The 72,089-nt window shown below is 34.8% G+C and overlaps 1 long non-coding RNA gene across 1 annotated transcript; it reads left to right on the forward strand.

Moving 5' to 3' along the window:
* The first annotated feature begins 8,626 nt into the window (after positions 1-8,626).
* LOC148125872 (uncharacterized) lies at positions 8,627-48,638 on the forward strand. Its single transcript, XR_015743710.1, has 4 exons — positions 8,627-8,720; positions 45,749-45,822; positions 45,911-45,960; positions 48,313-48,638. It is a non-coding gene; the product is annotated as an uncharacterized LOC148125872 (long non-coding RNA).
* Positions 48,639-72,089: the final 23,451 nt, after the last annotated feature.

The raw sequence follows: 72,089 nt of genomic DNA on the forward strand, positions 1-72,089 counted from the left end.
CAGTTTGTGCTGATTTGGATTGCTTTGTGACTTTCTGACTTTGGGATTTTTGGGGGACTATTCCTTGAAGGACTAAAAACATTTGGGTTGCTCTTTTAAAATAATAATAATAATAATAATAATAATAATAATAATAATAATAATAATAATAATAATAATGGCATTATATGTGCAAGAATTACAAATAGAATTTCAAAAGCTACAAAAAGAGAAACAAGAAGGTAAGGGCTCTCTTGGTTCTATCTTTTGGTTTTTGGAAATGGCAATTTCTACATGCCAAGAAATAAAAGAACAAGAGGACCAGGATGAAGAAGGAGAAGCCATCTTTAATGGACAAAAAAATCATAGCTGAAAAGAACAAGGGGGGAAAGAAAATGGAGAATTTAGAACTTAAAAAAGCAACCAAGAAAGGGAAAAATAAGATGAAAAATCGATACAATGCCAGAAAGCAACAGAAAAGAGAAACACAACAGAGAGGGAAGTTTCAAAAAGTGGAATTTGAGAGATGGGGGGTGGAGGGGGGCAAAAAGATCAAAAAGATCAGAATTGATAAGAAAGGAAGGGGAAAAGGAAAGAGAAGCCATAAAGGTTTAAAACAAGATGAAAAAAAAAGGCTTTTTTTCAGAGACAAAGGGTAAAATTTAAATTAAAAAATGTATGATTCTGCAAAAATACATAAGATTGTATTGTAGATATTAGCATTTGAAATTGAGTTAGAAAACTGAAATATTATATGAGTTAATAATGTACTAAAGGGAATATATAAAATGTTTAAGAGTAAATAATAGAGTTTAATTTTCTGTGGAATGCTGTTTTGACCATACTATAAACTCAAGCCCTTCTTTATTTTTGTTTTATTATTCTACTTCGTGCTAAGCAGAATCAGTATGGAAAGTATGTATTATTTTTAAGTATCAACTTTAGGGGAAAGATAAAAGTTGTTCATGCTTCAACCAGTGATTACAGGAGAAATATTGTATTGGAAAGAAAAGATAAATAGGTAATTGAAGAAAACAGACAAAAGATACAAGTATAATTATTTAAAATGAGATGAAATAAATATAATAGAATTATGAGAGTGAATAGAGGAGAGAAAATATATAGAAAATACGGAATGTTAATTAAGATATGAGGTAGTGTATTGAGTGAGTATGAATTTGATTTACGTCTGTATAAAAAGAGGTAACCCGGGGTAAGCCGCTTTCCAAAAAGAAGTTTTAGGTATTTACGTTTTGTGTTTTGTATGTCCATGTTTGAATTAATAAAATCTTAGAAGAATGTAAGAAGACTGTTGGAAGAGAATAATGAAATTGTAAATAAGACAGATGGATATAAAGAATGTATACAATCTAAAGTAAAAGAAATATAATTTGAATAATACAAGGAAAGGGAGAAACAAAGAGAAACTGGGATAAGATATGAAGCTGAACAGATAAGGTAAATATATATATTAAATTGTGCTTGTATGGAAATGTGATAATTTGGAATTATTCTGTCTTTAAATAAGATGTTTTATTGATTTCCTCAGAAAAGATCTCTTATGTTATTACATTCTATGCTTTGTTTGTTTGTGTATTGTTTTGTAAAAATTAATAAAATTTGTAATTAAAGAAAAGAAAATATAAATATGTTAATTAAAGAAAGATTTTAAAAAGTTTTGAAGAGGAAAATAGACATTCAATCTATTGAAGCTCTTTTAAGACAATCATGGAATATATTACTAATTAGCATTCATTTTACAATAATTGGGTGATGACAATAAATGAAGAATGTTTCTTAATACTTATCTGGGATTTGCATCTATTAGAGGTTAAGAAAAAAGTATTTCAAGATATTTTCTTTACTGATATAATTCAGAGTCCATAAAGTACTGGTAGTTTATGTATTATTATAAAACATATACTTTATATTGGTCTGCAATTGTGGGATTGAAGCCCTGAAAAATATGAAAAGGGTGAAGTTTCAAAGTGTCATGTCCACCATTTTGATTTTTAAAATTCCCTTGAAGATACCATGGATGCATTTGCTTTACAATTTGTGCCAGATTTTCATAGAATATTTTTTCTAAAAATAAATCTGATATAATATGGCATAGTACAACAGTTGTGGGCAGATGTTTCATTATGGGAAGTTATTTGAAGAGTAGCAGGCTGGAAAGCATTAAGATTTACTGGTGGACAGCCATCCACAGTGACACGAGCCTGGTAAATTAATTTTATGCTAACTTTCAAGTTCTTGTATTAATTTTATTCTTGATCTTAAAGATAACTTGTGGCATTAGTTATCATTTAATAGATGTCTTAAAATGAATGTGCATGTTATGAAATATATATGCCCCTATTTCAAAATTCCTGTGTCATTTTGGAATAGTAAAGTGGGTGGCATATAAATTTAATAAATAAAATAAAATAAATAAAAATAAAATCTGGAAATAGACTTGAATAAAAACAAGAGTTGCTTCTATTATGAAAATATAATGAATATTTTCTTTATGTTTCCATTTGTCAAGTAGAAAAGATACTATATTATGAACATACTAGAGTAAAATAGAGTATACACAAACTTCAGTTTAAAAGAAATCTATTATTTCATTTGTGCTAGGTATAGCATGATAATTATAAATGAAGGTTATAGCCTTAATTTGTAGTTCATACATGATATTTCACCATAACTTTGAGCTTGTCCTGTTTTCTACCTGCTTATTCCCTATTTACAGAGTAAATTAGGGTGCAATTGTACATTAAATAGAAGCCTCAGATTTCCACCCCTCCCCTGAGATTAGTATTGCCTTATATTTTGGGAATGCAGGTAGGGTTAGAGTTTAATTTTTGAATGGATATTGAGGTTAGGAAAAGGTTGAGAATGCAATTATATACTTTTGAAAACATTTGCAATTATAAATAATTAATATGTAATAAAATAGCTGTTTTGCATTTATTTGTTTTGTATATGTTTGTATTGTTTTAATGTTTTTATTGTTTTATAATTTAGAATTGTAAGTCCCCCAGAGTTTCGGGTTGATTCAATTGAGTGGCTGTAGAAACTGAATAAATAAATGTAAAAACATGGTGGCATATGCTCAGATATTTAATCTCTTAACTCTACATTAAAACCTCTATTTTTAAATATAGAAATTTTATAACATATTTTCCTTGATTTTAAGAGCCATGGTGGTGCAGTGGTTAGAGTACTTAGGCTACCTGCTGGCTGCCAGTAATTTGACATTTCGAATCTCACCAGGTTCAAGAGTTGACTCAGCCTTCCATCCTTCCAAGGTTGGTAAAATGAGAACCCAGATTGTTGGGGGCAATATACTGACTCTGTAAACCACTTAGAGATGGCTGTAAAGTACTGTGAAGTGGTATATAAGTCTAAGTGCGATTGCTATTGCTATCTATATATCATTTCAGTTTTTAAGATAAATAATGTTTGTGAACAGTAATGAAAACTTAAATAAGTAAATAAAATATATGATAAATATTTATAAATTATAAACATAATTTATAATCATTATTTTTCATAATTCTTATGGAGAACATACTATGTTTTTGAACTTGTAAATGCGTGGCCAAACTTTACATATGTGGAATTTTTTTTAAGGAAGATGGTCTTCTGACAATAAAGCTTGCTATGAAAATAAACAAGAGCATTAATTGTTGTATGTTCAATTGATGAAAGATAATAGAAGGAAAGAAAAGTAAAAATATCCATCATTATATATAATGGATAATTATTTTAATTTGACACACTATTTCTCAATGGATTCAATGGATGTGATCATTGAAATGACATTCCCTTTACTCAAATGATATGAAAATCAACCTAATTTAATCTATTTTTCTTCTGTTCAATCATGTCCAATTTTCAAAAATTCCTGGAGAAATCCCTGAAATTTTATTGGCAAGGTTTTTCAAAAGTAGTTTGCCATTGTCTCCTTCCTCAGGCTGAGAGAAAGTGATTGATCACCCAATGTCTTCTCCTCAAAACAGATCTAGAATTCACAGTCTCCTGATTTCTAATCTGAAGCTAATCACTACACCAATCTGGCTCCCATAATTTAATTTATAGACTTATTCTGACTTGTCTCATTTAACAATTGTTCATAATATGATAGTGATGAGAAAATAACCTTACAATCAATCCTTGCATTTTTGACCTGTGAAGGTAAAGAAAAGCTGGCCATAGGCACAATGGCAGTTTTTCTCAGTGATTGCTTTGCTTAACACTAAATAATGATTTTCTGAATTTGTACAATATTGGCATAGACATTTTATATAGTACAATTTTGAAACAAATATTTTTCTATCTCTGAATGTTATCAAGAGTAAATAGGACTCTATTTTATGCTGGTGTATGACTGTAATAAAAGTTTGATTTTGATTTAGGACTAGTTATCCCTATGTGGGAAAGGGATAAAAAAAAGAGAACTAGGAGTTATACCTGCCCAGCTTTAAAGTTAAACAGAGCCTTGGAGATAGCCATCTTGCAGTGGCTTTGGATGAAAGTATCTTTCCTTCAGTCTATGTCCAACCTACTTTTCTGATCTGATATCCTGAATCTGAGACTTTAGAAGTATTGAATAAATGAAATAACTGGAAGCAGGAAATTCTATCAGATTGTGAATATTAAGACTACAGTATCTGAAGCAATGTAACTTTCAGATTATTGGGGTATTGATTTTCTCAGTGGTGGCTCCTAAATATTGGGATATTTTATTCTTACTTTATTATAATTTCAGCCCTTGGCAAAAACATTTTTATTCTCTCAGGCCATCATATGAACTGTGTTATGCTGAAAAGCGTGTGAAAAAAAGAGTTAAGTAATTTCCCCCTCCTCTTTATAAACCCAAATTCCCAAAGGTGCCTTTTTCTGGTGTTTCTTTAAAGAGATTCTGCTTCTCATCCAAGAAGCTTCTTCAGCTCTTCTTCTTCAGCTTCTTGGATGAAAAGTGAAACATCTTCAAAGAAAAACCAGAAAGTCCACTTGCCTTTAGGATGACCTGGATGACTGAGAATCTCCATAGACATTTACAAACCCATGTTCTCCTTATTACAAATAGGTGCTACCACTAAATCACATCTGAGATTTGACCTCAGAGGAGATTCATATACTGCACTGTTATACTCATCACAACAAGGTGACTATACAAACACAATAAGTTCATTTAACTGTACCACAGGTTTGTCACCCATTCTACTTTATCACCCATCCAACTTCTCATTCACTCTGTTATGGAGGGCAAATCATTAAAAATTCTGTTTGCAGTTTCAGCATTATTAAGACAACATCTATAATATTTGTACTGAAAAAAGAAAATTATAAAGTATTAACAATTTTTAATATTATAAAGAGAATTTCAGTAACCACTAATGCAAATTACTCATGTGTCTTTCTAAATTTCAAACAGCACCTTATAGTACATTTTCCTGATGCAAACTTTTCAAAAAGTCTGTTAATCCAATGCAATATTCCTTCCTTCCTTCCTTCCTTCCTTCCTTCCTTCCTTCCTTCCTTCCTTCCTTCCTTCCTTCCTTCCTTCCTTCCTTCCTTCCTATCTACCTACCTAAAGTTAATGTAAATTACTTTTCTAGTAGTTTGCTTCATTTAGTCTTTGGTTTGAGTGTGTTGGAATAATACTCTATTCAAGTTCTGCTTCCTTAATTATATGCTTTAATCTATTTTTTGGGGGGGGGTCATGAAACTGGGGTAACATAAGGGTATATTCAAGAAATACATAACTTTACAAAGGTGAAGTTTTGATAAACCCTTTTGCCACCTTCTAGACATTATTTTCTTGAACCCTACAAATAGCCCTGCATGGTTCTGTCAATGCTTTGAAAAAGTGATAATACATATTTATAATAAGGAGAACTTTTCTCCAATTAGTGTATAGGTCAGTCTTTATGATGGAATCTGTGCATTGCCTGAAGCTACTGTATCAAACTGTGTATTGTCTGGGTACAATTGTTTTAGGTGATCATAACCAATATTCTGATAGATTGAATGAATATACCCTAATTCTCTTTTTTAATCAGAATTAACAGCGTGTATGAGGAAATAATTCTTTGTTCTTCTCTACATTAATAATGATTCTGCCCTTGTGGGTATTAGGGATGAGTATGATGTCATGTCAGCCATGATATCATTGTACAAATGATATGAATAGATGAAGGACTGAAAACTACATACTTTTTTTTACAGGTTTTTATGGCACAAGTCATTAACATGCAATGAACAGAGTTCTACCCACCAAAGGTCAAGTCTTGCATTTGCTGATGCAAAGCTTTCCTACATTCCTCTGCCTTTTATTTGGACAGAAACTGATAATGGTTAAGCCCCCTACAGTGCAGCTGGGAAAACATGCTTGGGAGACCATGAAGAAAGTAATTAATGGTAATTAAGAGGTAACATCTGTAGTCATATATATGTGACTATTTTAATTGGTCATGCAACACTATTCTACATTGTTCACCTCATTTATCTGGATGCTCAAAGGAAAGTGTGCATAAACATCTGTCCAGATGTTTGATTAGAAGACAAATGTGATTATGCTGATTAAAAACTGAGACTATCCAAATGATCAAGGGATAGAACACTAATCAAAAAGATAGTCCTTGCATTGATTTCACTCCTGAGACTGAATGAGCTTAAGAAGATATCAACATTCACTAATCAATGTAGTTTATCCAACAAACTATAGTCAAACAAAACATGGTTTAATGGATCAGGAAATTATATTTTGAAATCATTATTTTTTTAAAAAAGTAAGCACAAGATAATGTTCTATAATTTAATCTTGCCATCATAATACCATGCTTTCTTCTCAGATTTCTTCTGGAATGCTGAACTGTTCTATCAAATTTCCTCCAGTGGTATGAAGGTCATGGATCTGTAAAATGTGCTGCATTGCTTTTCAGAAATCATGAATCTGCATGCTAAATTTTCCCTGTGACAGATGAAACTCATCCAAAAAAGAATAAGAGTACAAAAGACTTGTCAATATGCTGAAAAAACAAAAATTTTAGAATCAATTAGAGTCAGTAGCAATCAAGCTCAAGGAAGAATGAATATCAATCTTTTCTCCTGTGGTCCAAACTTTCATATCCCAATTTCTGACTAAAACATTATTTGATATTTTATTTAGAATGTATTGAATTTTATTTTCAATTTTTAAAAATTCTGGACAGCTCCTATACATAAATTGAAAAACTGTAGATAGAGCCCCATTTCTAACAATCTAATTGACATACATGATTGCATGAAAACTACAGCATCTTTAAAATTCTGAGGTAAACCAGGATGGGAAATTATAGATAAAAAACTAGTTTATTTTAATATTTCTGTTTTTATCCAGATTCAGTAGAGAATGGGTGGAAAATTTCCACTTCATTGAATTTCACTCAAATGGTCTTACATACATCTGGAAATTGAAAGGAAAATCAAATGGCAACAATCTCATTCTATATCTTGGCATCTTCAAATTTCTTATTCAGAGAAAGCAATAAGGATGATATCTCTCTGCAGGCTGAATTCTCAATTTCCATAGTTACATTACAGAGGAACAAATCAGTATTGTCAGTGTGTAGAATAATTCAGAAAGAGATGGGTCAATCTGTCAAAGCTGATTTTTCTCACTTTCTCATTTTTGTCTGACACTAAGTTTGGTGATCTCTCCACACTTCAAAAATCTCCTGTTCCCCTTCCAGGAAATGCCTCCAAGTACTTAGTGCCCATTTTATGGTGAAGGCCTTCTTCTCCCATATCGCCCAGCCTCTCTCTGTCGCAGTAAACTTCCGTGATGTATATACACATGGCTGTAGTGCTCCGGTTTTGTTCTCCTGTAACAGGACAGCCCCTATGGCTTACATCACTTGCGTCCGCCTGTAGGATGTATTTCTTCATTGGATCAGGTTGTCGCTAAATGGGTGCTTGAGAGAATAATGTACGTGATGTAACGTTCTCGGTTTGGTTTGGTTACATCACAGCCACCCACTCAGGATATCACATCACAGAACTCAGGAGGTTATACCACAAAACCTCAGGATGTTATAACACAGCCAACGACCCAGGAAATTACAGCACAAGACCCAGGAGGTCACAACAATAGAATTCAGAAGGTCATCACACAGCCCATTACCCAGGTTGTTACAACACAGGAGGCTGATAGACATATAGCCAACACCTCAGCCACACAGGTTCTTACAAAAAAGCCAACCAATCTGCAAACATCAACTCCATCAACCAATCAAGAAATAACAACACAGCCAAACAGCCCACTTACAATAGAGCCAGCACATCACACTTCCCCACCAGTATTTATAGAGAGACAGCAGCTCCAATCACGCTTTGCTCGCACAAACATGAAGCCAAAAGCACACACCCTTTTATATTCTGAAGGAAAATGGATATTTCTAGAGTGCAGCCCCCTCCCTCTTTTAAGTCTCTACTCTTTTCACTCTCTTATATAAGAGTCTTTCAAACCTTGTCATGTTTATCATCCTTTGGGAACCTGATCTGACAAAGTCTGAATTTGGACATCTCTTGGATTGCATGACAGCTACTGTTTCGTAAAGGAATCCATAAACACAACTTTAGCACACCAAGTTATTTTTTACTGCAAAGTGAAGAACAAGCTGCTTTTGATTGGATGCTTCTTGATCTTTATAGCAAGTTTATAGAAGGTCATGCAAGAGTTGGTGGGAAAACTGACATCAGTTCAAGTAAGTGCATTAGCTATAATGATACAATATCAATTCAGGCATTGTCACTGAGCTCATTTTAAAGTGTCCTGTTTGTTTGTTAATCAGATACATCCGAACTAGATGATATAGAGAATTATGACAGGTGTTACCATTTCTAATGATTAATTAAAAGAAACATTCTTGATAATTTTTGACAGCATTCAGTGAAAAAAATGGGGAAAAGTTTTTGCAATAAAAAGTTAAAATGAAAGACACCCAATGATGAGTAAAATGAACGCTATCATTCCATTAGTTTTTGTCAGACTTTTCTACTTTATAAACTTTCAGATATATTGGAGCTGCATCTAGGAAGGTCAAACTGACTGAAACCTCTGAAAGCTGTAGTTTCAACACATCTGGTGTATGTGCATGTATGCCAGGTTGATTTATAAAATAATATCTTCAAAATCAGGGCTAAAGACCAGCTATTCCAAGGAAATAACCTGGGAAGCTAAACACTAAGTTGGGAAAACTAAGAGCAGGAAATAGGCTCAAGATTATTTAAATCTCTTGTAATTTTAAGACCATGCCTTTTAAATCAATTATGGTCTGTAATAAAGGATATTGATCAATATACTTTTTCAGTACATTGTGTTATTTGTCGAATTTCCATTTCTCCACAACAATTGTCTTCAGTAACAAAAACAGATTTTTATTCTTGTACTTACCTGTATAGTTATTTAAATATCTATAAATGTATCTACTAAATCTTAACCTATTGCACCATATAAGCATTTATAGGGTATCTCCTTGCAACTTTCTGATAGCCAGGCAAGACAGCTGACTTGAAAAGGATTTTTATCTTCAGCTCACATATATGGAGGGCAGAATTACCCTTTGAGAATCACCTTCTATTAGAATACAGAATGTCTTTGCAAGTATAATTTTATAATGATTTGAAATAAATCTAGTATCTAATCTTTTGATGTCTATTTAAGAACATGCAGCAGGAGAAGGTAAAATTGCCATACCTGTTTCTCTTTTATTGGCTTAGGAACATTTCATAACATACATTTTTTTAACATGCACAAAAGTTAAGACCCCTCCCCCAAATATAAACTCCAAAAATAAAGTATCAGCAGCACAACATCTATGCTTCAAGGTCTCAGAAGAATTCTGATATTAAATAAGATATTTTATTTTTCAAAAACTGACATCTCAAGTGACTGTCAAACTACAGAAAATATTTAACTGAACTGCAAGATACTTTCCTGTGAATGAATTCTCATTAAGATTTCAGAGAGAAAATGTTAAAATACGAGATTTGGTGTGTAAGATTTTTGGCAGGTAAGATTTAAGCCATTCATTTAATTTCCTTACTGAAACCAAGAACCTGGAAAAAATTACTAAGTCCTGACCTAATGTCAAATAAGAAATAAGACATGGCACATAACTTTGTAGCAATGAATACTAACGGTAACCATTTGAAAGAAGAAGAGGGATAGGTGAAAACTGTGTGATGGTTTATTATGTGTCAGAAAAATAGCTTCTTTTCTTGGTATGCATGCACAGGACATATATTTTACTCAGCATTCTTACATATAGCGTAGAAATGTATCTAGTTTTCCACTTAAATGGGTTATTAAGTATGCTCATACTGTGTTGTAAATGATGACAAGAAAATGACTTTGGAAATATCTTTACCCACTGGAGATATGTCTTCTTGATTAAAAAAAAAAAAGAAATTTAGTTGTAATATGGATTGGGTAGATTTATTCTACTATGTGGTAAGGACTAAAATTGATTTTTTTTAAAAAAAATATTGTAAGTAAACAGTTTTATACAGAATTAGAGGACACATCATTTTCTACTTTTATTTTTCCTTTGAGTCAGTGGCTTTTTGTTTACATGGCTGTGTTCAGATATCAACTAAACTTATGTGAAGAAATAATGTTTATGCATTTAATGCTTCAAAGGCTACAAGAACTCAAAATTTATGTCATCCAATCAATTTCTTCCCTGCCCTATGGCTGTCACTGATTTATTAAAAGAATAATAACAGTAATAATGAGGCTGCTTTTGTTCCCCTCCTTTGATAAATGTATACGGCACATTGATTACATTAATATTCCTTTGTGATCGTTCTGCTTGTAATAAAGCTGTGAAAGATAAACTGTGTTCTATTTCATTCTTTTTCTTCTTTAGAATATAATATATTAAATATATTATATTTTTATTTAGAATATATTAAAATACATTCTAATTTCAGGCAATTTAACACAATTTTAGGGCATTAGAATTAAAATGGACTTTTGTGTAACAAGAATTGACATTTCAGAGTTCAAAGTTGGCACAAAAGAGAAGATAGAGAGAAAAGGTTGCTTTTTAGAAGGTATGCATTCTGTGTTGAATTCTTTAATAAAAACATAAACCAGTCGCTGAACAATTCCCAGTGGAAAATAGACCCTATTAAAAAATGATGTAGTCTATTGGAGAACATGCTTCTGCAGTCAGGGTCAAGAAAAGCCCCAATGAATGGTAGCCTGCAGAGCAAGTGAATTGCTTCTGAAACCTCAGAACACAATGATGAATTTTTTTTGAAGGTCAGAATTTCTATGACAGGCATTTATATTTCTATAAGAGTTGTTTGAAATATGTCATTTTAAAAACACCAGCTTTCCAATCACCTTGATCTTTACGTAAGTGGATTATCATAAAAGAAAAATTGAATTTTTAAATAACAATAATAACCATCTAATTACATAATAATAATATCAACAGATATTACCTTAATGGCAACAATATTTGTGAACTGGTGATGTACTGTATGGAGAACAAAAAGGATGACTGCAGCCATGTGGATGGATTATAGTAGTGTTGGGTGCACTGATGGGAGACTTGAAAGACCAAGTTAGAGATAGATCATGATGGTCTGACTTCAGGTTTATAGATTAGATTGATAGATCTTTATAGAAATGACTCATTCATACTATTTTGGAAAAACAAAAAAAACCCTATGATTTGATGTTAATGCCTTATTTTTCTGCAGCGATCCTCAAACTTGGCAACTTTAAGACTTGAAGTCCACAACTCCCAGAATTCCTCAGCCAGCTATAATAAAAGAATAATAACATATTCTTTTACATTAAAACTCAGTCCTAAATATTTAAAGGTATCATGATATTTTCACTTGAATTAAGAGAACAAACCTTTGTAGACTATAGCAGGCTTTGCATTAACGCATAGATGTCACCAGAAGGGGTAGAACTGAAAATTTCTCTGTTTGGGGAGCCTACTAACTTCTATTAGCTTTCAATAAGTGATACCTATGAAATGAATCATCTTAAAACAATGAAGCATCTGTATAATTTATTTACACCAGTTGGGTTCTTGGCCCCAACATGTAGCAGAAATAATATTGACAACCATATTAAGCCTTAAGTTACAGTAAAATAATTGGATTCCAATCTTAACACAGTGTTATATTTTAATAATGAAGATTAAAGAGTTCTTGGAGTCTTGTTTCATAGAATACCTTGAAAAAAAAGGTACTCTCTGATAAGGTAAGTAAAGCAATTGTCTCTATTAATCTTCATTCAATATTTCAAAGAAGGAAGACTAAGAAATTTGATTCCTTAAAAATATAGTCTAAAAAGGACAATTCCTTTGATGTTAAAAACAATGCTCAAAGCATGTGTAAAATCTGACCTTTTGTCTATTCCATAGACAAATTAAAAAAAGAATCTGCTTCTGATTATCTGTACCAAGCCCAATGATTTTCACTGTTAGTGTAGAGCTACATAAAGCTTCAGAATTTAAATGGGATTAAATGGGATTCTTCTGAAGAGTGAAGAAAGTGATATAAAGGCATTGAGAACCATAAACTTATTTAGGTATATATCCATTTAATTCTCTGAAAGGTCAGAAGAGATATTCTGATTTAAACCAGAAGAAGAATGGATCTCTTATATGTCTATTAAATTTGCCACTTTAGTTTTTGATACTCATTATCACAAATACTTGGACTTCTACAAATTTACAAATATAAATTATAATCAGTGATTCCTCAGTTGAGACTATGGCTGTTAGTTTAATTTTTGCAATGTATTAGCTGTCCATAATCTAAGAAGCTAAATATTTGAGGCTTCAAATTCTGAAGAACAGAACTTATATGTGATTTATTTTTTAAGCATTGCTTAGTGTTCTGTACTAGATTGGAAACTGAAAAACAAATCCTTGGAAAATAACCATTTCCATACTGTTGCCCAAAAAACTGCATTGTTTTGTCCATGTAGTCACCAGGACTGATGTTTAACTCAAAGGAATATTTACATGTTTTGATATTGTACACATGGAAAACACACACACACACACACACACACACACACACAGAGAGAGAGAGAGAGAGAGAGAGAGAGAGAGAGAGAGAGAGAGAGAGAGAGAGAAAGGAGGTGGACAGATAGGCATAGAGACAATATCCTGAACAGCATGGGGGTGGGGAATGTTTCTGAAGGAAATTGTTGTAAACTTTCATTTACAAGTGATTAATTGAATAATTTTTTCTTTTAATAATAGCAAACTTTGAACCCGACTTTCAATAGATTTCTTTATAATGTTTCAGTCAGACTAAAACAACGGAAAAGCCAGGGGATAAAAATCCACATTGCAACAGTTCATATGGCTGCACAGTGAATGTTTTCATTTGCTTTTGAACCAGAAAAAGAAGGAACAGCAACTGAAGCATAATCCAGTCTCCTATGACAGAAATTGATTTCCTCACCTAATATGCTTATTAAAACAGAAGTGTTTATGGCCTATAGCAGTGGTAGTCAACTTAGTCCCTACCACCCACTAGTGGGCGTTTCAGCTTTCATGGTGGGCGGTAGGGGTTTTGTCCCCTACTTTATAAATCACCATTACTGTGGAACCAGTGGGCAGCTAGAGAAAATTTTACTACTAACAGAGATACAAAAGTGGGCGGTAGGTATAAAAAGGTTGACTACCCCTGGCCTACAGTCTACCTTTTCAACTTTTTGGAATGTCATTAGGACTTAGTTATATAACAGAGTTGAACAAGAAAACAAAATGGTGTCATCAAGAATCAAATATTTTTTCCAGTTCAGTTTAGATTCAGCTGCAATACAAACACTACACTGATTCTGGTTGAGGATATTCAGTAACTGAGATGGCACACATAACCAACTAATTCAATAGTCACATATTTTGTGATTAATTTATAAATATTTTAAATTTAAGAAAAGTAATCTGCATTTCAAACATATATACTACGCATGTGTTTATATCATAAAAATAATAATATATCATAATAAATAATAATAAATAGGAAACATTTGAAATGTACAAAATTTGAATGACTATGCATAAGACTACAATGTTTATATAAGCAGCATCTTTAAGAAAATGTCATAAGAATACTTATGAATATATAAGTATATATACCAGTATATGTGTGTGTGTGTGTGTGTGTGTGTGTGTGTGTGTGTGTATGTGTGTGTGTATTCTAAACATAAGTGTTCTAAATATAAATAAGAAACAAGAAAGTGTCCATGATACTTTCTCTATTGAGCATAAATACCTTGATCTTTATTAAAAATATTTTTGATGCAAATATTCCTCACACAATCACTTCTTACAAATGGTTTGAACTCTCAACTAACATCATGGCATCATCTGCATTTAAAAGTGTGCATATATTCATATTTAAATAACCATGGTGGAATTACAGTTAAGATATATACACACCACATATTAGAAGGTTGAAAGCTTTTTCTTTGGTGTTTATAAAAGGTACATTTATACTGAATGTACACTAAACTCTTAGTGTGTTAAGCCTATTATATACAACTTATCTGTTTACTTATGCGTAAGATATATTTATAAGAGACAAGTGACAATACTTAACAAGATTAATATTGTCCCTTTCAAGATAGGTTTATAACCTTCTCTAATGATAAAGCCAGTCGTAACATTTCTTGCTTTAGTTTTCTCCTTTAAGGACTGCAAATTATGTCCCTTTTACCAGAACTTGATGTTCTTTTAAGTTACACATACCCCTATATTTTCTTCCATTTTTCCATAATTCAGTGTGTACCTCTTTAGATTGAAGTAACCTGGTAATTGCTTACTTTTACTGAGTTATGTCTTTCATTCCTTTTCTGGTTTTAGGAAGGAGGAAAAACATTTATTAACATTAATTGTTAGTAATATAGCTGATCAATGTCTTTGGAAGGCTTGTGAGACACTGCTAGATTCTGCTATTCAACTGGATTAGCTTCAAAATTTCATTGCTTATTCTAGTAAACTGTGGTGTTCAGTTTTATCACCTCCAAAAATGGCTGGGTTCTCTTTCAGTTATTTCACTCAATTCCTTTTCTTCATTTCACTGAATTCCACTGAATTCCACTGTCCTTTGATATTTCTATTGTTACCTCTTGGTAGTACAGGTGTGATCACAAATCTACCATATAATATCTCCCTCACTCCCTTGCTGATCTGCTTTTCTGATTCAAATAACTGGGGGAAATTTTGGCAAGCCTCATATACTCTGAAGCAAACTATTTTAAATTGATAAAACAAATGAAGACAATAACTAGAAATATGCCTCCAAAACAACCATTTTAGGTTGAAGGAAAAATATATAAGCATTCTGAAATGGCCTTCATAGTTTCTGAATGTGAACATGTATTGTATAAATGCAACTGTATTTGTTTTTATGTTCTGTTTCAAATACTGGTGCTCAACCATAAAACTGTAAATAGAATGAACCTTACCATTTGAAGGAGAGAATCCATTCAATCTCACCATTTATTAAAGTCATTGGCTGCTGATGTTAAAAAGTAAGGTCAAATCAAACCAAATTTTATTATTTTATCAAAACTTTATTCCTGCAGGTTTCTTAACACTAGGTTTGCCATTGTCTTTTTCTGTAATATTTATCTGATTTCCCAGTCTGTCAGCAGCCCCACAAGTCAAGCACTCCCAGATCCTGATAATAATCAAGAACTTACTTATCTTCTAAGATAACTAATGTGATGTAGTTCTTAAGGCATCAGGCTAGAAACCAGGAAACCAGGAGTTCTTAGGCACAAATTCAGTTGGGTGACTGGCTAATCACTTGCTTTTACCTTAGGAGGGAGCCAATGGCAAACAACTTCCCTAAAATCTGACCACAGTCACAAGGTGTCAAAAAATAAAAGTGTGTGTGTACACTCCTCTCTCCCAAACTTCTGAGTTCAGCTAAAGACAAGTATCCACCCCTTTGCTAAAATCATTGGCTTCTTACATCAGCAACAAGACTTGTTACAACTAAGAAAGTCTAATTCTGTAGGGGTGGAAAAACGGTATTATTTACTTATATCTGTTAACTAACTCATTGGTTGAATATATTATTCTATTACTTGATTGCTTTCTCAGTCATTCTGCAATCATTGATAAACAATAGGTATCAATATTTAAATTAATTAAATGTATTTAAATAATGAAAAGAAGAAACAATTTCCCAGATTCAGGCTCTGGCTAGATCACAGTTTAACTTTTAATAATTACTGTGTTGATTCCAGGCAAAGAAGGCAATGAAGCTTTACAAATTAATTAGGCCAATTTTCTTCTATGTTGGTAACTCAGGACCCTTACTGGGAACCAGTCACTGAAAACAATTGAATCTCTTCCTGCCCTATTTCCCTTTCCCCATTTTCAAAAAAGGCTACAGGTGTACTGCAAAGCTGAAGCTTTGATACAAAATGAAGTTAAAATTTACAGTGTGGTAATGGAAACTATCTTTCCTTTCTAGTTATTTGTGTTATATCCTGCTTTTCCCCCCCTGGCACTCAAGGCAGCATATGAATTCTTTTATAAATAGATGGACGTAACAGAATATGACTGGCCCAGAGTTCTCCAGTGAGGGTTAATTAGAAACTAACTTTCCCCATTTTTAGACCAGTAGTGCCACTAACTAACATACTTGCTCTCTTGTGGCAGAACACTTTATTTTGGAATAGGGAGAATCTCTTAAAACATACCTTGTAGAATATAAACAACAGAATGACAGATCATGATTCAGGTCTACTGTTTTTCATAAATCATTACATAATGGTTGAAAAAACCATTGCTTCTCAAATGTGCTTCCATACATTTATATGCATCGGAGATAGATGCACTGCACTGTTAGTAATAATCCCAATATAACTGTAAACTTCATTTTTCAGAAGATCACTAGGAATTATAAACATCCTGGAACAGCATTGTTTACATTCTGATATAACAAGGTTAGTGAGACAATTTTTCAAAGCTCTATCAACATGAGACTGTGGGACATACTTCTCTCACTAAACAATTTTATCAGTTACCAAGTACTTTCTGACTTATGTCCCTCCAGACATTAGAATACAACAGAAACTTTTTCAGATGCTGTACCAAGCTTTGCACATTTGATTACTGCTTACTGATGGCTTTTTAGAGATTAACGGTACCCTGCTATTCAAATACTCTCCTGTCCTACAGTATATCTATTCACTGACATGTTAACTTCAGAGAAAATTAGTCTGTCTATCCAGAGCTCTCAGATTTTGCTCACTAATGTCAATTTAAATTGGAGAGAGAGAGAGAGAGACTGAGACAGAGAGAGATATAATATTAGTATTCTGAAATTTGATGTAGGCTACTTGAGCCTGAATCTATATTCAAGCACTTTAAACACAGTGAACTTGATCAATATTTACTCAAAACAATCCCCATAGAGTACAGCTTCTGTGTATATACACAGAATGAAATGATGCCACAAATAACCTTTAGATAAGGAGATTTATTACATTTAACCAATGTCATTATACAGTATTGAGTGACAGAGAACAATAATGGAAACTCTGAGGAAACGATCTCTTAATAGTTTCAAGAGTCCTTGAGAAGTTATATTTGGCTCTCTGAATTCTTAAATAGAAGCATTTGGAAAACAGGAAGGCAGGATAAACATGTTATTTATTAGGTTTACATTCTACCATTCTTCCTGGAATTTTAGCAGTGTACACAGTACACATTTATCCAATTCCCCCCACCCCCAACCCTCTCCAAAAAACTTATAATATAAATTGAACTGGGAGTTAATGTTTGGCTCAAGCTAACCAGTAAACATTGAAGGCTACAGTTCCCTCCCCAGTTCTATTCTCCTCCCCACAACCCTCTAAATTTATAATATAGATTGAATTGGGAGTTAATGTTTGGCTAAAGCTAGCCAGTGAACATTGAAGGCTACAGGTCCCCCCAGTCCTATTCCAGTCCCTTAACCATTATATTACATTGGCTGTTGCATTTTGTTTCTGCAGATCTTATTAGTGATTCTGCTACAAAGAGAACCAGGAGACTAATCTAAGGTACCAACAAAGAAAATAACTCTATAAAGTGTATTTTTGCCTTGCTGACTAGTAGCATTACCTGAATTTAGACAGGTTTTTCCACATAATTGAAATCATATGAGATTGGGGCCTGAGCCAATAGGACATCAAAAATGGCGAGACAAGTTCAAAAGGTTTTGTGGGTGGTCATATGCTTGTATTTCAGAGGACATGCTCCTGTTTAAAGGACACTCTGAACGATTTCTTTCTGAAGCTGTGCTCCCTTGGAAGAACTGACTGTCCTCAATCTGTTTTAATGTTGAAGAACTGTAAGAAAGGAAAACAGGAATTTAATGCTGGGTAAAAAGGAGACTCTTCAGGCACACAGTCCATCTGGTCATATCTTCCTCTATTAAAATGAGGTATCTTGTATTTTTATTTAAATTTACGTTAATACTTTTAATCCAAGTATCTTTTCATAGAAATTAAGATATGTAAATCTGATATATGTTTTTGCCTTCTTTTTTAGGGATGCATTTCTTTTTTTTTTCCTGGAAACGTACAGCATGGCATCCAAATGACTGCAGGTTTGGTCTCCTTTTCATGTATTCATGAAGGAAGAAAGCCAAGTATTTTCCTGCTTAGCCAAAGCTGTTTCTGAACTGCAAGCTTAGAAATCCCAGCTTTCAGTGTCTAAGATTATTATTAATATTATTAATGCAAATTTTCTCATCTGTTTGCCAAACTGAAGTTATAAGCTAGAAGCATAGTTCAGGCCACAGTGATGAACATATTTTCTACAAATAGAATTTATAGTTCTCATCTGTAAACTCTGTGAATTCATCTGTAATTCATCTAGAACTCATCTGTAAACTCTGTGAATAAGGCAGGAGGGATGCACAAATGATTCCTCTTGTGGAATCTAGTTTTTTAAAATAGTAACTGTAAATACTTTTAAATAAAGATTATAATTACAGCCAATTAGCCTCTTCATTGCTTAATAAAATGTCTTATTAGATATAAAATTGTATGAACTGTTAAACATAAAGAAGTCATTTCCTGAGTATAAAAATCCATTCAGAGTAGTCACTTGAATGAGGATTTATTGAGTTCCATCACAATAGCATATTATAATTAATAAAAATCTACCAATAATCTAAAATAAGCAAGATTCAAATCACAATCTATACAGCCTGGCTCTCAACTTGCTGATTGACTAAATTTAGATTAGCATTCAAGATGCTGAATTCACATAAAACTATTAATTAAACAAAATTTTTCATGTAGTCCTATTCATAATTGAATTAAAGTGTAACTGAAGTGGCAAAGTAAACAACTTGTAGCTAATCAAATGGTCTGATTTTTCTTTTTCTTGCTCTATTTGATAAAAGAAAATTTAAAAAATGAATAAAACCGCAACAAAATCATGTAATTGCAATAGTAGGTCACATCATATATCATCTATCTTATATCCATTCATATCTATCTATGTACCCATCCATCCATCCATCCATCCAAACTCTAAACCCACTCAGTCTTCTCAATGTTCAGTTGATTTGTTTTAAGTTTGCAGCCAGTTGCCTTATAAATTCTTCAAACTTCTCAACTTTTTCTTTCAAGATCTTTTTTCTGTTTACCTTTAAAAGTGTTTAAATAGCCTTCTGTCAAACTTTTTCTGCAATAAATCTGGTGAAATTCTGTTACCTGTAAGTTGCTGCATCTTTCTACCTCTTTAGCAGCTTCTCCTCTGGTTGCTATGGTGAAAAAGTGAAAGTATGTCAATTACTGCAGTGAAAGTAAAAAAAAACAGGCTTATTTTTTTACTGTTTTGATCCTTTCTGCCTCTAGCCCTTTAATCCCAATTAATTTTCTGTAGTTAGAGTCTTGCAGTTGAGCACTTATTATCCTTATCTTCCTGTTTTAATAATAATAAACAACCAGTATTCCGGCAAATATCTGGTCTTAGTCCAGATCTTTGTGTGAATACTGTTTGATTTTGCTATCTTCACTTTCATTAGAAAAAAACATTTCTTCTGCTTTTTTTTTAAAAAAAATCACTGTCCCTTTTTATCTGTTCAAAACTTTCTTGGATCCCACTCTTGCTAAACTTCTTACTTTTTTATCCATTTAATTCATGTATTAATTTATCCAAACTTAATTTCTTTTCTTGTAAAGAACAGCTTTTCTGCAGCACAAAGTATGTGATTCCAAAGATCCATCCATATCTTCAGAAAGACTTTTGTCAGCCAGAAACTGGCTTCTGGCTAGTGATTCCACTGCAGTGCTATTCCTCTTGTGGCAGAAGAACATTTGATCTGCTAAAAATCCTCAGTAGGGAGCCAAGATGGAAAAAAAAGAATCAAATTAATAAGGAAAGAAATAATAAATTTGCCAAGATGTATCAGCTGTTCCAAGATTAAAATAATAATAATAATCTGAAGATATATATAATTAATTAAAGCAAATTCTAATCAAGAACTATGTCAGGTCTAAAACTGGCAATTAAGAAATTCATTATGAAATATTGTTGCTTTGCTTTGCTTTGCATTTTGTTCTTTAAAAGCCATTTCTCTTGGTCTCATTTCTGTGGCAAAAAGATTCAAGTAATCCCCTTCCAAGTTAAATATCCTATGTTTTTAACATACACAGAAAGTTTGCATTTAGAACTCTTATGAAAGCGCATTGTACTGAAAAGGTTAAGATGCTTATGAGAGTTATGATCAAACTCTCTTTGAGCATTAGATTAAAAATACTGAGAAACATATAAATTAATTTATATAGCTTGGCATTATTTATATAGCATATTGTATTGCCAGGCAAGAGGGAGTTGGTTCTTAATTGAGTGCCAGTGTGCTGCTATGCATTTGTTGCCATGGTAATGCAGGATTTTTCTGCATTACAATGAATTAAAAAAAAAAGAAATTTAAAAATCCTAAAACATGAGAGATAGATAACACATTGAGAAACTAGCATATGAAGCCAGTCCTAAGTTTTTTCAGTGGTTTGCCTGCCACCTCTGGAGAAAATAAACAATTCTTAGTAAATTCAGAATGACAATTGGAGTTTAATTTGTTGCCCCCAAAAGGAATAAAGCAATTTAAATTTTACATTGTAGATTATCCAGTCTTGGAGTTGCCTGCATTTATTTAAACCTTGCAAAGTCTTTTGCTCAGTTTTTGCCTTGGAGTAGATTGGCTGAGACTTTATAAGTTTGGTTAGTTAAATCATTGAATCACCAAAGAATAGGTCCAGAATGTTTGAAGGGAAGGTCTTGTAAGTGGACATTTTTGCCAGTGGTGGGATTCAATTTTTTTTACTACCAGTTCTGTGGGCATGGCTTGGTGGGCATGGCAGGGGAGGGATACTGTAAAATCTCCAGTCAGAGGTGATATTTGCCAGGTCTCCAAACTACTCAAAATTTCTGCTACTGGTTCTCCAGAACTGGTCAGAACCTGCTGAATACCACCTATGATTTTTGCCTAACCTTTCACCTAAAGAACTTTATTTAAACAATTTCACTAAAGCCACAAAATAATAATCTGCAGAGCTTGAAAAGGTCTAGGTCAAGGGTGTCAAACTCACATCGTCATGGTGGTGTCACCTGATGTAGTGGGACTTTTTCCCCTTCGCTAAACCGGCACAGACGTTGCCAGTGCATGATGCATCCGGCACATGGACTGGGAGTTTGACAGCCCTGATCTAGGTCATTCTACTGCCTGTTCTGGTTAGATGGATTCCTTTTCCCAGGGCCTACTTTTTTCTTTCTTCAAATTGATTTTTGTATTTGTCTTCATATTATGTGATTTTTCTCCAATTTTTTCTTATCTATTCCACTTTTTCCAAGTTCTGAAAAGTCCTGTACTTAGACTTGTTTGTCTTTCATATCAATAATTGTTAAGTCTGTGTGTTGTGTGGCAGTGCTTGCCTGTTTGAATTCTAAGGTCCAAGAGCACTTTAACTTCTTAATATTGTTATTACTTTATTTTGTAGTTCCAGCTATTCTTGCTTTCAGGCAATAGCATTTCTGACAGTAGTCCAATGTTACTTTGTCATATCATTGTTTGTAATGTGTTTGTGCAATTTTCTTGCAACAGTTCATTAGGTGTCCGCTATGTTTTCAGCTTCAGCAGAAAATGACATTTACTGTTTGTTGCTATTATCTTGATTCAGGCTCTGTGTGCATTTGTTCTTAAGGCTTTCTCTTGGATAATCAGAATTAGGCCTCTATTCTTTCTTCAATTTCTTCAATTTTCTTGGTCTTAGCAATGGCCAGGTCTTATTGTTATCTTCTTTTTTTATGTACTGGCCAAATAATATTTTGTCTTGCCATATTTGGTCTTTCTTGTAGGCCAGTTTAGTTTCTCCAGTAGTCAGTAAGCCTTCCTGGTATACTGTCTTCAGTGTACCTTCTTCAGTACATGTCCTTCAATGCCTTTTTTTCCTTCAGTTTTTTTAATGTACTGTACTTCCTATGCAGTTCTTCTATTTGAGTTTGGTCCACTATACCACCTGTGAATCTAATGACTGGAATTGCCCAGGTGTTAATTGGCTTGACACTATTTCCTGAGTTTGGACTTTAAGATCTTCTTCACTCTTGTGATGTATTCACTTCTAATCTTGACTTTGGTGGTATTTGATGTTGTCAATTTGAAGGATGCCCAGGTACTTGTAGCGATTGTCTTCATCCAGGTTCTTGATGTTATTTCCATAGGGCATCTTGATTCCTTGAGTTTTCACTATTTTAGTCCTGTTGTTGATGATAATAATGATGGTCATGATGATACATTTGTCCAGATGGCAATATCTTGGTTGCATATTTAGACAGTGCTGTGTAACTTTATTTCAAATGATATTTTTACATATCCCTTCAGACCGTCAATGTAGAGGTAGGATAGCCTGACAGATGTTTTTGTTGCTTAAGAGCCATGGCCTGACTTGATTGGTAATGTTGATAGTAAAATCAGTACAATGACAAATGTTATGAGACTAAGTATCCTTGAAATATTCCTGTCTTGATGTTATTAGTATTAATACATCTAACAAATGTGTCTTCTTTGCACAAAGTTTCTGATGTTTCTACTGACTTCTGTTATTTCTAGACACTTCACTATCCAATCATATGGCAGGGAGATAACTGCCTTCTTAGTTCAAACTACATTCAAGTTGGTCTTTATTCCTAAAAGTTTTCCAAAAAACCCCATCTTGTCAATTAGGAACTGATTTTTGTTCCACTACAATTTGGACAGTTTCCTTTCTTGCTCAGGTGGGGAAAGCATGTCTTCAGCTAAAGTTGATGCTGCTGATCGCATCAGCTACCACATGTTAGAAATTGAAAGTTGTTAGTAAGCAGGTAATTAGCCTGTAGTTGATGGGTGCTGCCCCTTTTGCTTGATCTTTCACTATCGAGGAGGTTTTGCCAGATTTTGCAAGCTTCAATTCGGATTTTGCAAGCTTCAATTTCATCTTGTTGCATTATGTTGTATTATACTTGGCAATGAATGATGTAGACCAGTTAGATAGTTTAACCAAAGCAAAAAATCATGTAGTTTTTCTTCACCTACTGCTGATCAATTTTTAATCTTCCTTGACCATTTTTTCTGTTGTTATTACCAGTTCTTATAAGTATTTTTTATTCTTATGCAAGCTGCATTGTTGTTGTACTTCTTGGGTTGTCCCATAGCTATGCTTAGAACTGCATTGTTTCTTCTTTATGTGTTGATTGCTTAATTGAAATTTCTTTTTTATTATAATTCTCTTACTTGTTGACTTGAGGGCATATCATTTGGGCAGAGAAGAGAATGGCCAGTGAGAATATCCATGCTTTGCAAACAAATGTATGGCTGATAAGGGTGAGTAGAAATGATTTGAAAAACAATATACATTATAAAAACTGTTGGTTCAGTTTTAAATGTGTTACTAGAGCAAACAGTATATCATTGACACCTGTGGAATTTCCTTCCAATGGTAGAATATAATCAGAATTAGGGAAACAAATTTGGTGAAAATATAAAAAAAGTCTATTTTGCAATGCACAATTGTGGTAGATGAAGAGTTTAGGTTGCAATCCTGTAATAGTTACCTAGGAGCTCAATAGTGCTTATTTATGAATACAAGCTTATATTGTAAAAGATGTTTGTTATTATTCAAATAGGCCTTGAAATATCTATAATGAAAATAATGAATTATATATATATTACTCTGTGCAAGTTATTAATAAGAAAATTATGGAGAGTGGAAAAAGAGAGAGAAGAGAAAGAAAGAAGGGATGAGACAGAAATAAATAAAATAATAAAATAAAAATAAAATTATAGCAAGCTAATTCAACAAGATCCTGAAGGCAAGATCCTCAAGTGTTATATACCTCACCCATTAAGCTACAGTTGGAAGACAAATATTTGCAGGACATTAATGACCATGTACATTTCCTCTTAAGAATTTTTTTCTTCCACAGTTCCCAATCTTTTGACTCACCATTTATAGCAAAAACATTGTAAGCTCTAATTTTCCTCTATGCTTCTGATTTTTTGGTTTGTAGTGATTAATGATAAAATAAATGCAAGAAAAATGTCAATGAACTTGTATAGATTTGTCCCCTCAATGAGTAGCTAGCTTTCTGAATTTAGTGCCATAAATCAGATGGTGTTCCAGGGCCAGAAATAATTAGTGCAAAATAAGAAAAAAAGTTTTTTTAAAAAAAGATGATAAAGAGAATTTGCTTTAAACATTCTTCCAATGAAAAAGATTATTTCATAGAATTTCTCATGGGATAAGAGTGGTGTACTTGAAATCAGTTTCAATCCTTTCCCAGAGGAATTTGACATGCTCCCTGTGCTTGGAAGATAAGGCTTCCAATAGAGAAGGGATGTCCAATGCTTGCTGGGAAATTCTGGGAGTTGAAGCCCACAAGTCTGAAAGTTTCCAAGGTTGAAACCCCTGCAATAGAGATTTACAGTGCCAGTGATATGAAGCTGCTGTGAGGGATTCCTGCTGTTGAGAAATGATGACACAAATGTCCCTGCTGATAAATTGAATGGACAATTTTGAGAAGACATTTGTGTCCAGCTGTACTCAAAATATTTGAATATCAAGCTTATAATTTTCTGTCTTTTGAGTTTATTTTTGAGAATAGCAGCTTAGTATTCATATCCTATGAAATATTTGTGATAAAGATCAACTGTTTTAGTTCTGTGTAACTTAACTTAAATCAAGCATAGTGGAACTAAGATCAAAATAAAAACCCAGAAGTGTGGATAACTACAAATGTAAAAATATGTTATTAATTTATTACATATTAAAGGAATGTATATGGTTTCCCAACTCACTCATGGTGACTCTGGGTGGTTTATAGGAATGCAACCCCAAATACAAAATCTGATACACCCCCATCTCCCTGGTGACAACATTCAAATAAACCACTTGATGGGCTCCAAATCAACCTTGGATCCTCAGGTCTGGACAAATAGAGAAAAAGCTGTAAGAGACAAAGAGGTCCTCTGACACTATGTATAATTCTTACCTTGCACAAGCCACATTTTTAAAAAACTTGATTGGCTTCAATAACCTAAAAATGGCTAGATACACACAATATAGAAGCACAGATGTCTTATCATCCATAATGGTTTTCACATAATATATGAAACCAGAGGGATGCATGCATTCAGTTAATTTCACAGTGACATTAAAAAATATAAAGTTTCATAGAAAATATTTACTAGGCTTTATATTTTGAACTGCCACTTAATAATATGGAACTATAAAAGAAGGATCTGACTGATAACTGTAAAAATGTGTGAGATGCCTTCATGCAATAATAATCAGTTGTTGTTCACCTTATTTTTGTAAAGTGTGTATTTTTCTTTAAGACAGCTTTAACAGTATAACAAATTGTTTGTAGTTGCAAAAATAGCTGATATAAAAGTAATTCCAAGATACTAAAATCACTGGAGTTTTTCAAGAAAAGATTGGCCAAATATTTGTCTGAAATAATATGGGGTTTCCTGCTTGAGCTATTAAACATAATTTGGTATTGTACCAATATGCTCAACTATAACACCAATAATATTCAATAAATATTGCCAATACATCTGGGCATTAGTAGGTTAACATTTTCATATTTTTTGTTAATTGCTTGGTAAATTTATATAGCTACCTATTTTGTATATCACTTGATCATCTTATAAACTTAAAAATACAAAAACAATGCAATAAAATAACAAAAACATAACTACAAAAATAATTACAATTGCAAACTACAAAGGAAATTAAAAATATAATCTCTGTGTATTTTCCCTAGCAATACAACCATTTTTCAGCATGTATACTCATGTATCCAGATCCCCAGGCCAGATTGTGTGTTATGTCATGTCTTGTGATGAATTTCTTACTGTCTTATTAATTTGTTTCCTATTCTATGAACTGAAATAATAATGAAGTAAAATTGGAAACTGGAAAGTTCTGTGTCAACTAAAAAGATACTCCTTTGGTCTTTTTAGCTGCCAGAAAAAGGGAGTGGGCAAAAACAAGGCATTCTTGAAATGCTTAGATAATCACCTCGGCAGCCCAAAGTTGTTGGAGCATAAGAAGGTTATTGGACAGCATGATGGATGACTCTTGGAGGCAGATGTGTCCCATTGGAGAAGTCATATCCAGGGCATGGGGGAAAAACCAGGGTCAAGGGGGAAATGTATAATGTGATTTAGTGTCAGCTGCACTCAGTCACACACCAGCACGGCAATTTCTAATAAACCAATTTACTTTTTCTGAGATGCGGCTAGAGACTTTTGATTTGAATGAGGGTGGATTTGTTGGAGTCCTGACATTATGCTTGATAAAGAAGAGGCCAAAAACAAGTGATTTGTTCCAGTAACATGTGGTATCTGAATTGCATTCCTTTTAACTAAGTTGGTTATGTTAACCTGAACTGAATCAAAGAGAGCTTGAGGTTGAAATGAGTTTAAGATGAAAGCACTTATTTTATCTTACTTTACACAATATTACTAACAATTTTATGACCACCAAGATATATTGCAATATGTAACCAAATCCAAACAGTGATGGTGTTATTTGTGTATCCTGTGTATACACCAAGCTACTTCTGTTGAATCAGGCACCTTAGATATGAATAAGAACATTTTAGCCATGAAAGCCATCTTGATTATCTTGAGTTATTCTCTGGCAGGCCAACTTATCTCAGAGGGTTGTTGTTGTGGAGAAAAATAGCATGAAGAAGGTATGTTGGATATGTTAGTTATTTGTAAAAAATAATAAAGGAACGAAGGAAGGAAGGAAGGAAGGAAGGAAGGAAGGAAGGAAAGAAAGAAAGAAAGAAAGAAAGAAAGAAAGAAAGAAAGAAAGAAAGAAAGAAAGAAAGAAAGAAAGAAAGAAAGAAAGAAAGAAAGAAAGAAAGAAAGAAAATATACTGAAAACTGAATCTGGAAACACTGAACCTAGTTTCAATGTTAGCACAATATTCCTTCAAATTATATTAAAACAAAGACAACATATGTAGTTTTAGCTTTTCATAAATTCTGTCATAAAATGCACTGCCTATACCCAAGCTCTATGATAAAATTTCTTATATCCAACCCATTCAAGAGACCTTCAGGCTTTCAGGATTTTTATTAAATATTTCTCAGGTAAGAGTTCATGAACAGTGAAGGGTAGAGAAAAACAGTTCACCAAGTTCTGACTGATATTGAAGAATACTCCACCATGAAACAGAAGTGGGAGACAAAGTAATGCAATGTTACTCATTGTCATGTATAGCTCCCAGGTAAAACTTCTAAATATGTCATCGATTATTTATAACCCATCCTTTGCAATGGCATTTTCCTTTAATAGATATAGGAGGTAGGCTTGTATTTTTTACGGCCCTTCCAGTCAGACATCAGCTGTTCATTAGAACATTTGGACTGAAGATCCCTTCAACAGCAGACCCAGATGCCAAATTTATTCTGACAGTATTACGCTATTCTGACGATAGTCTAATACCGACATTCAAAACAGGAAGCATTCACACATTTATTCAATGTCATTTTCCATGCAGGACACATACATCTATCTCCAATTAAAAAACAAAATAAAATGAATATGCATTTGATATCCAAAATGACAATACTAAAAAAAATGGAAGAACATTTTACTTTTCTGAACACTGATTTAAAATTATCAGAAATTCCAAACCACAGTAGAATAGGCTAGCCTATAACACTGGAGGCATAGACACTGGAACAATGTACTGGAGAAATGATTGGCTGGGTTTGAAAGGTGGTCAATATATCTCTGGGCAGGTTTCATATTAGTTGCCTTGAAGGTGATTGCAATATGCCTAGTCCTCAATACACCTTTCCTAGGCCTGGCCATATGGATTGCTGTCAGTCTGATGGAATTCAGAGTTAGTTGGAGTTATACATTCAAATATAAATGAAACATAAAATGAAATCTGGGGAAGCCAGATTTGCTTAACAACTGCATTACTAACTTAACAACTGCACTGATTCACTTAATAACTGTGGCAAGGAAGGTTGTAAAATGGGTCAAAATTCACTTAAATGTTTCACTTAGTAACAGAAAGGCTGTAAAGCAAAAAGAACACTGAGAGCATATGCACCAAGACAAATTCCTTGTATCTCCAATCACACTTGGCCAATAAAGAATTCTATTCTATAAATAATATCTCAGATCATTTAAACCAACACAGTAGAATAAATATTAGATTACATTTACCAGAAAATATTCTCATTGTTTGATAAAAAATTTAACACCATAAATATATAGAAAATAAAGATGCAGAGATATTACATATACTTCATAAATTACTGAAAACACTTTACTACTTGTACAATATGATTGCTGGTATTATTAATCAACTGAGAGTTGGAAATACAGATGTGCTATATCACACACACCTGTGGTTTAGTTGGTTTATTAATATTTCACCACAACTTCCTTCCCCAAAAACCAGAACTGTCCCACTTACTGTAAATTCAGCTATAAGCAGACCAATGCTAGCCAACGGAGCGATGGTCAATGAGTCCACAAAGTTTCCCAATCAACATAAACCCAACAGGCAAAATTAAATCCACACTACAAGAGGATTCACAAGACATAATTCCAGTCAAGATATCAATCCAAAGCCAGGCAAAAATCACAATAACCAGAAAACACACAGCTAGGAAATGAATACATTCCCAGCACCACTTCCATCTATCTGCAGTGCTAAATAGGAAGCTTCTGGTACAGCCATCAAGAAGGGTGAGGCTTCAGGAGTGCGATTCAACCAGTTTTACTACTAGTTTGGTGATTGTGTTTTGCTTGCGCATGTGCGCTTCATGCGCATGCATGCCAGACATGCGCTGTGCACGTATATAATAAACCTTAAGCTGTGCTGCCCAGACAACTGATAGGTGCTGTGCACAGGTGCACAGTGTTTGAAAAGCCACTTTTTACTGCTTTTTCAACCTCAGCTGTGCTGCACAAAGCAGCTGAGGTTGAAAAAGCAGGAAATAAAAGACAGGTAAGAGCCCAGGTGGGTGGGTGGGCCAAACAGCAGCACACACAGAATCGGTTTAGTGTCTGCTTCTCTTCAGAGCTACCGGTTCTATAGAGCTGGGCAGAACTGGTACCATCCCACCCCTGTGAGGCTTTCTCCTGATGAGTAATCTGGCTGATGTTCTCTGCTCCTGCCTTTCTTTGCCTGACATGTTATTGGATCAAATGAAGAACCCAGTTCTTCTTCCTCATCACCGACTAGCTCCAGTTGCATGCTTTCTGCACCTGAAGCTTCAGGGCTGTCCTGCTGCAGCTGCTTCAGCCAAATCCCTCTCAGATGGCTGCTTGGAGCCATTGACCAACTCCCCTCCAGATGTGCCTTGAACTGGTTCATCTTCCTCCAAGCTGACTTCTAGAGAGGTATCTGGGAAGTGTCCAGAGGAGTCATTATATAGACCAAGTCTACTTTCTGCCCAGATTAGATGCTATTTTCTTTTTTGCAAGCTGGAGAGAAACACTGATCCTCTTGGATGACTTTCCATGAACCATTAGTCTTATTAATGTCTGCAATTGAACAGTTCTGCTTGATTGAGTTCATTGCTGTGTTAGTGGGTAAAGCATGAGCATATCACATACATACAACAAACTCCTGTCTGCAACAGCAATGTAAAAGTCAACTTCCATCCATCCACCCCAAACCTCCCCAATACCTTAATTGTTGCATGACACAGGAACAAACCCACACATGAAAGTCAGCAAAAAGCAGCACAATGTGCTAACAGTGTTCTGGAGTTAACTATAGTAACTTCAATTGTAAGTGAGCTGGGTAGACATGTTTCTTGGACTGTGCTAATTATCATAACCAAGAATGACATATTAATAGCTGAGAAACTGTTCAGTTCAATATTTTGATTGTTCAGTGTAAAATGTAAACTATAATCTAAGATCAATAATTAAAGTCTGCCATATTCAAGTGGCATTATGGCCATGTGAAAGTGGGAAATTTAGGTTAAACTCTTAAAACTAATTTATCTAAGCCTCATCAAATCCTATATCGAGGATAAGAATCTCAAGAGATGAGATCACTAAGGACTTCCAAAAACAAAAATGTCCTACTCATTCCTCCTGAACTAATATAGTTAGCAGGTCCTGTTACTCAGGAAAAGTAATAACCTTAAATTTCCTTAAATTATGTATTCATTTGCTCAGACATACTGGCCAAATCTACTGCCACAGCATGTTTATTCAATTCTGTTCTTAGTACTTTTTTGTTTAGATGTCCAATTGCATCCATATCAGATGCCAGTCCATATCTGTGGGCAATGTTTTTTTTTCTTCTCCATTGTTTCATCTTTGTTGCTAAGAACAGGGGGGGGGGGCTCCTCAACTGTCTTTGGGGTCTTCCAAATAAGCTTTGATCTCCTTTGCCTTGTGTTCAGTCTCTTTCCCTGGTAACCTTCTTAAATTATCTTACTGTGTGATAAAACATTTAGTAAGGTAAACTGGCTATATTGAAGAAAACAGCTGGGTTGGGAGAAGAGTGGAAAGCTCAGAAGCCATTGCCATCAGTAGCTAGCCATGCTCCCCATGAAAATAAATACCTAAATATAACGTATTAAAAGTACTTTAACATTTGCTACTATAAAATCCACAAATCTATTCTTGACTTTTGCTTCCTACCAGTTTGTAGAACTGAGAAAGAACATTTTATAGTTCCCTCCTTGGAGGTGGTTTATTTGTCTTCCCTCATAACAAGAAAGGTCCTTCAGGAGTTCAAAGCTAGTTTGGATTCTAACAATTATTTTGATACTTTATCATCCAGAATGGCAATATTTCAAAAGCATGTTTCTACACAGCATTGGGAATGTTTTCTGGGATTTGTCATATCATAGGACCTAATTCAGTGATTTGGGCCTGAATCCATAGCTGGCTAATATAGGATATTTTAATCATCTGATAAATTTAGCCAGATGTAGGCCTAGGATTATATTATACTACATTTTAAGATTTAATCTGAAAACCATCTCAATATAACCTTATTCCAGTGGTATACCTATGGATATAAAATGTCATTTCAAGACAATGAATGTCACTTTACAATTTGCATTGTGGGTAATCCACTCTTAGTGACTGGCTCATTCAGCAACTGTTCTCAGTTACTTTACAAGCAAACCCTGTATTTGCAATCTTAGCAAAATTGTAAAGCAAAAGAAAGCTGAAATAAAATCATAAGCACTGTGGTTGTTTTACCTTAGCAATCACTTTGCTTAAGGACTAAGGCATCAGTCCCAGTTGCGGTTGCTAAACTAGGATTAGCTGTATATTTCTGTCCTGAGTTTAAATGAGCATTCTGCCTTTTTTACTGATTTTTGTCTTGCCCTTTTTCTCAGCTCATGGGATCTTATCAAGGTAGCCTACTGGCATGAGTGAAAAGGGCTCAAAGCCAGATCTGCTACTATGCCAACTACGAGAGTTAGAAAGGCTAGGAGATTTTCTACCAAGGCAAACACAGCAACACATGAAAATGCTAGCAATTTACTTGTTTAAAGACCAAAAATGTTGCCTGTGTGTTTAGGCACAAGACTGAAGGACAACATTAATTAACTTTCTGGCAAGCAAGCCCGGATAAACTGACAGTTTTCTGGGTTCAGTTATTGGCCAGAAAGGTCGCATCATGCTGATTGGCTAGTAGAATCTAGATATCAGCATCCAACTCTACTATATTTATACAATTTTGGCATCCAAGCAGATTTGAAAATAGCTAAGACAGCCAGGTTAATCTCTGTGTATTTTAAACTGGATTTAGAAAGTTTGGGAGTGAGAAAAGTTGGTCATCTGAAACAGCCTGAAATGACTCCAAACAGATGGACTTGTATGATCTGAAAGTGGAAGGGCTGCCAGATTTCATACACTGTATTTTGGCACTAGGAATGTTGTAGCTAATAGTCTTGTGGCTTTGTGATATTTTTCTCCTCCCTCTGTGTTTCCTTCACATCTTTTTAGGCTTCTTAGGAGAAACATATACCTCATATATACCTCATTTATATGATGCAGTTTTATTAAAGAAAATACAATATTGCCTGTCACTAAATGAAGTAATACTATAACCCTTAGGAAAGATTTACCTTTAATTCTGCCTTCAAACATAATAGTTTATGGACCATTCTCCTTGCTATAACCAGGACAATATTATTAAAGTATTAAATTTTCTTGCTATCCTTCAAAAGTATATTATTTGTATATAAACTAAATTCCAGTACTCAAGGCTTTATCTATAATTTATAGCTAAATCAAAATAACTTTCCACATGAATATCCTTCCAGGAATAGAGAATTTTAGCACCTTTGCCTATTTGATATCATAGAGGCTATAATCTGCTATAAGTGCTTCCAACCAAAATGAAAAGCACGTAGGTATGAAACATATTTGGATTCAGTATTTATCGACTTAAAAGTTAATTGAATGCTCAAATTCTTCATCCTTAATGATAATTAACACAAGGATCATTGAAATAAATCATGGGTGTCCAGTTTTTGGCTTGCCCAGCCTGCACTGGGTGAAGAGGAATAGTCTTGAGCTGCATATAAAATATATAATATAGTAATTGACGTATATAACAGAACAACAGAGCTGTTTTTGTTTCCTTTTGCAAATGTTTTGCTTCACATCCAAGAAGATTCTTGGATGAGAGGTGAAATATTTTCAAAGGAAAAAAAACCCAAGAAAATTCATTTGCTTTTTGGAAAAACAACCTTTGGGACAACTCCTAGATTTCATTCTGGGATTGAATGGGAGTTTAGTTTTGCTGTTTATTCTACACAGTCGCCAGAAAGAGGTTGCTGTTGTTTGCTTTATTGGAATGGAATCACCTTAAAAAGAAAGAAGGATGGACACTATCTGGAGGACTGATTGTTCATGGCTAACTGAGTGATGTTTTTTTTTTCTTATACCAGAAATCTGCAGCTAAGACATTGATAGGTCAGAGTAAAATGTCTACCAAAGGTAAGAAGGGCAAGGCTAGTGGATTTATTATCCTAAATTTGCTGAAGATAAAAATGAATTTAATGGGATTCATTTCATCCTGTATTTGATTTACTCAGTTTCCTTTATTTTTTGGAAAAAATGCTTATGTTCTATCTATGAGAAAATGAAACAAGGTTAAAAAGGGAAATGAAAATAATTGTCTTGTTCCAATTTTACTAATTAAAGCCTTGCTTAGCCTTTAATAAGACCAAACGTATGTTGCGACTAGCATAACAGAACTGACCTTTTCAAAACCGAACTTAAAAAAAAAAGATATTTCTCCCGTGGGAATATAATCCCAGTGAATTGTTTCTTTGTTCTTATGCCTGCTTCTTCTTTGCTTTCAATGACATCCCAACTTGATGGCAATTAGTATCATCAAGAAAGGTTATTCTAGACATTATTTCATTTTTAACACAGTAATAATGTTTTCTGGGCAATTGGGCACATTCTCCAATAAGAAATTGCAACTAGTTACTATTTCTATTTTCTAAGAAGGCTTTCTTGTCATTAAACCAAGGTTGATACATTGCTTTGTGGTATTCTAGCTAGCTTTACATTGTTTTATATAAAACGTACAATCAGACAGAGAAAGGAAAGTAATGGGTGCAAAAACACATTGACATTCAAAGGCATCATATTATCTGCCCTTCCTTCAAAAAACAAAGTCCTCACTGAATGATTGTTAATTCAGCAACTGTTCAAAATTATGACACTGCTGACTGAAAAACCAGATCCATAATTATGGCCATTGCAACTCCCCCTGCGGTCGCACAATTGCTGTCTGGATCCTTGGCAACCAGTTTGTACTTATAGTAGTTTGCCAAGCACCCCATCATAATGTCATGTTCCCTGCTGACTTCCCTAGAAAGTCAAGCCAGTACAGAAAGTTGTCACTGTCAAGATGACTCCTTCTAGTTTCTGAATGCTGGGTGAAAAAGGTCAATCCAAAATCCAAGGAGGAGTTTAGGATGGAGCATTTGCAGCACAGGGCATTTGCATTAAGCCCTCCAGAAACCAGAGGAATCCTCTTGTTTCTGGGAACTGGCTGCAAACACTCCATGCTACAATCACTCCATGACAAAATCCTGTTTGGATTTTGGGACAGTTGCAGTACTGGGCATTTGTAGACAGCCCTTAAAAATGGGAAGTAGTCCTCTGGTCTCTGGGCCAAAATGTGCCAAAAGCCAGTCTCTTTGAAAGTGAAAGGGCTGCTTGCTGGAAGGATTCGGCCCTGCGAGAGACTGAAACACTCCAGTAGGAAGCTCTTTAACTGAGATGGCTTCTGTTTGGAATGTAAGTCACCTAAAAGTTATTTGGGTTGGAAAATATATAAACCAGGATAGACATTTTAATACTGTCTCTTTAAGGGAATGCTAAAATTGTAATTGGGTGTGGTTCCTCAAACCAGCCATAAGATGGAGCCAGAAACTTGGCTTGCTCTGTTGTCCTTTTCTGGAGAGTGTTGCCATTTCTGTATTGATTGTTGCTGATAGTTGATGTAAGTCTGTTACTGAACTGTTTTTGATACTGGACTTTGTTATTGGATTATCCCTGGACTGAAAACGGACTGCTTTAACTGTGAATGACTTGGACTGCTTGTCTGGACTTTGCTTAACCATTTTACTGGAAGTAAAAGCCTACATTTTACTACACAGTGTAGCTGTGTGCTCTGTGTGTGTGTTATTCTTCACCACTCTCACTACGTCTCCCTGTGTGCGCTCATTCTCCTAACAGGGAATTACTTCAGCAGCTTCCCCTGATGCCAGCTTGGATGATGAAGGCGGGGAGGAAGGTGCAGAAGAGCATCAGGAAGTTGCTGAGGATTCTGAGCCTAGGAGGAAGTTGCTGAGGGCTCTGTGTCTGGAGAAACCAGACACAGAGAAGAGGTCACTGAAGGGGTGACCAGACAAATGGTCAGCTGAAGAAAGAAAATGAGAAATGCGGTTGAAGTTGGAAGGCTCAGAGGCCCCTCTGGAAGTACATGTGGTGAAGGTGCACAGCTGCAGCTGGCCAGCAGAGATAAGGAAGAATTGCCTCCTCCACAGATCTGTGGACATGCAGGACTGAGAAGAGGTAGGCACAATGAAAGTCAGCAAGGGTATTTGGGAGTCCACAGTCTTGTCCCTCCTGATGAACTGCACTGGCAAGCACCTATTTAATCAGATGCATGGAGTTGGGGGTTGTTGAAAACAGCTGCCCATTCTCTTGCAGTGTGCATGTTTCATACTTGTGTTTGTGATTTTCTCAACTCTGGATTATGCTACTATTGATCATGTGTTCCAACCTTGGATTTGTTCATGGATTTGGACCTTTGTCTTGGACTTCACACTGGAATTGGACTGTGGACTCTATGGACTTTGCATTTATCTTTGCTCTTGGACTTGAGAGCCCCGTAGCTTGATGGAGCAGTGTTGGACTTCCTAGGACTTTGCAAGTGGGTATAAATGGGATTCACTTTAGGGGCTTGGACTTTCATAAAGCCCTTAAAACCTTTGTGTATGTCATGTGCATGGATTAAAATAGGACATTGACAATGAAAGAGTTACCCACATCGGATGGTGTCTTACTAGCATGCAACTCTCTTCTCCATCTGCTTAATGATCCAGGAGATTGCTTAATGACTGTAACCAGGACTGCCAGGATTGTAGTTGTTGAGTAAATCATGACTGCTTCAATAATTGCCCAAATATTCCATTGTGGTTGTACTTTGTGGACTACCTACAATTATTAGAGTGTTTTCCATCTAGTTCCTTTAAAAAGCTTGCAAACTTATCATTCTACAAATTTCCACTTTTGAATCTTCTTGTGAATGAGTTTTTAAAAATTCACCTAGAATTTAAATTTTGGATCGGAGAAAGAAAAGAGGAGCTTCATTAGAATAAAGACGCTTTTTGTCAGACAGTTTGCAACATTCTCTTAACTTTGTGCCTTCTGTCATTTCTTCACTTACTGATATAACCTTCTTTTTGCAGCTCTTTCAGTATAGTTGAATCTCTTTCAACTACAGTGTATTGTGAAATTTGAGGGCTGATGATACCATGAAATTATCAGTGTCATAATTTTCTGCTCCACAGAAGAAGAAAATATACAAAATAGCAAAGCATGTGTAATATAAACTTAACTCTGTTTAATACTCTCCCATAAAAAGGCCTGGGAAATCTAAGCACCACAATAATGTGTGATATAATTCTACTTTCTTTACATGATAGCCCTTTCTACTGCAGTTCTTCCTTTTGTCTCAAAAAATTAAGTGACACTCCTCCCCAAATGTTGACTATTCCAGTGCATAATCATACTAAAATTAGTACTCTATTTCTTTTGACTGCACAAAACTACACATCTGTGCTAAGAAAATACCAACTCCTTATAAGCCAAATTTCTTCTTCTTCCATTTCCACATGGGTAATTTACAAAATTATGCAATTAAAATGAGATAAGAAGTTTATAAGAAATATGGAAAGTACAGCACTGGCCAAGTGGCTAGAAAATATAAGAACATTCATATATACTTGGACATTTGCATGAAGATAATGCTCAAACTTTGGCAGTACAGAACTCAATAATGCATGGAATGAAAATTGTGAAATATAAAAATTGGATCAGATGAAGCAGAGGACACCACAATACTACCATCTAATGGAGAATGGAAAGGAAATTCTAAAAATGTTGATTTTTGCTTTCTTGACTATAACATAGATTTTGAGAAAGAAAGGAAGGAAGGAATGGAAAGAAGGAAAGAAAGAGAGAAAGAGAGAAAGAAAGAAAGAAAGAAAGAAAGAAAGAAAGAAAGAAAGAAAGAAAGAAAGAAAGAAAGAAAGAAAGAAAGAAAGAAAGAAGGAAATATAAATGTTCTGAGCCAGCTCATCAGCTTCTTGAATAATGCATAATGGTTAAGGAAGCAATAGAACAGCTACCAAGGCTATAGATTTCTCAGTTGTAAAACAGAACTTTCAGAAATAATGAATGACAACAAAGAATCATGTGAACCATGGTGGTGGATGAGACTATCTTAGGCTGGAAGAATACTAAACCTTTCAAAACAAGACAATATAAAACCAAGGGGAGCAAATGGAGATCATCTAATGGAAATATTAATTATAAAACTATATTTTGTTTTATATTTTGACCATATACTGCAAATGCATAAGAGAAGATCTTGATGTCAACCCTGAAGTTGGCAGACCTGTGGCCATTTTTCTTTGGTAGCTTTTCTATAGGGAGTTTTCTTCTCACAGTTTCAGGGCTGACACACCCTGGAGTGATGGGGCCAGGGAGACGGGTGTAGATATAGCTGGGATGTTGTAGCCAAAATAAAATTCTTTCCCCTGGCAACCAAGGACATTGAAAGCAGGAAACTTGGATCACCTAACATCTGGATTTCATGCTGCTTGGACCATGTGATGATTGACTATGGGGAAAATTACAAAGTTTGACTTTTAATTGATGTAAAACCAGTGGGAACCTAGAGCTGCTTTTCCATAAAGAAATTGCAAAATTGATATGTTCCAATAAAATGTTCTTTGAGAAAATTGCCTACCTCAGAGTTCTTATTGAATGGGACATATTACTTGGAACCTTGATACTAAATTGGCTTTCCCAGTTTCACAGGTGCTTGGTGCTTGAAAACATTTAAACAGAGTCAAAACAGAGACCCATAGAAGATAAAGTAGCTAGATGCTATATTGATTACACAAGTATCAGTTTACAAGAACACAAATAATTATTAGTAATTGATATCCATCAGGTCACAAGCAGCCTGTAATGGTTGATTGACTAAACAACAAGATTTACATATGGCAAGAATTCATAGAACGATATTTGAATAAAACTTTTATGACATACACGTGCTTTTTCTAAACTGGAGTAATCATATCCATCTAGTACAGATAATAATTTTGCAGTCAAGTTTTGTAATAATAGGAACTTCTATGTCCTTTTCAAGAGTACTATAATGTAACCTGTATAACAATCCAAATGGGATGACATATATTGTCTGATCACAAACTAAATGCTATTGAATAAGAATTTGAAATATCAAAATTGATGTACATTGAGACAATTGTGTATCCTCTCTTGCCATCCATGTTTACCTTTTTTTGCTACTCTCTATTTTTTTTTATTTTCCCACAGGATGTCTCAATAACATTAATAATTGATTGGGTAGTAAGTAGAGATAGTTACACATTTGTTTCATTGGCAATCTAAAGTGAACTAAGAATTCAGTCTACTGAACAAAGAATTTAGAAATGCTAACATTAAATATCAGTGTGTCAAGGTTCCAAGTAATATGTCCTACTCAACAAGAACTCCGAAGCAGGCATATTCCTCAAAGAACAATATCAATTTGGCATTTTCTTGGTGAAAAAAAAGCTCGAGGTTTCTGCCAGTTTTACACCCAATTAAAAGTAAAACTTTGTTACTTCCCCCCAGAGTCATGGTCCAATCAGCGCATAGTCAAGTTGCTAGGTGACCTCAGTCTCCAACTTTCAACACCTGCCCCAATGTTCTTGATTCCCAGGGAAAAGTATTTTATTTTGGCTACAACACCCCATCTCTCTTTACACACATTCCCTCCCTGACCCCTTCCCTCCAGGCTGTGTCAGCCCTGAAGCTGTGAGAAGAAAAATCTCCTTAGAGAAAAACTATAAAAGAAAATGGGCACAGTTCGGCCAACTTCAGGGTTGACACAGTGCTTACGGAAAAAAACTAATTTCATTGTACATATTTTTTGATATTTTTGTAGTTGATATATTGCAAAAATATGTGGAAGCAAGCCCTGTATATACTGCATAATAATTTCTTCAAACATTATCTGTTATCTGTGTGAATTAAAGTATAACTGAAATTCTTCCTGATACTGGAGTGAATCAACTCTTTGCATTGTACTGCACATTAGGTTCAATTTCATGGAGAAATAAAACAAGATGGCTGCCTTTAGGTTGTGGTTGCAAAATGAAGTAACCTTATCACGTCTAGCCTGTGCATAGCACCCCCATGTTCTAATACTGTCACATATGATTCAGCTAGCCATAACTAATGGTTGTTTAACCACTGGGGCATTAAATAGATTTTTAATTTAGTGGGATTTGTACATCAATCAGATTTGACACTCTGAGTTTTTGTAAGCACTATGCATTGGAAATTTATTATTAAAAAACAATGAAAAATTGTCAAAAAGATTTGATTGGGTTAATGCAAAAATTAGGAAATGGGGAAGTTGTTCGGTGCATGTCTCTCTGAGGAATGGGTGTTTTCCACTGATTAATTTCTTCAGCAGAAATAACAGTCAGAACATCATCAAGATGCAAAGCTGATTTAGCTTATAGGAGAAATATTTGCCATTTTTCTCAGCATTTGAACCGCATCACGGACTACAACAGATTTTAAATTAGGTTTCTTACATCAAAGATTCAACCATCTGCCTATTAATATATTTCAGTTTGCCAGCACTGACTGAATATTCCTTTTATGAATAAGTAGCCACAAACAGACAAGGATGAGAGCAATCCAAAACGTTATGTTGCTAAATTTTATTTATTTTATTTATTAGCAAATTTATAAATTGACTAGGATTCCAAAGGTGGCTATTAAATTCAGAGAGAGGAAAAAGACTTATAAGACATTAATCAACACCTTTCTTAATACAATTGAAACACTAATCAAATCCAATTAGGAATGAGATATTAAAGGCTCAAAACTATTTAAGAAATATTAAAAGTAGTTTTTAAACATCCTTATAAAGGCAGTAAAATGTGCATTTTACTTAAAGAATGGAATTATTCAGGATGATAGATACATTTCCAAATACATAGTATTCTAGAATTATGAAAATATCCAAGCAGTCCTTTGTTAGGGTCTGTTCTCCCCTACATTGTTCCCATATAGAAGAACACAAGTTAGGTTCTTTTCAAAATATATCAGTGTTTGAAGTGGGATTTGTCAACAGAGACTTTCTAGAAAGTACTTCAAAACCCAGCTGTTTATGACTGCATAAATCATCTTTAATGCCTTGAAATAGGCTTTGAAATGAATGCCAGTGGAGATCATGAATAGCTAATATAATATGACTGAGATTTTACATGCCACTCAATCACCAAGCAAAAGCAGGGGAAGCTTCTGATCAATCTTCCAAGGGCAGCCTCAGATAGTATATATTACTAGAGTCCAATTGTGAGATTATAAAGACATACTTTTCAGTATCTTATGGCAAAGGCAAGGGACCTTTATTGAAATGTACATCCTCTTCCAGCCTATTCTGATGGCAATAGTTGATGCCAAATCCAAAATTTGTAATCACTTTTCTCCCCTACTTTTTCAAACCTATTTCCCTTCACATTTCTAATGTTGATTCTCTTCCTTCTTTTCTGTATGCTTCTAGGAGTGCTGAAAGCTTGAATGATTACTTGCCTGTAGGTACTTTTTATACCTGGGCCACAAGCTGCTTTATGGCACTATTGTGATTTTTCATCTTAGTAGACTGAACCAGGATGCAACTGCAGAGATATTTCTGTGTGTCACTGAAACTATGACCTATTTTTCTAGATGCATTTTGTCCAGGCTTGGAGGTAGATGCATCAAACAGATTGTTTCCTGGGGTGACTCGCTTTGTAATTTGAATTAGGATAAAAATCCTAAAAACAAACATAGAAGATTTGAAATTTTTTATTTATTTTTTATAAAAAGTCACCAGCAGGATCTGATTGGGAATAGACAACCATTAGTGATATGGAAAATGTGAATGGGGAAGCTTTTTTTTATTCTCAAAATATTGAGATCAAGGGATATCCAATGAAGTTAGCCCAAAAGAATTTCAAAACAGAGAACGGAAGCATGCAGTTCATAATTTACACTATGGGATTTATCACTACATGATGGGATGATTATCATTAATTTGAATGGATTTTTTAAAAAGAGTGAATAGATTCATAAAGGGCAGATATGTGATATTGATATGGAAAGCAATTCCTTCAAATAGTGATTGAAGCAGAAAAAGGAGTGACTTTTTCAGAAGGGTTTTACTGACTACTTTGAAAAACAGTTTTTGACTAAGATGGCCATTACCGCATAACCCAATCCAACAGGTTTGTACAAAATGTTCTTTGGCTGAAAGAGTACCTTGACTGCAGTAACACAATAAATGGGGGAAACAAACTAAAGTGTAATTCAGATAAAATAGAGATACTATTAATGTATGGTTTAATTGCTCAGAGGAATGTTTTCAGTCTATTCTGGATGAAGTTGCACTTGAAATGATATGAGCAGCTTTGTAGCTTGGAGATGCTTATTGAAAAGTCTTTGACAATAGAGGAGATATAATGAAGCTGGCATAAATCACTTTAGTAGGCTTTCCATATTAAGGGGGCAAGCACAGAAAAAGGTCTGTTCCTGAGTTACCACCCTTTTGTGCCTCTGAAGTTTATTTTAGAATATGAGGAACAGTCATTCTTTTAGGTATTGTGGTACCAAGTTGTGGTGAGAAGCCAGCTTGCCCTCCATTGGCACACCTTGAGAAGTGTGCAAGGATATCCTATAACAGGTTGGTACCTTGGTAAGTCAAACTACTGCTCTGTACTCATTGTGCTTCCTTGTTACTATAACAATTCCACACGCTAATAATAGTGCCAAGTTATGAAGGATTTGGTTAAAGATGCATGTTGAACAGCAACAGAAAAACGAATTGGGAGCCACCAAACATTTTCAGCTGGTGTATGCATCCTGTTAGCTACACAATGCTAATTCATGCCTAGAATATCCACAATGTAGTATGCAGAGGGTTATCCTTCAAGAAAGTTTAAAACTTTTAGATAGTAGAAAATATTGTGACAACAGTCTTCACTGAAATTAGGCATTATACTAGTTCTTTATTATCTTCAGCAACTGCCAATTTGTAAACCCACTTTGACATCTTTAAATAGGAAGTGATATATTTATTTTTAATAAGTGAACAATATTGCTAAACAATATTGCTAAACAATATCGGGAAGCATTCCTGATCCTCAATAGATCTTAAAAATTCATAAATATTAGGGACCCTTGTACCAAGAAGATGACCAACGAAGAGGCCAGATTCAATTTTGCCATCAGCCGTGGAAAGTAAGTGGATAGCTTGTTATCTCTTCGCTATCCAAACAAAGTAAGATAATTACTAGTTTAAGGCATGGCTAAAGAAGAATTCCTAACCACAAATACATCATAATAATTTAAGAAGTATTATAAATATAAATTGATTCAACTCTGTTTCAATCAGAGTAGAATTTTTGCTAATCCAATATTTTAAATGAAATGATTTAAGTTAAAAGTGACAAAACCAGAGGAGTGTGGTTACTAGGGCTATGTACTAGGATTTAGATTTTCTACCATGGAAGTTCATTGGATTCTATTTGTTCAATCATTCTCTCTCAGTTCAATATATCTCCCATAGTTTTTGGAGTGAGACAGAAAGAGAAAGAGAAAGGGGTGGGGGGGAATGTTACATTGTATACTATCTCTGAAGACAAGGGATGATATAAATCTAACAAACAGATGAATAAATGAAATGTTTTTAACAGAAAAACCATAGGTAGCAATAACAAATAAACAAACACACAAACACATAAACATGAACCTAAATGGGAAAATATTACTCGGAATGTGAATAAATCACAAACTTTCAATTTTCAATTTCAATAACTCAGTGAGCTTCACTTTATAATATGTGTAGTTCTGCACTTTCTTACTTTGTGAGATACTTACTTAAGTTCTTTACTATTTTTACTTATCAAAACATCCCTATTTTGATATGCAAATTCAATTGACATTGCATATGGCTGTATAACTACTGCAATTTAATCTTGGAATGATAAATTTACCATTGCAAATCAGGGTCTGCTTTTGCTACAGCGAACACTTTTTTGTTTCTACTAGCTTTGATAGGCTTACACATTACAAAAGAAGTTTAATGAAAAATGTAAATTTTACAAGGCACCTGCTATTTTGTATATTTAATTCAAAGCTATAAAGAGAAATTCGCTGCTTTTTAACATTATCATGATTGCACCATATGCATATGAGTGCGTGTTTGTATGTGTGTCATTTATTCAATTTAAATAATAGAATTTCATCTAATATTTACCACTAAATTCTTGGCTCTGGGTTATTTAAAAGAACTTATTTAAATGGATCCAAGAACTTGAATATGGTCACAAAGGAACTTACAGAATAGAAAGAAATGAGAGGAGTTATTTCATCAAATGCTCCAGGAAAAGCAACATGGCATAATTTGTTTATTTGTATGCAAGTCTCCCTAAGTAATGTTTGCTCTTACTCCTTATTTTTCCTTCTCTCCTTAAATTCACATTGATCCTCTTTTGATTGACATTGCCAATCTCTTGTGCTAATTGTGCATACTTGAATATGTGGCTTCCTGGCCAGTGCCAAAACTAGAAATGTTTCTTCTTCTAAACATGATTTATAAACAGTTGTCTTTAGCAAGATTTAGCATTAAAACAAATATGGTTACAACATTGGAACTATTCCCCATTTTGAATTTATATATTGCCCATGTAGAGTACATTTTGTGGAAAGGTTTTTATTTTCTTATGATCTTTTTGTTATATGGTCAGTAAGCAGGTTCTTTCTTAGATAACCGAGAAATTGGGGCTTGAAACAATAAGCTCCCAAATTATTATCAGTTTCAGAATAAATTAAATTGGAACCTTAAGATGATAGAGAATTTCAGTGTGTATTTGTGTGCCTAGATAAAATGATAGCAATATACAATTGTAGCTTTATACAATTGTAAAAGACATACTATAATGGGAAAAAACTATTTAAAAATAATTTTAAAAGGGTCTTTTCTTGGTAAGGGAAATTAATCAGATTCTTTCAAATAAAATTAGTAAATATTTAGATTTTGTATCCAATATTTCCCTCTTCTTTTTAGCTTTAATTTTTCAATTATCCATTCTGAAAACATAATTTTAACATTTCATTTCATAAGAATTCATCTAGGAAAACACTTAAAACAAATTTTTCTTTAGAGTCCCAGATTCCTTAAACTGGCCATGGTTTAGGGGAAAGGGGAAAAAAAAACACCACAATTTGTAACTTTACAGAGTGGCCATTCTTTTACTCTTTTCCATGTTCAGTTCTCTTCAATCATCCTTTGTATCCATTGGGTACTTCTCCTAAAGACAAATTGTTTACAATAAATCCCCTTGATACTGCTGAAATAAGCTGGCATTTCCAAAATTACAAAAACAAAGCAAAATTTTAAAAAAGGCTTTTCAGCAGTGAAAGCCATCTCTGATTTAAGATATAATTAGGGAAGAAATTCTTCTAATGGCCATGTGACCAGATTTAGCTTATATCAGGAGAGCTTTGCACTGGTTGCAAGCTCAGATTGTTTTTTAATAATATAAACCACTTTCCCACCCTCCGCTTCTTTTGAAAGAAAGAGTTATTTGTACATTCTTCCAAATTCTCTGAAAGATGAAAAATAAAAGGATGTAAGTGGCCAGCATTCACACAGCATAAAAAGAAAAAGAAAATTTAGTAGTAGTCAGATAGCCACTTTTATAAAAGTAGTAGGAACTGCTGATGGAAAAAGTGGACTTTTTCCCTTCTGGTGCTTTCTGGGAAGTTTCAATGGTTCTAAATGTTTGCATTTTCTCTTGACAGTATAGCATATTATTGTGCAGGAAGATATTTCAAGTAGGCGTCATTCCATTTTACAAAGAATCTCCTCTATCGTATTATCCAATCTTCTTACCAATCTTTTCCAAACAAACCATACACAATTGTGAGCCTTTATCTTCCCTCCAAATGCAGGGTTCCATCAGAACCAAATGAACTTCTCAGAAAATTTTCAGATATATCCAACTGATCACACTTCACAGAACAATCTCAAATTATACTATTGGGTATGCCAGGCAAAGCAGAAAAGAGCTAAGGGTAATATTTATTTGCCAAGACTTTTAATCTACAAATCACAGACATCTAATTCCATGTTGGGATTGAATGATTTCTCCTATGCTGCCTCAAAAATACCAAACAAGGTATTTTAGCGAAATCTCCTGCCAACTATCTGTTTGTACAGGGAGGAAATGAAGCATTATACCACTAACTTCTTATCAGAAGATAATATAATTTGGAGTCAAATTTTGTTCATCAAGGCTGGTGCTATGAACACATGATATTTTGTTTTTCATTTCTTTTTTTATGGAGAATGTCCAGCTTTGACTGTCTGAGATCACCAGATGACAACATCTTCAAGATCAGAGAGCAAACCAGATAAAAAGGTGTGTGTTTAGTTTATAATGTATACTTTAATAAACTAAACTAATTATCTTCTGATGAGTGAAATTCTTTTCATTCAAAAAATTCAAGGTCATCTAGCACAAGGGTCCCCAACTCCTGGTCCATTGCACAAGCAGTGGGTGAGTATGCATGCGTGTAAAGCTGCATTTGTTTAAGTTGGTATGCATGAAACCATCCTTTAACCACCACCCCACCAGACTGCCACCACCAGTTTGTAGAGTTAGAAAGGTTGGGGACCACTGATCTAGTAGAAAGAATGAAAGATTTGAAGGGGGCAATGTATAGTAAAGTGCATATAGAACAATCCATTTCTAGTTAACCTCCAGAGTTTCCTGGGCAAATATAGCAGACTCAAAAATCTTAAGAAATCTCTAACATTGAATCCAACATGAGTTTGAAAATGCATCTTCCCCTCTGGGCTTAGAAGATTTACAATTCCACACAGATTCACCCAATTTAATTTCACTTTTGCTATGGCTGTTAGAATTGTCATAAGTGTGATGTAATTGGAGAAAATGTAGGGAAGTAAAGATTAGACTTTACCTCAGCAGGAACTCTTATTCGGTGTTTCTGAACCTAAATTTTTGGAACTCAAAAGTTTGATTCTTCTGGCATTAGTGGATTAGCTTTAGTGGATTAGTCATCTGGCTCAAAATTAATGGCACATTTGCATTATATGCTGTATAATATATAATGTGACCTGTAAATGGTCAAGGCTGTCAAAAACATGGTAGGTCATAATGTTCTCTGATTTATTTAAAAACATGTCTAAGAATTGCACAGTCATGACTCACAGGTTTGAGTTATAACAACTGTTTGAGTTAACAATTAATATGACTTAGTTATAACTTCAAGCTATATTTTCTATGGTTATATTATGGTCCACAGTAATAAAATAGAACCTTGCTGAGATTCAGCCTTTACTTTGATTATTTTTTTAAAAAAAGAAAGAAAGAAAGAAAGAAAGAAAGAAAGAAAGAAAGAAAGAAAGAAAGAAAGAAAGAAAGAAAGAAAACTCCACTTAGATATATTGAATGTGATGGACTGGAAATGAAAGAACACCAAATGAAGGCAAAAAAAAAAAAAAAACGACAGCTCTGATAAATGAAAGCACTTTAATCTTTGATTGGTTCAAATGTCTCTGAATAAAAGTCCAGAATATTTAAAAAGTCTACTTATAACATTTAATATAATTTTTTCAGAGATGACTAATCACATTGTATTGGGTCAAGCATTAGTGTTGGAAATTAAATTCATCAGGAACTCTTATTAGGTGTTTCTGAACCTAAATGAAATGCTAAAAGAATTTTGCATAATTACAGTAACAGAGAACTTATTGAAAGAATAAAAAGTTCACATTACTGAAACATAGGTTTCAGTTATAACTGAATGCTAACAGATACACAGCAAACTAAAGATATGCATCAAGAGATGTGGTACTGTTGGCCAGTTGGGCTCACTTCAAAAAGGGTTGCATCAGTTCCTGGAAGTTGTAGAGAACAATGACAATTAGCTTTGAAGAAAGCGTGACCACCTCTCAAGAATATTAGCTATTCAATTTATCAGCTACCAGGATAGGCCAGGTGAGAAAAATTTGCCAAGAAAGAGGCATGCTCTTGCCCATTCTCAAGGGCAAAGAGATGGTACAGTCATCAAGAATTGGCATGGTGGTCCCCATATCACAAAGATAGATGAAGATATATAAGTTTTGAATATTTAATTTGCCAAAATAAATCTGGGAAAAAATGCATGTTTATGAGAAACTGCATGGTATAATATAAGATTGAAAGAATGTCATGGAAACTGATGATAATAAAATAAAACTTTTCAAATACTGAAGAAATGTCACACTAGAGAAGGCCATGACCTGTTGTTTATCACTACAGAAAGCAGAGTTCTCATTTATTTGATTTATTTATTTGATTTGGGCAGCTGTAGTTGTGCATGATTTCTTTTGGATGCCTCCATCCAATAGATTGGATTCAATGATCGAAATGATGCCACCCAATTCTTCAATTAAATATAAGATGTATTAATGTTTTACTGATTCCTTAGGCAAATAAAAGGCTTATGCTTCACTGAAAAAAAGGGAAAAGCACATTGTTCCCTCTCCACCTTCCCCCTCCAAAAAATAAAATAAAATAGTGATTTAGTTGATATGTAGTGGAGCACAGGCCAGTATAGGAATATTAATGAAGAATGGTGCCCAGAAGTATGAAAACACATTTAGAACATAGACTGAGTATTGCAATTCAATTCCATGAATAAAAGATTCTCTTTAAAAAACTCTATAGAAGAAATACTGCATTTTACATATGTTTGTAACCTGGAGAGATAATGGGGCCATTGTGCTGCTAGAGTATAGAAATCTGTAGACTTAAGGTCAGGTAGCTGGAGGACAAAATGGAGATTAATGCTGTCCTATATTGCAATCTTATGTTTCTGAATCAATTTATTTTTCTTTTACCTAGGAGATTCTAAAGCATGAAAAAATAAAGCATATTTCTGAACAAATGGGAAGTGAAGGAGAAAAAACAAGAGAAAGAGAATGAGAAAAGAAGCAACAGAAGGAAAAGAAAGAAGAAAATAAACAATGGACAGGCTTATTCACTCATTCTTTCTCTTTCCCAAACAGTTCTATTTAGGTTAGTATAGAAGATTTTAAAATAAATGATTATTAAACATGATAAATGTATTACATTATAGCATAATTGGTAACAGTTACTTACATTTTGCCTAGTTTAAAGACCTTATAAGGACAAACATTATCTGGAAGATGATGACACAAAGGATGAAAACTCTCTATGGAGTAATCAAATATCTTTTCTGATATATTAGAAAACCTATGCATTACAGGTGGTCCTCAGATTACAACCATTCATTCAGTGATGATTCAAACTTATGATGATACTTACAATTAGTCTTTGGAGTTCTAACTGTCTTTTTGCAGTTAGCGTTGCAATAAATCACAGTCATATAATTGTAATTTCCAGGGTTTGCTGCTGGTTTCTGGAAAGCAAAGTCAATAGGGAAGCCAGAAGGAAACTGGAAATCATAGTCAAGTGAACTCCTTGCTTATTGACCTGTGTGGTCCTTGCTTAATAACTGCAACTGGGACTGTGTAAGGTGCTGTTGTTAAGGAATGTGATTATATGATATCCATGATCATGTCATTTAATGACAGCTATTTTCATCTCAATTATTGTTGTCATCCAAGGACTATATGCATTATCTCAGTCTGGGAAAAATGGTGAAGAATCATATAACTGGAAAGAAAAAAAATGTTCTTATCCTCAAAAAGCATGAAAAGGAAGATCCATCACTCTAAAACTGCTGTATGGAATATTCTAGAGCATATTATAAAGAGATCAATCTGTAAGCACCTTGAAAATCATTTGGAAAAGTCAGCATGGATTTGCCAAGGACAAATCCTTCCATCCCAATCTTATCTCATGTTTTGATTGTACAGATGGAAGCAATAGATAGAATGAATTATGGAGCCACTAAATGTTTAGAATTATTATAGCATGAGGACAATACATCACAGGAAAACGTAGACTAGAAGAAATAGAAGCTAAAATTAAAACTGCATGTAGAAACATAAAGAACTTCAGATTTGCTTGATAAATACATATTTGATGACTGGAATCAAGGAGATGTAAGGGATTAGTTGTTGAAGGGGAAAGAAAGAAGGGCCAAAGCTGATCCACTATGTGAAATAACAACAATTGCAACAACAGCAGGTCAACAGGCAATGCAAATCCAATACAAATAGACAAAAAACAGGTTGCAATAATATCATATCTTCCTAGATTAAAAATATTCACAAGGAAAATCAACATAGCTAAGAATTAAAGAAATGTCTGTTACTTGGAAGAAAAACAAGCCATAGACAAACATTAAAATATGGATAATCACACTGACCACAGACATCTGTAATGTCAAAGCTATGATTTTCTCAGTTGCAACATATGCTCTGAAAGCTGAACCATTAAAAAAAAATCTGAAAAGAGAAATGTTATGTATTTGAATCATAGTGTTGCAGTTAAAAATACTTGGACTGCAGGCACAACATACCATTTAAAAACCAGAATGTTAATTGGAAAAACTGTTAATAAAGTTAAAATTAAGACAAGAGACATTTGAATATAGCTTGACACTTGGAAAAAAAACCCTTTTAAATGGTTGGAAAAGACGCTGACAAGCATACATTTAGAAGGACTCAAAAAACAGGTTACTGGTTGATAATCTTTAAGAAATTATGTTTATCAGGTCACAAAAAGATAAAGTGAATGAGGAATTGTATTTGGACTGCAAAATCAGGATGAGGGTAGATGGGAATAAGGTAGTATAGAACATTCTAACCCTCTGTAGCTCCCTAGTGGTTATCAATATTTTTAAGTCTAGCAATGGAAGCCAAAGCATTATCTGAGGATTCTCACAGTGATAGCTTAGCACAGGAGTGTCAAACTGGATTTCTTCAAGGGCCAAATTAGCCTTGTAGTTCTTCTCCATGGGCCATCCAGTGGGGAGACAGGACGGATGTGTCCTGCAGCACCCTACTAGCTAAAATGGGGTATGGGAGAGTTGTGTGAGACCTCCCACATGCTCCATTTTGGCTTGGATGACCTGCAGCACCTTTCCAGCCAAAGTGGGGCATGGGCGGTCTCATGTGGCCTCACACATCCCATTTTTGGCTTGGACAGCTTCTTGCAGCACCCTGCCAGCCAAAATGGAGCACGGGAGGGCCATGTGCGGCCCTCCGTGCCCCATTTTCAGCTTGGATAGCTTCCTGAAGGATCCACAGGGGCTTCTATGGCCTCTACACCCCATTTTGGCTGCCAGAGGCACCGCGGACCAGTCCTTTGCTATTTTCAGGACAGCCTCATGGGCCAGATTTAAGCACACCAGATCCAGCCCACAGGCCTTGAGTTTGATACCCCTGGCTCAGCACTAAATTCTAAGGTTCAAGTATAACAGAATTAGAAGACATGTTGCAGTGTCAGTACATCCAGCAACAGTACATTCAAAGAAAAATCTTGGCAATTTTGGCATTTCAAAATATCTAGGGCAAGAAAAATTCAAAAAATTGAAATGGTGTAACACAGAATAGGTAACTGGTGGCTCATGGGCTGATATAGCTATTTGTGCTATAAAACTACAGTGCTGAATTTCCACAGCAAAATAAACAAATAGCAAAAGAAAAACTTTCCAACAAATTTGGGAATAGGAAAAAAATGCATTAAGCTTTTATAGCACATTAGTTCACATTGGAAAATCATGGACCATATATCCAGTGACATCTACACAAAGCAACAACAACAACCCTTAATCCTTGATATAATAGAAATATTAATAATCCAAAATGTTCTAGACTTGAATTAAATTATTAATAATTCTGCACCAACAATGCTTGTAAATTATACTCATAATCACTTCAGCTAAAGGTTTGTGTGGAAAGCACTTTTCTAATTAATTGAACAATTGCTTATTACATTGAAATTTCAGTATATTAATCAAATGTCTATTTTGTAATGTTGGTATAGTAATGCTAGTTAGTGCTTTGTTTATCCCATTATGGGTTATACTAAAATGCTGTCCTCAAAAGTTTAAGTTTATGTAACACCATGTTGCTAATAAAGTTTCTCATTCTAAATTTATAAATAGGAAGCATAGATTTTTTTTAAAGAAACATCAATGTATTACATATAATTGAAGCTTTCACAAATAGCATTCAATTCCATATAAATCTGGATTTTATTTGTATTCATTATACATTTGCTAATCAAAAGGGTTGTTGAATTTTCTAGAGTCTGTAACCTATAAACATGTGGTTACATGTTACTTAATGGAGCCTGGTGTTCAAGTAGTTCTCACTTATCAACTGCAATAAGAACTGACAATACTAAGTAGTCCAGTTGTTAAGTGCAGCATTATAAGATTGTGCCAGTTGCAGGTACAGTCATTAATTGAACCACCATGGGTTGCTAAATGCAATGTCATATAACAACAATTTGTGCTTTCCTGCAGGCTTTCCCATTGACTTTGATTGTGGGAAGTTGATGTGAAAGTTGTGAATAGTGACCACATAATTCCAAGATGCTGTGATTGTTGTAAATACATGCCAGTTGCCAAGTGGCCAAATTGCAATTATATGACCTCAGGGATGCTGCAATGGCTGCCATTTGGAGGACCAGTTGTAAGTCTCTATTTTCAGCAATGTCACAATTTTGGATAGTCACTGAATGAATAGTTGGTAAGCGAGCAATACCTGTCATGGTTAAAATATGAGGCTTTAAATAGAGACACCATTTATCCTAGGCTAAAGCCAGCACTTTCCCTCTCCCTCCCTTTCCCCTTCCTCCGCTAAGATGAGATTTTTCTAGATTTACATTGACGAGAAGAATAATTTAAAAGAATACCTGCATATTCTTCTGTGCGAAAAAGATTATCATATAAAAGGGCCATAAATGCATTTCTCAGCATATTTTGGAATGTGCTTAGATCACAATGGGGGATCTGAACATTATCTATATGGAATGGAGGCAGAGAGAAAAAGAAATATGAAGCAATGCTCCAGGGAATCTCAGCAGCGTCCACAATTGTGGATCTGTCAAAGAGTAACCCAAGGGAAGAACTGTGACCTTTATTTTGTTTTATTTTATTTTTAAGGAACACAGGAGTTCTGAAAATTTGTATTCTCCCATAAGAATATCCAATTGCTTTCATAAAAAGAATCTAACATCTAATTTTATTTCCATTTACTGATGTTAGCTTTTATTAAAGACTGGCCTTTAAAGAAATATTCATGATAAAACACAAACAAAAGCTTTTCATTCCTAGCATGTCAGTCTTCCATTTCCCATGGGGATCTCCAGTTATTGGGATTCAATATTACCATTAGAAATCTTGCTTGGTAAAGACTTTTTCATGTTTTAGTTTCTGGAAAAACAAATTCACCTCTTAAACTTGGAACATCATTCTGAGATTGGATGTTGAGTTTATTATCCTTCCATTATGATATATTGAAGGACAATTCCTACTGGGTGTTATTACATTTGTACTCCAATAGCACACTGTCCGTAGGAATGTGTTACAAGCAATACAAGGTAATATGTCATTTTAGATAGTTCACCACAGAAGGTTGTACAATTTGTGACCTGATTGACTGAATGCATTCTACTTAGCTTCACCAGGAATTCAAAACTTGATTTTGCTGTCCTTGGTGGAGTTTATTATATTTCTTATTGTTATTTTTATTATTTCCTTTTTTCAGCCTTTCTGAGTTGGTAAATATGATGAGGTTATCAAGCAGGTGGTAGGTCTCAGTTCATGGCCAAATAGCATGTTTTTGCAGAACAGGTACTTGATACAATTATGGTAAAAGAATTTTATATTCAGTAATGCAAAATATTTGGATTAAAGAAAAAGTATCAAACTATGTAGTAAGCCTGTTGTAAACTTTATTTCTCTCTTTTTCCCAGCACTTATTGACACACACACCTTTTTAAACCCCAACAATATGTTACATATCTTTTCATGATATATAAAATGTAGAGTAGGAATAGGAATGTGGAAACCTAGGAGATTGTAAACTATGGGAACAACTATTACTATTAATCCTCCAATCTTCCTTTCACCCATCTCCTCCCACTTATTACTGTATGTGGGGGTGGGATTCAAATATTGTAACAACCAGTTCCGTGGGCATGGCTAGGTGGGCATGGTCATGTGACTGGGTGGGCATGGCACTTTTTGGCAGCACCCCCCCCCCATTTTATGGGCCTTTCTGGGCCTCAGGGAAACCTCCAGGGGGCATTTTTGCTCCTAGATGGCTTCCCTGGAGCACAGGGGGAAAAATGGATCCTGGAGGGGACATGCAACATCCCCCTGCACTCCGTTTTGGGACCACCTGGATGTTTAGGTTAGGATTAGGGTTAGGGTTAGACTGGGAGGGGAGGAGTGGGCAGAGAGGGGCGGGGCCAGCCAGGGGCATGATTTGCCAGTTCTCCAAACTGTGCAGAATGATAACAACCAGTTCTATAGAACCAGTCTGAACTGGTAGAATCCCACCCCGATTGTATGACTGTAACCTTGTCACTTATATCCTTACGATCTATATTGCCTGTCTCCTAGTATGATTTGATTGCTTATTGTACCCTATGACTATTATTAAGTGTTGTACCTTATGATTCTTGACTGTTGATGAATGTATCTTTTCTTTTATGTACACTGAGAGCATATGTACCAAGACAAATTCATTGTGTATCCAGTCACATTTGGCCAATAAAGAATTTTATTCTATTGATTGTATTTGACAGACAGGACAATAATATCCTTTTAACTTCCTTTTAACTTGATTTCTCTGTCCCAAGTCCACCAGAGTTGTGTCACAGGTTCTTTTCGGTTCAGAATGGTGTTATATAAAAGTTTGTTCAAGAATGTAAGACAACATACCGTCTCTGCCAGCTATGGGATTGTCAAAAGATGACAATGGATAGACCTCTTCAAAATCAATAAACATGCCCAATAAGACCTGCATGAAAGTTCTATCTTGGAAGGTTTTGTGATCAGCTTATATAGGCTATGTACCATCATTGCTCACACCTGTTTTTTTTTTTTTTTAAATATAGTTTATTAATTTTTACAATTAAAACCAGTCACAATACATACACAAATAAGCAAAAGAAAGAAAGAAAGAAAAGAAAGAAAAGAGAAGAGGAAGAGAGGGAAAGAATTTTAAGAAAAGAAAAAAAGAGGTTACAGGATTAAAATTATTCTTATTTAACAGTTTGCAAGATCTTCTTTTGTTTTCATCACCTTAACTTGTGTCATAAAACCACACCTGTTTTTAACTTATATCGCTACCTCGTTGTTATGTATTGGTACTTTTTATGCCTTATAATATATTATTTATCTTTGGTCAATCCAATTATACCAACAATTCCAGCTGTCATAGTATAGTGAAGTGTCTTTGTTTTTTAGCGCCAAAGTCAATTTATCCATTTCTGCGCATCTTGAGATTTTTTCAATAATCATTTCTTCTGATGGAATTTGGTGTTGTTTCCAATGTTGAGCGAAGGCTAATCTGGCCGCTGTTAAAATGTGTATTGTTATGTATTTAGTTTTTTTGGAAATTTGCTTATCAAAAATCCCTAGTAGGAAGGACTCTGGTTTGTATTCGATCTGCTCTTTGGTGATTTCTTCCAACCAAGTTTTGATTTTCTTCCAATACTTTTGGGTTTCTGCACAGGACCACCACATATGGAAAAAGGTTCCTTCTTTTTTCCTACACTTCCAGCAATGCGGACTCATGTTGGGGTGCATCTTCGCTAACCTCGAAGGGGGAGATGCCATCTATAGAACATTTTATAAAGATTTTCCTTGTATGCTGCCGATTTGGTAATCTTATTGTTTCTGCCCCAAACTTTCTCCCATTCCACTAATGTGATGCTGCGCCCTACATTCTTACTCCAAGCAATCATATTTCCTTTTACGATTTCTTCTTCTAGTTCTGTTTCTAATAAGTAGTTATAAAATTTTGTTATGTTTTTTTTATTTGATCCTAATAAAATTTTATCTAACTGTTTGTAGTTTGTTATTAATTCCGAATTCTTTTTTGTCTTGTTTATATCTGCTTTGAATCTGAAGATAAACCCATTGATCAATTTTATGTCCTTGCTCTTGAAGATCCAGCCTCGGTTTCAAATTTCCTTGTGGGTCTAATAAGTCTTTGTATTTAATCATTTTAGTAAGCTCCAAATTGTTTGGGTGAATCATTGCCTCCATTGTTGAAATCCATACTGGTACTTTTGTATAATGTTTTTTCCTTATTTTCCTCCAAATTGTTAATAGTGCGTCTCTAATTAAATGTCTATGGAAATATTTTTGACTGGTTTTCCCTACGTCCCATAGAAAGGCGTTTTATTTTTTCCCATATTTTTAATATCCAAATGCTAAAGAGAAATCCATCACAGATATCCATTGTTACATGGACTGAGCATATTAGTAATATTAAAAGATGGGATACTGATAAATGCTATGTCTTTTCCCACTATTACTCCACTGTAAGCAAAGAATCTTAAATCAAAATAGAAAAATAACAAAAAATAACTTGAACTAAAAGCTCATGTTTCCCTACTTTTCTACTTAGGCCACTCAACCTATAAAAAGATCTTTATAATTCTTTTCCACTCTACCATTGTAAGTAGTGCATTGAATGCCACAGGCATCTTATCATTTCCTGAAACTGAAAACTGACATTACAAATAAGGATCTGTTTCAATGTCACTGCTGATAAAATGACATTCCCTTGTATAGCTTCCTTAGTAAACGCCAAGGGACTAATTGTAGCAGAGTAGTTTTGTACCATATCTTAGGAATCACTTCATAATTCTCAGATAGAAACTGAAGCACATCTTGTTAGATAAGCCTTCCAGACAGAATGAATAGACCCAATTAACATAATATCATTGGCAATTCCTTTTTTATGCATTAAAGTATTTTCAAAAGAAAATGAAACACATCTAAAACAGGGATGGGCAAACCTATGGACCACAGCATAATTTTGGGAGGCCTTTGGACTGTCTTCAAGGCTTCTGCAAACAAACAATTCAGATCTCTGCCTTCTTATCTTCTGTGAGGGGAGGGAATTTATTTTATTTTTAGATATTTGTGTTTTGGATTTATTAATCAATCCCAATTTATGAAGAAAATGGGTGGCTTATAATATGTCCAATATATATGTTAAAATATTTTTTAAAGATGATAGGGCTATGATCACCATGAGTTGTTTTTTTTAAAAAACCCTAATTATTGGTCTGACTGATGCTAATATTTTATATTGGCAGGACTTGTGCTGCTTTGGGGCAAGGAAAAATAAAGAAAATGTAGAATGACATTCCTCTTTTTTAGCTTTTTGCCCTGGAAAGAGGTGCCCCTGAAGTGATAACTTTTTGGAAATTGTAATGAAAAGTGAAAATGACTTTGAGGAATAAGGGGAAATGTCAGCCACCCAACTAAACCAGTCAGAAAACATAACAAGATGAATTAATTCTTATTTATTATAAGGCTACATTAACAGAAACTGTCAAGTTTGAAAGGACAAACTTCTGGCTGCCATTTTTAAGTCCTTGACCAATTAAGGCTGGTCCTTCCTAAGGTTTCTAACTGACCATTAAATCACTGGACTCCTAATTCTCTTATTTAATTATTTCTAGGTAGCATCTCTTCCTTCTGTTTCTCAAGGTCACTCTTACATACAATTACAGAAATAGAGGACTCCTCTCTCTGTGGCTAGAATGGCAGGCAAGGGCATGAGATATTAAAAGACTGGAATAGACATCCCACTTCTCTGTAGTTAATGAAAAGAAGACACTCTTTTAGGAGTCCCTGATTTGGAAAGAAACTGCAATATCAGCCTTGAGTATTCATTATTTCCTTGATGAGTTTGGGGCCTAGATTGTCATTACATCAAGGTCCCCTTCATACCAATGCGACCCAGTCCTGCATGCTTTGCCTTTATTTACAAACTAGTCTTTGGTCATCATTTGCACAACTACCATTTAACATTCCACTTCCACCAGTTTTGTGTTTCCATACATTGAAAGGACAATTATACAATTTTAGTCTTCTCTGTCAATTTATTTATTTGATTTAGTGATATCCAACACCATAATAAGTCTGTGCAACTTACATTATAAACATTTTTTTAAAAAAGTAATAAACAGGTAGAATATTGATGTCCAGACATAAATTCCAAACACTTCATAAAATAAATCAGAATGTCAACAACCACCCTTTTCCAGATCCTGGAGTCTCTTTAAGGACTTCCACAACACCATTATGGTGAGAGCAATACAATTAAAATACCAATTTATTGGGATATAATAGACATCTCTTGAAAGTCAAATCAGTCTTGCATATCAATATTTACCTATTTAACTAGACTAGGAAAAAAAATGCACAGCCAAGTTAAAATACAAATAAACATGAACTGCCTGACAATCAGATGATTGAGGATAAGTACCTGTAGCAGACCGATATAATCATTTGGTCTTGAATAGATTGTTGTCCTTGACCATGTTATCCCCATATGTATCACTGGGATGCTCTAAATTGTTTTTTGGAAAATCTGATAAAAGAAAGAAGAGGAAAAATACACTTCCACAATGGAATAGTTCAGGCTGTTGACTCTAAGCTGCTTGCAAACAGGAATGGGAATGATATGAAGGTGACATCACAAGGGCATGTGCAATAAAAAGTATGTCAGCATTCCAGAAAAACCAAACTAAACACCAAAATTCTGAGGCAGGCAATTTATCAAAGTTCCAATTTATTAGAGTAGTCATACTGGTACATCTTGGAAAACCCAAATCTGAGAGTTCTGGGTTTTCCCCCAGTAATAAAAAAATCACAAACCCATCCTCTGACCTATCAGTACATCACATGGCCCAATCACCATTCATCCCCAACTTGAGACAGCCCTTAACCACTCCTCATCCAAGTGCAGGAATGACAAGACTTGTGACTGTAAGGAAGAATGCTATTATGGCTAACTACAACCACTCTACAAAATCCCCCCTCCCAATTTCCCAGGCACAGGAGTGTGGCAGTGTGGAAGCTTCTGGTGCGAATATGGTTTCCAAAGTGGCTATGGAGACATCTTTGTTAGAGAGACATGTGGATTTGCTTAGAAGGGTCTTCTACACAAGTTGCTCTTCAAGAACTCAATGAAAACTGAGTCAATTAATTCGAGAAGTTACTCAACTTAGCTTTCAGTCCAGATGAATATTGCAATTACCCTTCAGCAATAGGAATTCCACTTTTTAACTTCCATCATTGAGAAATTTTCCTTTCTCCTTTTTGAAATCAAGGAGATTTCCCTTCCAACTGAATGAATAGCTTTGTTATGCCCCTGTCAGTAGCAGAAACCAAAGAGTGAAGAATAGAGACCCAACAGAGCTCCATCTGCCATCTGTTTTTGCTGCTCCTCCTTTGGCTGGATAGTAGGAACATTAGTCAGCTCATATAAGCAGCCTTAATGACATTTGTTAGATGATAGAGATGCTGTTATTTGTGGAACAGACATTAAAATGCATTAAAGAAGAGAGTGAAACAAATTGAAGGCAGGACTAAGGAAAGAGAAAGACGGGGTGGTGGTGGTGGAAGTATCCAGATATAAAAGAGGCTCCATCCATATTGCATATGCCCTGCTTGCTGATAACTAAAATCCCACCCACTATTATTGTGTAGCCTACTACAGACTGGATCTCTTTGTAAAATAAAACTTATATCACAGATCTTGGCTAAAGGCATTAGTTATGAATTTGGCTACAGAGAAATTATCTCATAAAAGCATTATCCTGAATGTCATCATCTAGATACTGTGTTTCTTTTATAAATTGACCATATTTACTCTTAATAGTTGTTATTGTCTATATTTTACTTTTAATTTGGACAGTCTTCTCTCATGCTTAACCAGTTTTCCCAACTTTCCACTCTTCTCCCTTCATTTGAAAGATACATGCAAATGCAATTTAAATATATAAATGCTGGAAGGTAAAGTTTTCAAATGTGAATAAATTATCTAGGCCCAGTAGTTCCAGTTCTGCTATGATTTAAATGACCCATAGATATTGAACTTGAATATTTTGCATAGAAAGCCAGGACCAGACAATTACAACTATATGTGCAAACAACTTGATCAAAATCTTGAGTTTCCATTTACACACACTTGATATACTTTCATCATTATCAAATTCTGCTCAGTTAAATGTCTGCAAGGGGTATTTTTGGTTGATGGAAATTCTGTCATTCAGAAAACTGCAAAGAAATTGATGCTTACAATAAGAAGTTTGGATTGTTTTTATGGTGACAGAATTAGTGAGTGATGGAGAGACTTTAATTCTCTTAGCTTCATTAGTTTCCAGAGCAAGTTTGATGAGTGATGCTGTCAGGATCACAATAGGAAATTAAATGCAAATAGGGAGAATATGAATACACACAAACTGAAGCTGATGCCTGCAAAATGTTTAAAATTGATCATGTAAGTAATCATCACTAATCTTATATGGACATAGCATATGCTTTTGTTGTGGTGTCCTATATATGACAATGTATTTTATCGCCAGCTCAATTATTGGCTTTCAATTTCTTAATTTTCTGAGATAATTTGTATGGTTACATTTTTATTCAGCTTCAGACTGAGAAAACCAATTTAAAACTTGCAATTTGATATCCTCTAGCATAAGAAAAATTTGCATCCGTTGTTTTTTTAATATGTTCGTATAATATGAGAGAGTTTTACTGTGAATTGTAATGCCAGAACTAGTTTTGGGATCTTATTAAATCACCACCCTTAAAATATCTATTTTGTTTCTCTGTGTATGATGGCTAATAAGAAAAAGGGTAAATCTGCATTTTTTTTCAGCAAAAGAAAACTTCAGGTATATACATTTCATGAACAGCTGTCAAGCCTGAAATTGACATATGTGTAGCCATTTTAGTTAGGCTTAATGTATATCCTTTTCCTTACTTTCTCTGTGGCAGTCATGGGGGAAGGGTTTCAGGCTCGTCACATTCCTAAGTGGGGAGGAGTGGAGATAAAGAGAGTGTTTTGACTAGGTGATCTTTCTTCCCGTAGGAAACAAGCTGTCCTTGCTTGGACCCCTTGAGGTGGAGATTTATGACATCAAGCATTGTTGAATTATTTCTATTGGAGAATGTGACTTTTGGGGGTTGTTCCTAACTTGTAATATTGTGGTTGTAATTCCGGGTTGTGTCAGATCCAAAATTACTATGGACTTTGCCAATTTGATGCTTTCCAAGAAAAAGAAATCTTTTTTGAAGATGGACTTTGTATTTTTCTTTTTAAATGGATTTCATCATTTGGAAACCTGACACCAGCTTTGTTGCTGAAATCTATGTGCCTTTTTATCTTGCTTCAAACTGAAACTTTCTGCCGATGTGTCTAGTATGAGAAGAATCAACAAACAATTGTCTATAATCAGTGCTGAGGCACACCAATAGGTGTCATAAACATAGCATCTAGAACAAGGATCTTCAAACTTGGCAAGTATAAGACTTGTGGACTTCAATTCCCAGAATTCCTCAGCTTACATGACTGGAAAAGGAATTCTGGAAGTTGAAGTCCACAAGTCTTAAAGCTGTCAACTTTGAAGACCCCTGATCTAGAATCTAGAAAGTCAAAATGTAAACCATGAAATCAAGTGAGATGAAAGAAATGGAATTAAAATTTAGAAGAAAAATAAAAAATAGGCTTGAAGTTAAAATATGTCAGAAGAGCCATGGTTAGAATGTAGAATGTTAGAATGCAGGCTAATTCTGCTGACTGTCTATTCCCAGCAGTTTGATAGTTCAGTCCTGACCAGCTCAAGGTTGACTCAGCCTGTTCTGACCAAGGCTTCCTGAGACAGTAACAATCACATGCTGCTCCAAAAACCCTTTTTTATTTTAACAGCTGTGAATTATATGCATTCACAGCCCGTAATGAGTCCCAAACAGTTTATGAATAGTCCCAACAGAAGACTGCCACAGTCTTTCAGGATAAGGCTGATAAGCACCCACCTTTATCTCCCTTAAAATGCTGTCAATGACTAAATTGCCAATTAGCTGTACAAAGCCAAATGGAGCACAAAGACAACATGGAGCTTCAGATTTTAAACGTACCAAAATGAACAAAGTTGCTTCTTGCAAAGGCTCATGTCCTTTTGCTCCTCCTTTATGTCTTATGGGAGTGGCCAATCATCTCCAAGCCTTACTCCCAAGTCACCCCTTTTGTCTTAACTGTTCTTTCCTTTTGGCAGCTCTGCACAAGCATACACTGGGAACAGGCTCCCTCTGTTCCTCTGCCTTGCTGTCAGTTTCTGGAGGCTCCAGAGTCAGCACATAACTCTCAGATGGGCCTCGCCCCATCTCTGTGCTGAACGCAGATCCCCCGTCTGAGTCCTCTCCAGACTCCAAGACTGGCCCATGTTCCTTCCCACTGTCCAACTCTGCTGCCAGCTCCACAGGCCATCCTTCCTAGGTCAGTAAAATGAGGACCTAGATTGTGGGGAAATATGCAGACTGTCAGGATTCTGGCAGTTACTCCAATTAAATCATGAGCCTTGAGCCACACTTCGAACACTAAAAAGGATTTATTAGAAGTTAATATTCTGGCATTAGTCTGGGCATAGCTGACTCTGAGATACATAATATACTGTCACCCTTTACCTGTTTTCCCCCCACCCCTCTGGGTGTATCATCCAATGAAATACATCCATAGCAAAAGTCATCAATCATGCTCTCCAATTAGATTTTTGTGTGGCAGAAGCTTCTGTCGTCTAATCAGTCTCTGAAGAAAATATGAATGGAATGTACTTTCAATTCCACACTACTGCCTGCTCTTTGAAACTCCCCCACTTCTTTCTGTTGTCAACTATAAAAAAATGCATAGAAAATGTTTTATGAGTTGACATTCGGCTCCCCTCATTTCTTGAAGGTGACCTGTACAACACACACAAAAACAAATTGATTGCAGATATGGAAGCTTGTGCTCATGAACCCCCCTCCCCCAGGCTTAGTTGGATTTTCTGCATGGAATGTTGCTGCTAGGCGATCAGCTTGGACATTCCTACTCTTTACCCATGATGCCTCTGATAAGGGGTAGCCCTTCCATTTGATTAAATATTGGAGTTGTCTCCTGTGCCACCTCGAATTGAGTATTTGCTGCACCTCATAATGGGTTTGGTCTCTTATGACCATGGGATCTGGGAGCTCTTGAGGTAGGGGCCTCAGTGTAGATCCAACCATGGGTTTTAATAGGCTACTATGGAATGCTGGGTGTATTTTCCCTAACAATCAGGGCAACTTCAATTGCACCATGACTGGGTTGATGATCTTTACTACGGGAATAGTCCCATGAACTTTGGCCCCAATTTCTTTCTAGGGAGTCTTAACCTCAGATATTTGGTGGAGAGATAGATCTCCTCCCACAATTGGAATGGTCGCTGCGGGGCTCGGTGATTGTTTGCCTGTCTCTTATAGGTCTGTGCCACTTTTGCCAGTGCTTTTTTGACGTTCTCCCAAGTTGCTTTCAACATTGACATCTTGACTGAGGACTGGGGGGTCAGGCTGACTGAGGAGTGGAGGGTCCCTTGGATACTCAGGCATTGGGACAAAGTCCACTCACTGCCACTCACTACCTTGGAAGAGGTTAGTCCTGTGCTACTGTGAACAGCATTATCACATGTGACCTTCGCAAAAGGCAGGAGGTCCACCCAATTGGATTGCTGATAATTCATATAGCACCTCAGATACTGCTCTACAATAGTGTTCAATCTCTCTGCCCCCCCCCCCCATTGGTGCTTGGGTGAAAGGCTGAGCTAAGACCATGGGATCACCCAATAGACTGCAGGAACTCCCTCCAAAATTTGGCTGTAAATTGGACCCCTCTGTCTGTAAATTCTCTGTCGTACTCCATGCATGCTTCGGGAACAGCTTGGCTAACTGGTGGGCTGAAGGTCCGCTGCAAGGTATGAAATGCACCTGTATGGAAAATAAGTCTATTACACAGACTGTGATGACCTGGGGCATGGCACAAAGGCAACACAATAAAATAAACAAGAAGAGTCCCTTTAATACCTCCAACTTTGCCCCCAATGTCCAGATTACCTTCGGCTGGAGAAAAAACTGTCCCAAGAATAGTCTTTAAGTAAAGGGAATTCAGTCCGAAAACAAAGTACATACAAACCGTAAATAAAAATCCATACAAACCACATTACAGAAATTAACTTGACAGGGCAGGAGAAGGAATTGCAGACTTGAAAGGCCAAAAAAAAACAACACACAGTTGGGAAGATGTCAGGAATCCAAATAAGCCTCAACAATAACAGATAACTCATTATTTGCTTCCAACAAGTTGCTGTGCGTAGCTTTCCTTTTTAAATACTGTGTTCCCAGCTGCAGCTAATGAAGGGAATCAGGGTCCTTTCCTCCCTTCTCTGTTCCTCCCTGCGTACCCGAGGATAAAGAAGGTGTGGGCCAGGGTCTTCTTCTGAATTCCCTCTCCCTTGCTCTACCTCTCCCCTGCTCTGCTCAGCCAGACTGTGCCGTTCCCCAGTTTCTTCCATTCTTTTCTGAATTATTTTCTAGTCTTCTCTGAACACGTTTTCCCCCTCTTCATTTTTTTCCATCTAACCACAGAATGTACGTCTTATAACTGTGTTTAACACTTTCCCTGTAATGTAACATTTCCCTGCAGTCATGAAAACTAGGTCCTGTAAAAGTAAAACTTTTCTTTTCTGTAAAATTTTCTTCTCTCTTTTTTGAACTCCTCCTTCATATTCTGTTTAGAATAATTGAAATGGATTTATTTATTTAACCATATTTAGATAGTCACCCATCTCACAGTAAAATGGCTTTGGGAGGATTAAAATAAAAAAAGAAGTTATAAAATCAAAATATTAAAACAAATGCAATTAAAATACATTGACCATATTATCAATAGCAATGAGAAAATTTATATTAAAAACAATGCAGCAAATCTGTATCTCTCATGGTGCAATCAATTAACAGCATCCTAGAATCAAAGAGCTGGAAGAGACAGACATGCATCTGCTCTAATCTTTCCTTAAGGCAGCACCATTCATCCACCTGTTCTCATAACCAGGCCCTTCTGTTGCTTGCAATTAATCAAGCAGAAAGGTTCAGTTGCTTCAATGACGGGTGATCTGAGTGTTTTCATACTATCTTGGTTGCATAGAATATTTTCCTACCAGATTAATTATTTTTTCCTTGTCTATCAAGGAGGAGGTTTAAGAGTTCTCTGTTAAACACTTTGATTGCCCTTGGTTTGTTCTTCTAAGGTAGGTATATCAAACTTGTGGTGTCACATTGTCACATGATGTATTGTGATTTTTTCCCCTTCACTAAAATGGGGTCAGGATGGCCAACGTGTGACACATCTGGCCCATGGGCCATGAGTTTGACAGACCTGCTTTAAGACTTTCTCATTAGCTGTCAGATTACTGATTTGTTATAGACCCAAATATTTTGATGGATGCATGTGTATTAATAAATTTACATGTAGTCTTCTCTTATGAAGTGTCACTGGAAAATAATTCTAAAGCAACTACATACAGATATATTCCTTCAAAACATCATTTTTGTAGGACTTATATACCCTAATATTTGCATTGCGACATGCTTGCCAGAAGTAATGCTGAATGTTTTTATGTGTTTTTATGAAACTGCTGGTGTAACCTTAGTCTAAAACACAGAACTTAGTTGATGAGTTTAGCTTCTTCAAACTTCTTTATCCCCACTATACATTCTCTCTTTGTATGTGACTAAGTGCTGGAGTATATCATGATGGCACATCCATAATATTATATCATCTTAGATGATCCATGCTATAAAAATGATTTCACTTTATAAAGATTTTGATTTCTTAATGTATTTTTATAGAGCCAGTAAATCTTAACCTCACTGAGGAAAAGGATTAACATCTGAGCAGGCTTGACAAAAATGAAACGAATCAAGGTGCCTTATTGTTAATGAACAGGTGCAATTTAGGAATAACCAATAATATTTTGTCCTATAAACGATTTATAGTTTTTCCATGTTCTCCACAGGCTGGGAAGGTAATGAGGAATTATAAGAAGGAAGCAATAATACCACCATATAACCATTGTAAACTGGCCTTTATTCAAGCTGTGATGGGGCATGGATTTTTAAGTGGAAAAGTTTGCATTCACAAATCTTAAACTCCCTGTCCTTTATGAATGAATGAGATGTTAACCTTTAACTCAGAGTAAGATACATAACTGCTGTTGGGTTCAATGTTTCTTGTAACTATTTCACCCAAAATAAAAACCATAACAATGTTACTGTGTCATTCTATTTCCAATATTAATCTTTAAAGCTTTGTGGATTATGGTTTTTTTCTCAGTATTTGACATAGAGAAGCAAGTTTTCTCTTGACAATCAGCTAAAAGGAAATATCTCTGGTAGAAACATTTCTAAAATGTCATAGCACTATTTTTTGGCTGGTTTGTGAGGGTCAGTCTACAATGGCTAATCTAATGCCTATGTTTTATAAAATAATAAATAGAGTTAAAGGAGTTTTATAAAAAATTTTTTTTCATATTTATATAGCTGCCCTTCTCACAGAAACCAATTCTAGGTGGCATGCAGCAATCAATAACAGTTAAAATATATAAAAATAGCTATATAAAATATAAAAAGTCATCATGAAAAATGAAAAAAGAAATACTAAAAATATTAAAATATTGAAGACTTTCCAGAAACTGTCTTCAAGGAGTATATTCCATAGGGTGTATCCCAAAGCAAAGAAGGCTCACCTCTAAATTTGTTAGATGGTACATGGAGCATGCTTTGTATGTTATACTTAATGGGATATATTTATGTAATCAAAAGAGGTTGTCCCTCTTCTAGGTCATCCCTAAAACTAAGGACAAATTTCATGATGGTTAGAACGATTAATCAGTAGAACAACTTGTCTCCAGAAGTTGTGGGTATTCCAATACTGGAAGTTTTAGACTAGATTTAGATTTAGTCTATATGTACATAAAGATAGGAACGTTGGAGTGGAGTGCCTGCATTCAATTTTGGGTTGGTTGTTTTCACAAATGCTTTTATGTGAGTCTCAGAGGACTCCATTGATTTCTGGTTAGATAAACTCCAATATCTAAATAATAATTTCTACCATAAAGTTGTAACTAATAAATATCCAAATATCCATAAATTTTGTGTCTTTGCATACCAAGAAATTAACTGCACAGTCAGGTATTAAGTTTAGATTTGAAGCTTTGTCTACTCTATTTTACAGACTTTTGTTTAGCCATGTCCACACATTACCATAATAGTTTAGGATAATTAATCTTTTCTGTTATGTTAAATATTTCTGGCTAATTGATTCTGGTGTTTTAATCACCATTATGCTGTCCATTTTTTTTATAAAGATGTAACAACACTTTAAATAATTACAAACAGTTGTGGTTTTTCAGGATAAATATCTAAAAAATATCTTTTCAAACAAGCAGGATACTTGACCATCTTTTCCCAGACAACCTTGTGGTAAGTGTGTGAACCAACCTTTTACACAGAAATTACCCCCTGAGTGCTGAAAATGAGAGCCATCTGGACAAACTTATATGAAGCCAATATCATGAAGTGCTAGCATTGTGATAATGATGACAAACACATACACACAGAGGGAGAGAGAGAAACATATCCTAGAACTTTCATTCTGTTTTCTATTTTCATCTTGTTTAATAATCCTTCAGAAATTGTTTAGAAACTCTTGGCAAAATAATTTGAGCATACAGAGTGGAACATGCAATGGCCAGATGGCCTAAGGTCTTATAATTTAGTAGGCATATGTTTCAAATGTAAATGTGGATTGCTGTTAACAACTGTGGTTTAAGCTCTGGTGGATCCTGTTTGGCAAGAAGACTCTACAGATGTTGCTAATCTCTCCTGCTGCTATCAAAGAATGTGTTGAACTAAATATAGGTCTTATTAGCCTACTATCTTTGTACAATAATAAAAAGGTTTGGAGATTAGACACAAAGAGTTGGATTTACATTTTTGTAAATGCAAATGTTGAGCATTTTTAAAATATTTATATTGTTTGCCTCAAGTGTCTCTAGAGACATTTATATTGTTTCAATTTCTCTTCCACCAAGTAGTGAAAAGGTTTCTAAAACTCTTGCAAGCATTTTAGTTTAAAAGCAAGATACTAAAATTTTGCCCAATATGGAAATTTTTGGTTTACTAATTTTGCTTGTGTCCTATCTCAGTCTTAAGCCTCTAAGATACTTACAATAAATTCTGTCTGTCTTTCTGTCATTTATTATCTATCTATCTGTATTCATCCATCTGTCTATCCAATTAAAATAGACAAAACAGAGTTATTATTCAAGTCAATGCATGAGTAAACTAATAACAATCTAACCCTAATAATAATAGCATCTGCCTTCCAATTTTAGATGGCTGAATAGGCAGACAGAATGTATAAAAGTGGCATGGGCAGATTTATTTAGTAATTCAGGGAAACAAAAGAGGGTTTTTAAGAGCTTAGCCTTTCAAAATATGAGTTTAAAGACACTGTACCCAGTTTTGTTTATCCTGCTTGCTGAAATAGATTTGTCACTAGGAAGAAGTGAATCAAAAGATTCTTATTTATTGCTCCTTCTGTTCACCCCCCCAAATCACCTATTCAACCAAACTGAAAACAAATTAATTACACTTTATATGATATATATGTATGTTTGTGTGTGTGTGTGTGTATACTGTGTGTATATATATATATATATGGGTATGTATATATGTATATGTGTTATGTGTGTATATATCTGTTCATGTGTGTGTGTATATACACCTACGTATATAGATTCAAACACATACACAGAGAGAGGCTAAATCAAAATGTGTTAATTACACAATTGCTAAAGAATTAAAAGCATATATGCAAAGATTATAATTCTCATAAATATTGCATTGATACAATAAGGAACATCATTATTAACAGAGAATTATTTTAATTGAATTAGAATCTAGTTACAAATACAGAGAGGAGATAATGTATGCAAGTCTTCATTTGAAGCAAGCAAGCCCTACATTATTTTTCATGTAAAAAGGACTTTTTTCAGAATGAAAAAAATGACAGTCTTGGAAATATGTTCCCCAAAATACAACATTAAATGGAATATACTGATGGCAGTCCTAATCTGTTGTTCCAACTCTTATCAAGTGTAACTGAGCTGCATATCTATTGAAGGAGATCCATTCCATGCTGCTAAATACTCTCCAATAAATTAACACCCAAGGATCTTCCATTCTCACATTAATTGAAACATAGTAAAATGACATAAAATAAAGTATTATTAAAATGAACATAGAGCATGATCTAAATACTCTGCCAACTGAATTAAATTTTCATTGAAGATTTCAAATGAGCAAATGAGCATCAGGGGAGATAGATGCTATTGTCTTTAGAAATTTGAATATTGAGAAAGTTACAGAGGAATGGAGTAAAATTGAAAAAAGCTAAGGTCAGTCAAAGTTGCAAAGAAACATATATTAACAGTGGCTGTGAATAATAACAATGGCATAATGCTTCCGTTGCATTAAAAATATGAAAATACCTAGGCAATCCATATGGGAATAACTGCAGATTTTATTTTATTATTGATTGGAGGAGACAGGAGAGATGTTCAGGTGATCAAGGTTTCCAGGGATCTCGAAACTTGCTTTCTATTTAAGCTCATATTTTTAAAAATGATATATACAATAAGCAGCCAGAAAAAGAAATTCCACTCAGAGAAGAAACATTGCTAAAGTTTTCAAGATGCTCTCCATCATATTTCCATCATTAAACAATGATAGCATTTCTCCTTCTTTACATTAATGATCCAACAGAATGCAGCCTGAAGCTACATGAGAATGTTCAGCAATACAAGAAAAGTGATGGTAGTGGGAAAAATACAGACATCTATAATAAATAAATATAAACAATGAATGTGTACAATAATTCAGACTTTTCCAGAGCATTGTTACATCTATGGAAGAACAGAAAAAACCAGGAAGCACATTTCATTTTCTGGCTCTGTTGGAATGACCAGTGGTACATATGTCTCCTTGCTGTCTGAATTTCAACAAGAATCCAGAAGCAGGCACTTTTGCAGTTTGAATTTTGGATGAAGTATTAATTGTTCCTCCCATCACCTCTTAGTGATCCAAAAATATGTAGACAATTGAACGCCCACTATGACAAATGGAAGTTATTAGATGGGTCCACGCGGGAAAGGAGAGGCAGGATACAGCATGACTGGTAAGCAGACTTTATTTGAAGCCAGTTCAAAAAAGCTGCTCAACCATGGCAGGTGCCAGCTTTTATAGCCGGCGCTGTCCAAAGCTTCAGCCACTGATGGAACTTCATTTTTCCCGCCAGCGGCTGGGCCAATGAGTGGAATCTATTAGCCAACTCCACTCCTTGGCCATATTTGGTCATATATAACAGAAGTTTTATTGCATGATCCTTTGAATTAAAAGGCATTAAAAAGGATTTTTAATTTAAAGCAAGGCAGTATGCTATGGATCGGTAAGCTATATTCATTACCAAGGCAAGTACAAAGGCCTTTTTAAAGCAATATAGCTATACAGCAGATGTTTGGGTTTTAATTCTCTCTGCCACTCAGAAGTAACAGAATTTTATTACAATATTTGGATCCATTTTATCAGTACATGTACAGCTATCAAAAATGCTAGCTGTAAGGAGCTTAATTGTTAGAAGAATTGCATAAGGGTTGGGAAACACATAAGCATTTAAGTGTATACTGCATCCCAATTCTGATCCATAATGGCAAGGGTTTCCTCTTGACATCAACAACAGCTTCGCCCAACTACCACAATCACTGGTCAGCTTCCGCTGACTATCAATGACAATTTTCTGTGTTCATGTAATTGAACAGGTTCTGATTTAATGTAACAAAAACCATGGATTGTGGGACAATAAAGCAGTGAAGTAGAATGTGGTGACTGCCTCAAGTACCAGATGCTCTTCTCAGCTATTTCTTAGGAATGCCATGCTTTATGGAATTATAATCTGTGACTTTCCATGTGTTGTCCTAGGACCTCTAATTAGTAGCAATATTGGCTGGGTTACTGAGTTGTGTCATTTGGCAGTATCATGTATCATTTGGCTGCAAATCATGTCCATATGGATACAGTTTCTCTCTGATGGAACTATGGGCCCTAAGATAGTTTTCTTTCTTTAGTTGCAGTGGAAGATGGATGCTGATCACAAGCACAAAAACAAGAATTAACTGATCCCTGGGCAACTTCTATATAAGTGGTCTAATCACCATAACTGAAAAGTAATGTGATCTTCCGGGATTCATCAATTTCTTAACAGAATAATCAATGAGTTCCCTTGTTCTATCAACACAAATTTAACAAAATTCATGAATATTTGTAGTACAAAAGCAGAAAAAAATACTTTGTTCATCACCATAAACAAAAATATCTAGTTAAGAACAGAAAAAATGAAGTGATGCTTGCCAATATGCACATTGACACAACTGCTTAAAGAGAAGACCCACAACAATTACATTAATTAAAATCTAAACAGCAATAATTACTCAAACAATGGAAATTATTTTTGCTTTACTTCTCTGAGCTTTGAACAGCTGTGATGACTTCAACATCACAGTTAAGTATCAAAATGGTAGAAGATAATTTGAAAAAAAGTCTTGCTTCGTTTTCAGGTACAACAATCAGCATTATCTAGTTGAAATTAAGAGCCATTTCTAAACATGTTTGATTGAATGTAAGCATTAAGTAGCTACAGATAGTCCTTGACTTACAACTATTCCTTTAACAACCATTTGAAATTACAGCCGCACTTAAAAAGTGACTTACAACTGGTTCTTGCACTTACAACCATTGCAGTATCTCCATGTTCATGTGATTCAAATTCAGGCATTTGACAACCACCATGTACTTAAGAATTATGTGATCACTATTTGCAACCTTCCCAGCCAGCCATTAGGAGAAGCTGTATTCACTTAATGACCACATGATTCAATTAACAACAGTAGTGATGGCAAAGATGGTCCTAAAATTGGTGTGACTCACTTAACAACTACCTTGATTAGCAATGAAAATTCTGATCCCAATTGTAGTCATAAGGTAAGGATGACCTGTACTTACATTTTACTTAAGCAAGCTATTTAAATTTTACCGATAGGAATAGGAGTACAGGAGGCATGCCAAGAAATTTAAAGACTTAAAAAAACTTTAGAAACTTAAAGACTTGAAGGACTTACAGATGCTTAATTTTGATAAATGGAGAAGTGTGGGTTGATTTCTAACTTGGACATTTCCTATAGCTCCTTTCTAGACTGTAGAGAAGACATTGACTTACTGGAATTAATTTTGCAGAAGAAACAGACATGATAGATTTTGGTATTTTTATCCATATCATTGCTTTCTAAGGAAGCATGAATAATTCTGTATCACAGAAAGTTGTACTAACTGCTTTCTTCTTCTCTATGTATATTTATGTATGAATGGGTATGTATGCTTAAAAAGTGGAATTCAGGAATATTTAATTTATTCTTTGGGGAAGCCCTTGAATTTGTATGATCAGACAGTCTTGAACCTCAGCTGGGGATTTGTAGTATCTTTAAGTGCACTCTTAAGATTTCACTCCTGGAAC

This window comes from Pseudonaja textilis, chromosome 4, assembly GCF_049901715.1.
Source record: "Pseudonaja textilis isolate UNSWEBS1 chromosome 4, rPseTex1.2, whole genome shotgun sequence".
NCBI lineage: Eukaryota > Metazoa > Chordata > Lepidosauria > Squamata > Elapidae > Pseudonaja > Pseudonaja textilis.